Raw genomic sequence first — 72,089 nt, forward strand, 5'->3', positions numbered from 1 at the left:
ATAAAAGTGAGCACAAACGGTATTGCAATGCGTTGAAATAAGGCCTAGGGTTCATACTTTCACTAGTGCAAGTTCCCTCAACAATAATAACATAATTGGATCATATAACTATCCCTCAACATGCAACAAAGAGTCACTCCAAAGTCACTAATAGTGGAGAACAAACGAAGAGATTATGGTAGGGTACGAAATCACCTCAAAGTTATTCTTTCCAATCAATCCGTTGGGCTATTCCTATAAGTGTCACATACAGCCCTAGAGTTCGTACTAGAATAACACCTTAAGACACAAATCAACCAAAACCCTAATGTCACCTAGATACTCCAATGCCACCTCAAGTATCCGTGGGTATGATTATATGATATGCATCACACAATCTCAGATTCATCTATTCAACCAACACATAGAACCTCAAAGAGTGCCCCAAAGTTTCTACCGAAGAATCACGACGAAAACGTGTGCCAACCCCTATGCATAGGTTCATGGGAGGAACCCGCAAGTTGATCACCAAAACATACATCAAGTGAATCACGTGATATCCCATTATCACCACAGATACGCACGGCAAGACATACATCAAGTGTTCTCAAATCTTTAAAGACTCAATCCGATAAGATAACTTCAAAGGGGAAACTCAATCCATTACAAGAGAGTAGAGGGGGAAGAAACATCATAGGATCCAAATATAATAGCAAAGCTCACGATACATCAAGATCGTGCCAAATCAAGAACACGAGAGAGAGAGAGAGAGATCAAACACATAGCTACTGGTACATACCCTTAGCCCCGAGGGAGAACTACTCCCTCCTCGTCATGGAGAGCACCGGGATGATGAAGATGGCCACCGGAGAGGGATGCCCCCTCCGGCAGGGTGCCGGAACGGGTCTAGATTGGCTTTCGGTGGCTACGGAGGCTTCTGGCGGCGGAACTCCCGATCTATTGTGCTCCCGGATCGTTTTAGGGTATATGGAGATATATAGGCGGTAGAAGTACGTCAGGGGACCCACGAGGGTGGAGGGCGTGCCCAGGGGGTGGGCATGCCCCCCTACCTCGTGGCTTCCTCGAAGCTTCCTTGACATGGACTCCAAGTCTCCCGAGTTGCTTTCCTTCCAGAAGTAAGTTCCGTGAAGTTTCAGGTCAATTGGACTCCGTTTGATTTTCCTTTTCGACGATACTCTAAAACAAGGAAAAACAGAAACTGGCACTAGGCTCTGGGTTAATAGGTTAGTCCCAAAAATAATATAAAAGTGTATAATAAAGCCCATAAACATCCAAAACAGAAGATAATATAGCATGGAGCAATAAAAAATTACAGATACGTTGGAGACGTATCACGGCGTGTCTTTCCGTTGTGCCTTCCTTTCTTGTCGATTTTATCTCAGCTGTTCTGCTTTATTTCCTTGACTTAGGGCTCCGCTCTCTCTCTTGAGAAGTCGGTCGCCGCCTCCGTCATCGGGTCGGGGGAGAGTTCTACCACCACCCGGCGAATCGATCCTGTAGCCGATCTCCGGGAGGCACAGGAACGAAACGCGCGGGAGGTGCGCGAGGAGAGGGAAGCCGCCCGTAGGGAGCAAGCGGAGGTGGACAAGGCGGAGGCCGCCGCGCTGAAGAAGCTGGCAGAGGCTGAGGCCGATGCCGCGGCGAAGAAGCGGGCCGAATAAGTTGCATACCGCCAAGCGCCGTTGTTCGTCATCCCCCTGAACTCTGCGCCGCCGCCTTCAGAGTTCACGGTGCCGACTGGGGGAGCCGGCAACGAACAACTGGTCATGGAGAGAGGAGCTGGCGACGTCGTCATGTCGGAGGTAGCCGTGCCTTCGCCGTCTCTAGTTAACAGATCGCGGGACAAGCATCCGGCCGCCCCGCCGGCACCACCAGCCGGAAATGAGGTGGTGACGGACCCGACTCCTGAGGTCCGCACACCATGGCGCCGCCGAGGCGTGAAGGCGACTTCGGCGCCACGACCGCTGGAAGCCGGTGTTGCGAGCTCGTCAGCCCCAGATGCCGAAGCAACCAGCGCCGCTCCCGCTGAATGGGTGCGTGGAGGCGGGACGAGCGCTTCGAATCAAGCGATCCTGGACGTCCAGGCCAAACTTCGAGCTGAGGCCACCGCTCTTCAGCAGTGCAACAGGGCGTTCCTAGATTCGCGAGCGGCCATTCGGGTATGTTTCTCACTTCTTCGTCTTTGATTCTTGTACTTCTCTGTGGGGGCGCGCCGGCGCACCCACTAGGTGTAGCCCCCGAGTTTCAGGTCGGCTGCTCAGCAGGCAGACCGGAACTTTACTTGGCGGGCTCCGAGTGCTAACTTTTCTTCTATCTTCATTGCAGGACTATCATAATCTTCGTGTGGCCACCTTTAACTCCAACGTCCGAGATCTGGACCGACGGACAGCCGACTTGGTGGAAAGCCGGAGTAAGTCACTGTTTTTATCTCTTTGCGGGGGCGCGATAGCGCACCCGCGGACTGTAGTCCCCGAGATTCGGGACGACTACTGAGCAGTCGGGCCGGATCTCCCCGGCAACTATACTTCTTCTTTGTTGGTTATTGACATCTTTTTTTTCTTTCTCCACTCTTGCCGAGGCCAATGCCGCCTTGCAGCGGCAGCTGGGTGAAGCCAACACCGTGTTGCGTGCCAAGGAGGCAGAGTGCAAAGAGCTGGCCCAGGAGCACGATCGACTGGCCACGCAACTGGCGGAGCAGGCGAAGCTTCTCTAGACGGCCCGGAAGGAGGCGGAGGTGAAGGAGTCCAATCTCCTCGTCGAGTTTGAGACCGAACGCTCCACCTGGACCGACAAGGAGGTGCTGCTGAAGTCCGGCTTCAGCAGGATTGAAGACATGGTTGATGGTAAGTTTTCTTCTTTTTCTTTCTTTGGGTTGCCGGCTGCTGATCGAGCCGGCTTCCAGCTTTTGGTTTCTGACTTCTGATCTGGGCTTCTGAGCATTGATCAGGTAGTAGGAGTCGTTGCCCAAAACTTTCCTAATGATGAATGGGCCTTCCCAAGGTGCCGAGAGCTTGTGCTGGCCGGCTGTTCGCTGGATCAGTCGGACCACAAGGTCTCCCTCCGGAAAGATCTTGGCTTGACATTCCTGTTGTAGTAGCGGCGTAGACTCTGCTAGTAGATGGCGTACCGGCTAAGTGCTAACAGCCGGCCCTCCTCCAATAAATCGACGTCGTCTTCTCGCGCTTCTTTTGCTTCCGCCTTGGTGTACATGGTGATGCGAGGTGAGTCGAACTCAATGTCCGTCGGGATGACGGTTTCAGCACCATAGACGAGGAAGAAAAGCATGAAGCCGGTTGACTTGTTTGGAGTTGTGCGCAGGCTCCAGAGGACGGCTGGCAGCTCATCAATCCAGCATCCGGCCGACCGCTCCAGGGGCTCGAGCAGTCGGGGCTTGACGCCGGAAAGGATGAGGCCATTTGCTCGCTCAACTTGGCCGTTTGACTGCGGATGGGCAACGGACGCTAGGTCCAGTCCGATGCCCTACGTCGCGCAGAAACGTGCCAAGGCTCCTTTGGCAAAATTTGTGCCATTATCCGTGATGATGCTATGTGGTACTCCGTACCGAGTGGTGATATCTGCAATGAAAGTCACGGCAGTCGGACCATTCAACTTCTTGATTGACTCTGCTTCTATCCACTTGGTGAATTTGTCCACGGCGACAAGCAGATGGGTCATGCCGCCGTGTGCTGTCTTGAATGGTCCCACCATATCCAAGCCCTAAACGGCAAAAGGCCATGCCAAGGGAATGGTATTGAATGCATAAGCCGGCAGATGTTGCTGCGTGCTGAACTTCTGACACCCCTTGCAATGCTTGACTAGATCCTTGGCATCCTCCAAGGTAGTCGGCCAGAAGAAACCGTGGCAGAAAGGGCCACGAGTGATCTGGAAGCCGCGTGGTGGCCGCACTCGCATTGGTGGATGTCTTTGAGGATTGCTTGGCCTTTCTCTGGTTCTACGCAACGCTGGTACACACCAGTGACACTGCGCCTCACAAGTTCTCTGTTGACAATGGTGTATGCTGCTGCCCGACGTTGCACTTGTCGGGCTGAGATCTCATCAGTCGGCAGCTCTTTGTTCACCAGAAAGTTGAGGATGGGCTGCGCCCATGAAGTTGCTGCTATTTCTTTGACTGCCAGAACTGTGACTTGCATGAGGGTGGTTGGGCTGGGAGGCGGCGGTGATAACCCACAGGTATAGGGGATCACAACAGTTTTCGATAAGTAAGAGTGTCGAACCCCACGAGGAGCTAAAGGTAGAACAAATATTCCCTCAAGTTCTATCAACCACCGATACAACTCTACGCATGCTTGACGTTCGCTTTACCTAGAACAAGTATGAAACTAGAAGTACTTTGTAGGTGTTTTTGGATAGGTTTGCAAGATAATAAAGAGTACGTAAATAAAAAGTAGGGGCTGTTTAGATAAAGAAACAATAAAGTAAATATAGCGAGTGTGGAAAAGTGGTGGTAGGAGTTGCGAAATTGCCCCTAAGCAATTGACTACTTTACTAGACCGATAGCAAGTATTATGTGGGAGAGGCCACTGCTAGCATGTCATCCCTGACTTGGAATTCTATGCACTTATGATTGGAACTATTAGCAAGCATCCACAACTACTAATGTTCATTAAGGTAAAACCCAACCATAGAATTAAGATATATTGGTCCCCCTTCAATCCCGTATGCATCAATTTCTATGCTAGGTTGAAGCTTCTGTCACTCTTGCCCTCCAATACATAGTCCTATCAACATACAACTAACCCTAGGGTGTGATCCACGCGCGCAATCATATAATGGGCACCAAAGGACAGCAACATAACCACAAGCAAATTAAATCAATCATAGCAATTCATCAACCACCGATAGGACAACGAAAATCTACTCAGACATCATAGGATGGCAACACATCATTGGATAATAATATGAAGCATAAAGCACCATGTTCAAGTAGAGGGTATAGCGGGTTGCAGGAGAGTGGACCGTTGTAGATAGAGGGTGGAAGGTGATGGAGATGTTGTTGAAGATGGCGGAGGTGTTGGTGTAGATCGCGGTGATGATGATGGCCCCCGGTGGTACTCCGGTGCCACCGGAAGCGAGGGGGAGAGAGCCCCCCTCCTTCTTCTTCTTCCTTGACCTTCTCCCTAGATGGGAGAAGGGTTTCCCCTCTGGTCCATGGTCTCCATGGCGTGGGAGGGGCGAGAGCCCCTCCGAGATTGGATCTGTCTCTCTGTCTCTCTCTGTTTCTGCGTTCTCAGATTCTTCCCTTTCACCGTTTCTTATATTCCCGGAGATCCATAACTCCGATTGGGCTGAAATTTCAACACGATCTCTATCCGGATATTAGCTTTCTTGCGGCGAAAGAAGGGCACCAACCACCTTACGGGTGGCCCATGAGGGTCAGGGGCGCGCCCCCCTGCCTCATGGCCACCTCGGGCACCGTCTCGCGTGGATTTTTCTTCCCAAAAATCATATATATTCCAAAAAATCTCTGTCAGTTTTTATCCCGTTTGGACTCCATTTGATATGGATATTCTGCGAAACAAAAAACATGCAACAAACAGGAACTGGCACTGGGCACTGGATCAATATGTTAGTCCCAAAAATAGTATAAAAAGTTGCCAAAAGTATATGCAAGTTGTAGAATATTGGCATGGAACAATCAAAAATTATAGATACGACGGAGACGTATCAGCGGGTTGGAGTCAGATGCCTCTTGCTGTCTCGATGAAGTCCCCGGGCCGACTGTTGCAGTCCCCGCGCCAACTGCCGAGGTCCGCGAGCCGGCTACCGCAGCCCTAGAGTCGGATTCGTTGGCCTCGGGAGGAGCCGGCACAAAGATGGACTCAGACTCCGGAGAGGGCTTGATCAACGGCTTGAGGAGGCGCTGAAGGGAGACACCAGCTGGTATTGCTTGCCGGGTGGAGCCGATTCGTGCCAAGGCATCTGCTTGCTCATTGTCGGCTCTTGGCACATGAAGGAACTCGCACCCCTCGAAGTATCCACTGAGTTGCTGGATGAAAAAATGGTAGCTTGCCATATTTGCATCCTTGGCGTCCCAGTTACCAGAAGACTGCTGGACTACCAAGTCAGAGTCGACGTAGCATAGGATCCGGCGGATGCCGATTTCCTTGGCCAACCGGAGGCCGTGTATTAGTGCTTCATACTCGGCCACATTGTTGGAGGCAGCAAAATGGATTTGCAACATGTACTTGAGCTTGTCGCCTTTGGGAGAGGTGGGGATGATGCCGGCTCCCAAACCAGTGCGCATCTTTGAAGCATCAAAATGCATCCGCCAATGGGTGGAGTCCGGCGCTGGCGGCAGGTACTGGGTCTCGGCCTAGTCGACGAGGAAATCGGCCAGTGCTTGGGACTTGATGGCAGTGCGAAGCTGGTAGTAGATGGTGTAGGGGGGCAACTCGATGGCCCATTTGGCCACTCGGCCAAAAGCATCTCTGTTGTCAATGATCTCAGCGAGTGAAGCGGTGCAGACAACAGTGATTGGGTGCTCCTGAAAGTATGGCTTCAGCTTCTTGGCGGCGAAATGCACGCCGTAGCACATCTTCTCATAGTGGGGGTAGTTCTGCTTGGAGGCGGACAACACTTCACTTAGGTAATACACCGACTTCTAGACTGGTAATGCCTTGTCGTCTTCCTTGAGCTCCACAACTATGACTGTGCGGACCACCCGGCTGGTGGCGGCGATGTAAAGGTACATGGGCTCTTTAGCAGTCGAAGCCGCCAGGACAGGCGGCGTGGTCAACATCTTCTTCAGCTAGAGAAAAGCGTCATCCGCCTGGTCGTTCCACTCGAAATGAGTGGTCTTCTTCATGAGCTGGTATAGGGGAAGAGCCTTCTTACCCAGCCAACTGATGAGCCGGCTGATGGACGCCAAGCAGTTGGTGAATTTCTGGACGTCTCGCAGTCGGGTGAGCTTCTCCATCCTCTCGATGGCTTTGATTTTCACAGGGTTGCACTCAATGCCGTGTTCTGAGACCAGGAAGCCAAGGAGCTGGCCGGCTGGTACTCTGAACACGCACTTTTCTGGGTTGAGCTTGATTTAAAATCGGCACAAATTTTCAAAGGTTTCCTTAAGATCTTCGAGGAGTGTGTTGTGCTTCTCCGTCTTCACCATGATATCGTCTACGTAGACGTGGGAATTTCTGCCGAGTTGCTTGAGGAGGCACTTCTGCATGCAACGCTAAAAAGTGGCACCGTCATTTCTTAGGCCGAATGTCATAGTTAGGTAGCAGAAGGCTCCAAATGGTGTGATGAATGCGGTCTTTAGACAGTCTGCCGGGTTCAACTTGATCTGGTGATATCCTGAGTAGGCATCCAAAAAACTCAACAGCTCGCATCCGGCTGTGGAGTCTATCACTTGGTCTATCCGTGGCATAGCAAACAGATCCTTTGGGCGGGCCTTGATGAGGCTGGTGTAGTCAATGCACATGCGCCATTTGTTATTCTCCTTCAGTACAAGGACTGGGTTGGCAAGCCATTCTGGGAAGAAAACTTCCATGATGAAGTCGGCTGCCAACAGACGGGCGATCTCTTCCCCAACGATTCTTCTCTTCTCCTCCGACAGCCGGCGGAGGGGTTGCTTGACTAGCTTGGCATCTTCTCTGACGTGTAGCTTGTGCTCGGCAAAATCCGTCGGAACACCCGGCATGTCTTTGGGAGACCATGCGAAGATGTCCCGATTCTCAAAGAGGAAATCAACGAGCTCGCTTTCCTATTTGCTATCAAGGTTTGCGCCAGATGGGCTCTCGGCGGAAATGGTCTTTATCCCCGAAGAGGACATATATCTGGATCTTGCCGGTTGGTGAGTGAGAAAGGCCAGGAACTATGCCGTGGAAGACAGTCCGACTGGGCAGGAGATGCTTGGGTTTGATCTTCAACTTCTCCATGGTGTCACGGTACAGGATGTTGATGCTGCTGCCGCCATCTATCAAGATTCGGGAGAAACGAGTAGCTCGCCTCTCCGTGGCAAAGGTGGCCTCCAACACCAAAGCGTAAGAGCCCGGAGAAGTCATTACTTCTGGGTGATCAGCCCGGCTCCAACTGATTGGCCTCTCTGACCAGTGCATGAACTCTGGAGCTTCAATGGCCACGGCATTCACCTCACGAGACTGTCGGCGTCGGCCGCGCCTGTCATCGGCCACACTGGTGAAAACAACATATGCTCCATGTTCTTCAGGGAATTGATCTTGAACGGCGTCGACTACTGGATGGGCCGCCGGCTACTGAGGAGGCAGAGGCGGCTGGCCAGCAGGCGGTGGTGGTTGCAGCCCTTCGCCCTTGGAGATTAATGTGAGTCAATGACACTTCCGGGTGGTGTGGTTGGACGGCTTTGCACCGTTGTGGAACTTGCAGGGAGCATCAAGAGTCTGCTCATAGGAGAAGGCCGGTAACCAGTTTGGCTTGCCGCCCTTCTGGCGCTTGGGAAGAGGCTGCCCTTCTGGCTGCCGGTCTTCGACTGAAGCCACCTGTCGGCTGGTGGAAGCCAGCATCGGGGCTTTTCGCTTGTTGTCGCTTTGCTGCTGGCACCAAATGGTATCGCCAGCAGGGGTCCGAGGAGCCTGAGGAGCTACCTTGCCAGATGCATCAACTTGAATCTCCATCTTCATGAAGGAATCGGCCGTGGTGTACTTGTCTGCTATGATTAGCAGCTCATCGAGGGTCGTCGGCTCGTCGCAGAGGAGCCGGTGTTTGAGCAAAGTGCCTTCTCTGCACCCGGCCGTGAAATACTCGATGGCCTGCACCTCGTGCATGCCCTCGCAAGAGTTGCGCAGCTCGGCCCAACGCGTGAGGTAGTCGCGAGTCGATTCGTTGGGGCCTTGGACGCAAAAGGAGAGCTGGCGAGGCTTGGGCGGCCGCTTGTACGTGCTGGTGAAGTTGCGGACGAAGGCCTCAGTGAAATCTACCCAGCTGTTGATGCTGCGGGGCTTCAGGCTGTTCAACCATGTCCGGGCGGTGCCCTGGAGCATGAGTGGAACGTACTTCACGGCAACACGCTTGTTGCCATTTGCATTGCTGACGACTGTGGAGTAGTCGACCAGCCAGTCCTCCGGCTTCACGGATCCGATATACTTGGGTCTATCTCTTGGGAGCGTGAACCCTTTGGGGAAGGGCTCATTTCTGATGTGGGGGCCAAAGCAAGGTGGGCCCAGCGCGTCTTCTTCTTCTAGAGCCAGGGATCGGTTGAGACGATTGATCCGGTGGCGGGCATCATTCTCTCCGATTCCTTCTCGGGGGCCAAGCCGGCCTCCAAGACTAGGATGATCGACAGGCAGCGGAGACACGCGCTTTTCTCTGTGTTGGGGAGGCTAGTAGCCGCCTGGTCGTTCCACCGCACGAGGGTGGCCGTCTTGGTCGCGCTCGATGGTGATGTGCGTCCGGCTGCAGCTGGCAGCCGGCTCCTTGTCTCGTCGCCCGTGGTTGCCATTAGTCGGTGTCTGGGACGTCGCGCCATGCTCCTGGCAGGGAGGCGGTTCATCATTCCGCCGGTTGAGGTCTCCGACGCGGCAGTCAGCTTCTTGCTGCTCGGCAGCCACATCGATGAATTGCTGGATGCGCTCCGTCATGTGGCGACGCTCGTCACCCTCAAGGTTGTCCAGCTCATCCGCTGTCGCTTGGGCACCTCGTATATTCTCCATAGGCGTGGCGTAGACGGGGCGATCGGCCCCGAACATGCTGGCAATGGCCGCGCCGCGCTGCCAGACCGTACCGATGTGGCTGGGCCCGCCAAGAGCCGGCATGCCACCAACGGCACGGTCCATCTCGCGCTGATAAGCCTCCGAAAGGCGTCTCATGCTGGCTAGCTTCTTGGCGCTCTCGACAAGCTGGACACGGCGGGCTTCCAGCGTCTCGGCATCGGCGTCTTCTGCGATGGGTGCAGACAGGTCTTGCAGCGTTGCCTGGAGCGGGTCTCGGGCACCGTCACCGGAAACTCCATTGTGGCTGATCACGAGCACCTCTATGACTGTGTTGCCGCCACTGTCGGCGCGGGGGAGGGGATCATCAACGATCACCGCGATGGTAGGGAACGTGTCGAGCAACGCCGTGTCGGAGTCGACGAGCATCGGGTCAGTGGAGCCGACCGACTCCAAGTTGACGGCCGGCTCGTCGGCGACGTGGAGCTGGTCGAGGAAGCTGACGAGGCGGCTCTCGGGGCCGTCGTTGCCCGGGTTAGATGCAGGCTCGTCGGAGAGGAAGATCTCGCCAACAAGGTCGGCGAGGCAGCTCGCCGCACAGGCGACCTCCGCGCCATGCAACGCGTCGGCGCAAACGCCATCCGGCGTGCCTGGCTGGTTGCGCTCAGCAGGGAGGAAGAGGGCTCCCGTTCAGAACAGATCTTCGGATGACGGTGCACCTAGCCCCACGGTGGGCGCCAAATGTCGGGGGTTTGGTGTGACATATATATGCCAAAGGATGGCTAATCATGATGGGGGCTAGTAGGACGTCGCCGGTGCCAAGAAACGGGATGAGGTGTAGACATGCACGCCGGCGAATCTTACCCAGGTTCGGGGCTCTCCTAGGAGATAACACCCCTAATCCTGCTCTGCGGGGTCTCTGCATGATCACTAAGGTGCTAGCAAGTACAATGGTGCTTCTTGAGTTGTATGCTGGAGGTAGAAGAAAGCGGGGCTGGCTCTCCTCTCCCTCTATGGGTGTCTAGGTCTAACAGGTTGGGAACCCTTTGCATGGGTGCCCTAGGGGGTTTATATAGGCCTACCCCGAGGGGTACAATGGTAATCTTGCCGGGTGCAGGACCCAGCTGTTAGTGTCTTCTGTCACCGGCTCCTTCGCCAGCCGCCGGGGCCTGTCGCCTGGTGGGCCCTGCCGGCTTGTCTGGTACGGAGCCGACAGGCCACCTCCGCCGCTTGCAGGTCTGGCTGGCTGCTTGTTAATGTAGCTGTAATGCTAATGGCGCATGCTTGGCGGGGGGCGTGGCTACAGTCCCGCCGTCTGGTGGGAGATCACAGTAGCCACACCGTGTCTCCTCTGGTTGATGGCGCGTGGACTCCGAGGGAAAATGGGCCGCCTGCTGGAGGCCGACCTCCCTCGGGTCCGACTGGTCAGGTGCTGCCGCTCTCTAGGTTCACGCTGCCTGGTAGGGCCCGCCGCTTGCAGGCTGTAACGACAGGCCGTCGTGGGAACAGGGGTCCGCCTGACAGGGGTGACGTCAAGGGTGAGATGGCAACAGTGCCGCGTCGTATGGAGATCTCGGCCGGTACGGGACACTGTGGCCGCGCCCCGCCCTGGATGCGGGGGTGATGGGCCATACTGTAGCCACATCCTGTCTTGTCTTCTTTATGGGGGCGCAGACTTTGAGGGCGTCGTGGGCCGCCTGCCAGGAGCCGGCCTCTCTGGAGGCCGCCTACTGGGAGTCGGCCCATCTTGGAGCCGTCTTCCGGCGCTTTGCCGTCCTCTGACAGCCAGCTACTTGAGACAGCTGGCCGCCAGTAGGCGGCGCTTTATCCTTGATGCTTGTGGGGCGCACCGGCCCCAATGTCTTGAAATACTCAGGGACCCGAGTTAGGCTACCCGTGGCCCATTACTCTGACACTTAGCACAAACACTAATTAAAACACAAAACCACATCTAACCAAAGGCTAGATGAAAAATTGATTGCAAAACAGGACCTAAAAAGTAAGAACAAAAATAAAATTGGGTTGCCTCCCAACAAGCGCTATTGTTTAACGCCCCTAGCTAGGCATAAAAAAAAGAATAGATCTAAGTGCTATCATCCTTGGCATGCAATTTTTTAATTACACACTTATGATTATAAATTATCAAACTCATAGGCAATAAATCAAGAAATTCAATCATGATAGTAGGTTCATTCATAATATCGAGAAAATTGGGCCCAACACTAATTGATTTGAGATCTTCATTGTTTTTACTAGAAGGTTCACCCTTATTTTTAGGAACATAAGCAAGCTTAGCAATCTTAGGAGGAAGATTTGGAGTAGTTTTAACGGAGGAAAAAGTGAGCCCAAGTTTGTAATAATATCTTCTAGTTTGCCAATTCTAGTAGAATCTTGATCTATCTTTTCATTAACTATGGGTTCCTTTTCCTTAAGGTTCTTTAGAGTGTCTCCTACCTTAGATCCATATTGATTAGTCTGATTATGAATCTTTTTATCCAAATTTTCAATCAACTCTACGGTAGCAATTTTATTTTCAATAATATCCAATCTTTGCATTACATGTTCCAAGGTTAAAACAGTTCCATTAACCAAAAGAGCTGGTGGGCCTAGCAAATCTATCATGGCATTGTAAGAGTCGAAAGTATGGCTCCCCAAGAAATTTCCCCCCAGTAATGGTATCTAGAACATCTCTATTCCAAGGAGTAACGCCTACATAATTTTTTTGAAGAAGAACAGAAGTAGATTGCTTTCGATTAGATCTATTTTGAGCATTGCAAATTCTATACCAAGCATCTTTTAAATTCTCTCCTTCCCTTTGTTTCATAACCTCATTATCGGGAGTGCTAACAAGGATGGGAGGACTAGCCATAGAAGCGAGAAAGGTAGAAGAAGAAGAAGACGAACGGAAGAAGGGCAAAGAAAAGGCGAATCTTTTCGAGAATCGTTTTAGAAGTGGGGGAGAGGAAAACAAGAGGCGGCGAATAATGTAATGCGAGGGATGAGAGTTTATGATGGGTACTTGGTATGTCTTGGCTTGGCGTAGATCTCCCCGGCAATGGCGCCAGAAAGCCTTCTTTCTACCTCTTGAGCTTGCGTTGGTTTTTCCCTTGAAGAGGAAAGGGTGGTGCAGCAAAGTAGCGTAAGTATTATCCTCAGTTTTGAGAACTAAGGTATCAATCCAGTAGGAGACAATGCGCAAGCCACCGAATACCTGTACAAACAAACACCAACCTTGCACCCAACGCAATAAAGGGGTTGTCAATCCCTTCACGGTTATTTGCAATGTGAGATCTGATAGAGATGGATAAAGGGTAAAGTAATGTTTTTGGTTTATGGAACGGAAAGTAAAAGATTGCAAAAGAAAGTAAATAGGAAATTAGAATTGTAGATCGGAAACTTATATGATGGAAAATAGACCCGGGGGCCATAGGTTTCATAGAGGCTTCTCTCAAGATAGAAATTATTACAGTGGGTGAACAAATTACTGCCGAGCAATTGATAGAAAAGCGCAAGGTTATGATGACATCTAAGGAAATCATCATGAATATAGGCATCACGTCCGTGTCAAGTATACATAAACGATTCTGCATCTACTACTATTACTCCACACATCGACCGACTCCTGCCTGCATCTAGAGCATTAAGTTCATAATAACAAAGTAACGCATTAAGTAAGATGACATGATGTAGCGAGATTAACTCAAGCAATATGATGAAAACCCCATCTTGTTATCCTCGATGGCAACAATACAATACGTGTCGGTTCCCCTTCTTCACTAGTTTCGAGCACCGCAAGATTGAACCCAAAGCTAAGAACTTCTCCCGTTGCAAGAAAAACCAATCTAGTTGGCCAAACCAAATAGATAGTTCGAAGAGACTTGCAAAGATATCAAATCATGCATAAAATAATTCAGAGGAGATTCAAATAATATTCATATATAAGCTGATCATAAATCCACAATTCATCGGATCTCGGCAAACACACCGCAAAAGAGTATTACATCGAATAGATCTCCAAGAACATCAAAGAGAACATGGTATTGAGAATCAAAGAGAGAGAAGAAGCCATCTAGCTACTAGCTATGGACCCGTAGGTCTGAGGTAAACTGCTCATGCTTCATCAGAGAGGCAATGGTGTTGATGTAGAAGCCCTCCATGATCGAATCCCCCTCCGGCAGGATGCCGGAAAAGGCCCCAAGATGGGATCTCACGGTTACAGAAGGTTGCGGAGGTGGAATAGTGGTTTCGTGGCTCCCCGAAAGTTTTCAGGGTATAAGAGTATATATAGGAGGAAAATCTAGGTCAGGGGGTCACCGAAGGAACCACAAGGTCGGGGGCGCGCCCTCCACCCTTGTGACCGCCTCGTGGCTCTTCTGACTTGCACTGCAAGTCTCCTGGGTGTCTTCTGGTCCAAGAAAAATCATCACGAAAGTTTTATTCCGTTTGGACTCCATTTGGTATTCCTTTTCTACGAAATTCTAAAACAAGGAAAAAACTGAAACTCGCAACCCGACGTGTTAAAGGGGTTGTCAATCCCTTTCAGGTAACGACGCCAGAAATTGGCAAACAGACGTGATAAAAATATGATAGATGGGATAAATATATCTCGAATAAAATAAATTGCAGCAAGGTATTTTTGTATTTTTGGTTTAATAGATCTAAAAATAAAATCAAAGGAAAATAGACCGCAAAGGCAAATATAATGAAGAAGGGACCCGGGGGCTATAGGTTTCACTAGTGGCTTCTCTCGAGAAAAATAGCAAATGGTGGGTAAACAAATTACTGTTGGGCAATTGATAGATGTTCAAATAATCATGACGATATCCATGCAATGATCATTATATAGGCATCACGTCCAAGATTAGTAGACCGACTCCTGCCTGCATCTATTACTATTATTCCACACATCGACCTCTATCCAGCATGCATCTAGTGTATTAAGTTCATGGAGAAATGAAGTAATGCAATAAGAACGATGCCATGATGTAGACAAGAAATCTATTTATATAGAAATAGACCCCATCTTATTATCTTTAATGGCAACAATACATACGTGTCGGTTTCCCTTCTGTCACTAGGATCAAGCACCGTAAGATCGAACCCATCACAAAGCACCTCTTCTCATTGCAAGATAAATAGATCAAGTTGGCCAAACGAAACCCAAATATCGAAGAAGAAATATGAGGCTATAAGAAATCATGCATATAAGAGATCAAAGAAGACTCGGATAACTTTCATGGATAAAAACATAGATCTGATCATAAACTCAAAGTTCGTCGGATCCCAACAAACACACAGCAAAAGAATTACATATTATGGATCTCCAAGAGACCATTGTATTGAGAATCAAAAGAGAGAGAGGAAGCCATCTAGCTACTAACTACGGACCCGTAGGTCTACAAAGAACTACTCACGCATCATCGAAGAGGCACCAATGGGCATGATGAACCCCTCTGTGATGGTGTCTAGATTGGAGTTGATTTTCGTCGACTCCCCTAGGATTTCTGGAATATTGGGGTATTTAGAAAGCAAAGAGTCGGTTCGGGAGGCACCTGAGGTGGGCACTCCAGGCATTCCCTAGTGGGTTGTGCTCCCCTCGGAGCACCTCGCACACGCTTCTCCGGCCCATTGGATGTCTTCTGGTCCAAAAGAATCCACAAAAAGTTTCGCTACGTTTAGACTCCGTTTGGTATTGATTTCCTGCGATGTAAAAAACATGCAGAAAACAGCAACTGGCACTTGGCACTATGTCAATAGGTTAGTATCAAAAAATGATATAAAATGATTATAAAACATCCAAGAATGATAATATAACAGCATGGAACAATAAAAAATTATAAATACATTGGAGACGTATCAACATCCTCAAACTTAATTCATGCTCGTCCTCGAGTAGGTAAATGATAAAAACAAAATTTTTGGTGTGGAATGATGCCTAACATGTCATCTCATATTCTTTTCTTTATAGCATGGACATTTGAACTTTTATATGGTTCAAAGCAATAGTCTAGTTTTGACATTAGACTTGAATACTCAAGCATATCAACAAGCAACCATGTCTTTCAAAATATCAACACTAAAATAAGTTATCCCTAGCCCATCATGCTCAATCATTGATCCATTCATAAAACACACTCGTATATTAGCTACACCCAATGCTCAAGTACGATCATAGTGCCCCCTAATTGGTGTTTTATAAAAAAAGATGGAGACTCAAGTAAAAATAAAAATTACATACAGTAAAAGAAAGGCCCTTTGTAGAGGGAAGTAGGGATTTGTAGAGGTGACAGAGCTCAAAGCGAAAATTGAGAGATAAAGACATTTTGAGAGGCATACTTTTCCCACCAACGAAAACGACTTAGAGCTCCCAACACTTTCCATGCTAAATATATCATATGCGGTTCCCAAACAGAAAATAAAGTTTATTCCTTTTTCCACCATACTTTCACTTTCCATGGCTAACCGTATCCATTGGTGCCCTCCATACCAACACTTTCCAAGAAATTTATTATTTGACAATATAAAGTAAATTCATTTTTCATTTTGGGACTGGGCATCCCTAATACATATGCCTTACTCTCGTGCAATCACAAGTGAATAAAAATTTATCATGAGAATAATACATCTAGTATGGAAGATATTGCCCACCCCCACCGCCTCACAAGCGGTATGAGCACACAGAAGAGAAAATTATTTTGAAAATTAGAGATGGCACATATAAATTTGCTTAGAACGGCAAAAGAATACCGCATATAGGTAGGTACGGTGGACTCATGTGGCAAAACTGGTTTTAAGGATTTTGGATGCACAAGTAGTGATCATACTTAGTGCAAAATGAAGGCTAGCAAAAGATTGAGAAACGACCAACCAAGAAACGAATAATCTCATAAGCGAGCATTGAGCATAATTAACACCGAATAATGCACCACAAGTAGGATGTAATTTCATTGCATGACTATTGACTTTCATGCTTGCATAGGGAATAACAAATCTTAACACCAATATTCTTACTAAAGCATAATTACTCATCAACATGACTCACATATCATATCATGATATCTCAAAACTATTACAAAGAATCAAGTTTATTTTGTCCAGTGATCTTCATGAAAGTTTTTATTATATCCTTCTTGGATATCTATCACTTTGGGACTAATTTTCATGTGTTGCTTTTCATGAGCTCAAACAAATAAAAGTGAAGATCATGAGCATAATTTTTCTTTCTCTCAAATTAATTTAAGTGAAGCGAGAGAATTTATTTAAAAAAATTTACTAACTCTCAAATAAATCTAAGTGAAGCAAGAGAGCATTTCTTCAAAAAATACTAAAGCACACCGTGATCAAAAAGATATAAGTGAAGCACTAGAGCAATTCCATAGCTCATAAAAATTAAGTGAAACATAAAGAGTAATTCTAACAAGTCATGACATAATTTTGGCTCTCTCAAATAGGTGTGTCCAGCAAAGATTCAAGACTTAAAACAAAAGGCAAAACAAGCAAAGACTCATATCATACAAGACGCTCCAAGCAAAACTCAAAATATGTGACAAATAAAAATATAGCTTCGAGTAAAATACTGATAGTCGTTAGAAGAAAGAGGGGATGCAACTCGAGGCATCGCCAAGCTTAGTTGCTTGCTTCTCTTTGGATAATAGCTTGGGATTCCATGGGCATCCCCAAGCTTAGGCTCTTCTTACTCCTTATTCCTTCATCCATCGTAACATCACCCAAAACTTGAAAACTTCAATCACACAAAACTCAACAAAACCTTCGTGAGATCCGTTAGTACTAGAAAACAAATCACTACTATAAGTGTTGTTGCAAACCAATTCATATTTTATTCTTGAACTATATCTACTGTATTCCAACATTTCTATTGCAAAAACTCTTCAAAGAAACCATAGAATTATCAAAACAAGCACACAACACAAAGAAAATAGAATCTGTCAAAAACAGAACAGTCTGTAGCAATTTGGGTATTTCGAATACTTATGTAACTCCAAAAATTCTGGAAACTTAGGACGACATGAGTAATTTGTATATTAATATTCTGCAAAAAGAATTGGTATTTTATCACGCTTCTTTTAAAAATGATAATTATTTTCATGCGCGCGAAATTTTCTCTTTTTCAGCAAGATCAAACAACTATCACCCAAGAAGATCCTAGATGCTTTACTTGGCACAAATACTAATTAAAACACAAAAAAAAACACAACCATAACAGTAGCATAATTGTGCAAACACTCAAGAACATAAAGCAAAAAGCAAAAATAATTTTTATTTATTGGGTTGCCTCCCAACAATCACTATTGTTTCACGCCCCTAGCTAGGCATAAAGCAAGAATCTAAGTTTTGTCATCTTTGTTCCTAGATCCATAAGATGCCCTAATGATTGATTCATATGGTGGCCTAATTCTTGTTCTAGGGAAGTGTTCCATTCTCTTCTTTAGTGGAAATTGGAATTTAATATTGTCTTCTTTCATATCAATCACGGCATCAATAGTGCGTAAAAACGGTCTAACAAGAATAATTGGACAAGACGGATTGCAATCAATATCAAGAACAATAAAATCTATGGGCACATAATTCCTATTTGCAAGAATAAGAACATAATTAATTCTTCCCATAGGCTTTTTAATAGTAGAATCCGCCAAGTGCAAATTTAAAGAACACTCTTCAATATCGGTAAGACCAAGCACATCACATAAAGATTTCGGAATTGTAGAAACACTAGCACCCAAGTCACATAAAGCAAAGCATTCATAATTTTTAATCTTGACTTTGATAGTAGGTTCTCATTCATGTAATTGTCTAGGAATTGAAACTCTAATTCCAACTTTTCTTCTAAAGCTTTCATCATAGCATCAACAATATGTTTAGTAAAAGCTTTACTTTGTTCATAAGCATGGGGTGAGTTTATCATGGATTGCAACAAAGAAATACAATCGATAAAAAAGCAACTATCATAATTAAAGTCTTTGTAATCCAAAAGAGTGGGCACGTCACTAGTTAAAGTTTTGACCTCTTCAATCCCACTTTTATCAATTTTCTCAATAAGATTTCCACCCTCAAAACTATCGGGACGCCTTCTAGCTAAAGTTGACTCTTCTTCAATCCCTTTTTCATCAATCTTAATTTTACTAAACAAGGAATCAATAGAAGAAATATCAATCATTTTAAAATCTTCATCACTTTTATGAAAGCAATCACTAGAAAACGTTTTTTCTAAAAATTCTCTTCTAGTTCTAAGCATAGCAGTTCTTTTCTTACTTTCATCCATAGAAACATAAATAGCTTTAATTGATTCCTCAACCTTGGGCACAAAAAATTTCATCTTGAGATTTCCTACACCATGAGAAATTCTATCAACACTTCTAGACAAATCATCAATCTTATTCAACTTTTCTTCCATTGTGGCATTGAACACTTTTTGAGTGTTGATAAATTCTTTAATATTATTCTCAAGATCAGAGGTGTTCCTATTATTATTATAAGAAGGATTTCCATAGGAATTACCATAATTATTAGAGGAATTACTAGTAAAAGGCCTAGGATTAAAATTACCTCTATAAGCATTATTATTGAAATTGTTTCGCGAGATAAAATTCACATCTACAGCATCACTATTTTGCTCAACCAAAGTAGACAAAGGTATATCATTGAAATCAATAGGAGCACTTTTACTAGTAGCTAATTTCATAAGAGCATCAACTTTTTCACTCAAAGAAAAAATTTCTTCAACCGAATTAATTTTTCTACTAGTAGGAGCTCTTTCGGTATGTCATTGTGCATAATTTGCCATAATATTATCAAGCAATTTGGTAGCTTCACCCAAAGTAATTTTCATAAAATTACGACCCGCGGCGGAATCTAAAAGATTACGAGAAATAAAATTCAACCCCGCATAAAAAATTTGTATGATCATCCAAAGATTTAACCCATGAGTTGAGTAATTCCTTAGCATCATTTTCATCCTTTTCCAAGATTGTGCAAAATACTCATGTTCAAGTTGCTTGAAATTTAGGTTCTAAGGGGAATAATTTTTATGGACGGAAAATACTTAATGATAAAAGCATATTTGCACTTATTCCAAGAATCAATACTATTGCGAGGCAAAGAAGAAAACCATTTTTTTGCAGAATCATGCAAAGAAAACGGAAATAATTTCATATTCACAACATCATTGTCCACATCTTTTTTATTTTGCATATTGCATAATTCTACGAATGTGTTAAGATGGGATGCGACATCCTCATTAGGAGTACCGGAAAATTGATTTTTCATAACAAGATTCAGCAAAGCAGTATTAATATCACAAAACTCCGCATTAGTGGCGGGAGGAGCAATCGGAGTGCCAATAAAAACATTATTGTTGGTATTGAAGAAATCACACAACTTGGTGTTCTCATGAGTCATTGTGACTACGCAACAAGATTGCACTCAAAAACAGATCCGGCAAAAAAACGGTGAACGAAAAAAAGGGCAAATAAACGACAAATTTTGTGAAGGTGGGGAGAGAAAAACAAGAGGCAAATGGCAAATAATGTAAATTGCGAGGAGATGGGATTTGTGATTAGGAACCTGGTGGATGTTGATGATCTTCCCCAGCAACGGCGCCCGAAATTTCTTTTGATGTCTGCTAAAACTACGTCGGTATTTCCCCAAAGAGGAAGGGATGATGCAGCACATCGACGGTAGGTATTTTCCTCAGTGATGAGACCAAGGTTATCGAACTAGTAGGAAAACCAAGCAACACTATGTAAACACCACCTGCACACACATAACAAAAACACGCAACCTGACGTGTTAAAGGGGTTGTCAATCCCTTTCAGGCAACGACACTAGAAATTAGCAAACGGACATGATAAAAATATGATAGATGGGATAAATAGACCTCGAATAAAATAAGTTGCAGCAAGATATTTTTGTATTTTTAGTTTAATGGATCTAAAAATAAAAGCAAAGGAAAATAGATCGCAAAGGCAAATATAATGAAGAAGAGACCCGGAGGGCGTAGGTTTCACTAGTGGTCTCTCTCTAGAAAAATAGCAAACGGTGGGTAAACAAATTACTGTTGGGAAATTGATAGAACTTCAAATAATCATGACGATATCCAGGCAATTATCATTATATAGGCATCACGTCCAAGATTAGTAGACCGACTCCTGCATGCATCTACTACTATTACTCCACACATCGACCGCTATCCACCATGCATCTAGTGTATTAAGTTCATGGAGAAACGAAATAATACAACAAGAACGATGACATGATATAGACAAAATCTATTTATGTAGAAATAGACCCCATCTTTTTATCCTTAATGGCAACGATACATACGTGTCGGTTCCCCTTCTGTCACTGGGATCAAGCACCGTAAGATCGAACCCATCACAAAGCACCTCTTCCCATTGCAAGATAACTAGATCCAGTTGGCTAAACAAAACCCAAATATCAGAGAAGAAATATGAGGCTATAAGAAATCATTCATATAAGAGATCAAAGAAGACTCAAATAAGTTTCATGGATAAAAACATAGATCTGATCATAAACTCAAAGTTCGTCAGATCCCAACAAATACCGCAAAAGAATTACATCTTATGGATCTCCAAGAGACCATTGTATTGAGAGTCAAAAGAGAGAGAGGAAACCATCTAGCTACTAACTACGAACCCGTAGGTCTACAAAGAACTACTCACGCATCATCGGAGAAGCATCAATGGGCATGATGAAACCCTCTGTGATGATGTCTAGATTGGATTAGGTGGTTCTGGACTCTGCGACGGCTAGAATTGATTTTCGTCGACTCCCATAGAGTTTCTGGAATATTGGGTATTTATAGAGCAAAGAGTCGGTTCGGGAGGCACCCGAGGTGGGCACTCCAAGCGCGCCCTGGTGGGTTGTGCTCCCCTCGGAGCACCCCCTCCCCCCCAGGCGCTTCTCCGGCCCATTAGATGTCTTCTGGTCCAAAAAAATCTACAAAAAATTTCGCTGCGTTTGGACTCTGTTTGATATTGATTTTCTGCGGTGTAAAAAACATACAGAAAACAGCAACTGGCACTTAGCACTATGTCAATAGATTAGTACCAAAAAATGATACTCCCTCTGTTCCATAATGTAGTGCCTACAGATTTTTTGAGAAGTCTAACTTTACAAACTTTGACCAAGTTTGTAGAGAAAAATATTTATATTTACAATACCAAAAATATATAATGTGAAACTACATCTTATGATGAATCTAGTGATATATGTTTCGCACTCTAGATGTAAATATTTTTCTCCACAAACTTGGTCAAAGTTTGTGAGGTTTGACTTTTTAAAAAATCTATAGGCACTACATTATGGAACGGAGGGAGTATAAAATGATTATAAAACATTCAAGAATGATAATATAACAGCATGGAACAATAAAAAAATATAGATATGTTGGAGACGTATCAGGCTTCAACAACATCTTCAACAGGGGCAGCCGGAGCTGCCCTAGGGTTCTCTCTCCTCCACGGACGGGACAACGTCCACGTCATGGGTCGGGGGGGTCTCATCACTCTAGTCGCCAACTCCCCCAGGTGCAACAATGTTAGCAGCCCGTGAGGCTGGGGGAGCAGCCCACACAGTCGGCCCAACAAATGGGGTCGGTTGGGCGAAAGGCGGGCCCTGCTGGTGGACTTGCCAAAACTCGGTCTCTGCTTCCCGCGTAGTCTCACATCCCTCGGCCGCATGCCTAGAGGGGATGGATCCACCGACTCATCCACGCGATCACAATGTCCTAGTTGGAGAGCCCGACAGCCAACAGAGTGGCCACCCATTTCTCCAACATCATGGCTTGCACGACCTCTGCTCGGGTGAACTTCATGCCCTGAGAGGGGTTCCACACGACCGGGTTAGAGGAGTACGATGGGAGGGCCACATCGCCGACTGGAGTTGATGGCTCCTCGTAGTAGAACCATGTGGAGGTCCACCCGTTCAGCGAGTCGGGCCACCTCATCTCGAAGTAGCTCGACATCCGCTTGGCTTGGATGCCGAGTGCCCCGCATGTCTGGTAGATGTCCTTCGACACCGTCTACGGCTTGATGTAGAAGAAGTGCTTGAACAGGGCCCACTCTGGCGAAATGTCAAGAAAGGCCTCGCACAACGTCCCGAAGCTAGAGAGGTGGGCGATGGTGTTCGACAGAATGGTGGAGCTGCACGTGGAAGAAATCCAACACCTCCCGGAGGAAGGGGTGGATCGGGAGGCCCAATCCCCGGTCCAGATAGGACGTGAGGATCACCCGCTCGTTCCCACAGGGGGGACGGCTCCTGCTCGCGCGTGTCTGGCACTCACAAGCCGGTCTCCGGCAGCCGATGGTCTCATGTGTTCACTCAGAGAACACCCTCCGTCACGATTGAGGGAAGCCAATCCTTGCGCTCCTTGTCCTCGGCAGTAGCTGCGTCGGTCGCGAAGAGCTCTCCGCCCGCAGAGAAAGATGCACTGCCTGCGGCCTTGGCCTTCTCGAGCTTTTGGGTGGAGGAAGACATGGCGATCCAAGGGTTCAAGAGGAGGAAGAAGGAGAAACTGCCCTGGTGGTTGCGGAAGATGTGGGGGACGGGAAAAAACCCTCCCACATACGGTTGGGTATTTATACCCAAGTCGGTGATGAACCACTGCGAAAAAACCACGCGACACGCGTATAAAAAGGAGGCCGATGCGTCAATTCGGCGTGGAAATCCAGATGGTCAACATTTAAAACCCACTACACCGCGAGGCGTCACTCAGGCATTCTGTCAGTCGAAGAATGGAACCCAAAGAGTCTTCCCACGCGAGTGGTCAGACGAAGGTTTGTCAGACATGCAAAAGATCCCGATGTGATAATTCGTGAAGACCCACAATGATGACTGCTGACCATTGACCTACCAGCCGGCTAACGATCTACCTTCCAATCGGCTGAGAAATGCAAACCAACTCGACCAACAGGATCCATCCCAGGTCGAACGACCTGTGCCCAAGGCACGATGACTATCCGAGTGCCCACCACCCGAAGGAAACCGAATGAATCAACACTCGTTTCAGATCCGTTCTGTGTAAGAGCAAGGGGCGCCCGTGATATCCTCTGAGGCACAAGTCGGCTTCCCTTCCGAGGGAACCGAATATCTGGCTGCACAGACTTGGTTTTGCAAAAAAGGCTTTCGACGGGCATTCTTCTTGTAGGATATTTACTGGTGACACTTGACCCGATCAAGCCTAGATTCCTCGGACAGCCACTTGGAATTTGATGATACGCCCACAAGCGGGCCCATAGTCGGGCCACAAGTTGTCCTCTCCAGAAGAGATCAAAAAATGGGTATCACTGAGTCTTCTCCCCAATTGCTCACTTCTTCGCCCTTCCTAGGCATGAACAAACTGAGTCCGCACCAAGTCCCAACAGTCGAATACCAGCACTCGGCCAAAGACGAAAGGAGCAGTCGGCAGCCTACCTAGGATACCTCTCGACCACGTGACAGTTACCCAACAATGGTATAATCTAGTAAACATGACAGTTACCAGTAGTAAATACCATGAAACAGTCGCCAGACCTGAATAGCATTAATATCAGTCCATTATGTACCCCTACCTGGCGCACTCTATATAAGCTAGGAGGAAAGCCACATCTTGAGGGTTGAAGATCCACACTTTGTACCTTACGCCAAGAGCTAAGAGCACCACATGAGTAGAGTATTACCTCCACCGCAGAGGGCCTGAACCTGTATAATTCCTTGAGCGTACTCCCAACCACACTGTTCGCTAGATACGATTGCCTCTACATTCATACCCCCTAGTATTGTCAGGATTATATCCACGACAACCCCTATATGTCCTTTGCGGGAGTCCAGACACCTTTTGCCATCCAATGCTATCCCTCGAAACGTCCGCAAGCTGGTCCGAACTTCTAAATTCCGGCGAACTAGAAGCAGACTGGGAGGAGGGGGGGTGGTCCGGCCATCCGTCTATTCCAACCAAAAGCCATCATATTCAACATCATCCCTCCTCTCTCTCCTCAATTGTGACATGTACATGCATAGTGTTCACAGACTGATCCGGAACAATCCACAGACAGATAGTGTGTCCATTTAGGGACAGCATCGGAGATGCCCTTAGTTTGTTTTGTTTTGATTGTGGACTTAGTGGTCTACGCTGAAGCGGGACTGCGGGTGGCCAATGAGCCCATGGCTTTAGCGGCTCGTGCTCAGTGTGCTCCGTCACTACTAGGATATTGCGCCTTGCATTCATGCTTTAGTGGACACGCGAACGATCAATCGCCGCACGGTCGAGGAAGGGTTAGAGGATGGGCGATGGTTGCTTGACATCAGCAGCGAGGTAAACTTTGGAGGCCACATGCAGCTTTTGCATCTCAACCTTGCGATCATCACGATCAATCGTGATCCCACCAGAGACGATTCTTTCTCATGGCCGGCAGACCCGTCCGGATCTTATACCGCCAAGTCCACCTATTTTCGGCTCTGCCAAGGTGCCGAGAGGGCTCCATACGCCACTTGCATTTGGAAAAGTTGGGCACTTTTGAAGTGCAAATTTTTTGCGTGATTGGCAGTGCAACACCGGATCTGGACATATGACAGAAGAGCAAGGCACGACCTTCAGGATGCTCTGTCACGTGCCTTCAAGAGGAGGACAATGCGGAGCACATTCTCATTCAGTGTGGCTATGCCAGGGAGGCGTGGCACTACATATTCGAGACGCTGAGCTTGCAGGGTAATATCCCGGTGCCGGAGGACACCTTACTAGATTGGTGGTTGACTACGAGAACTAACTTCAGGAAAGGTTTCAAGCGCGGCTTCGACACAGTGACTATTGCGACCACCTGGGCTCTATGAAAGCAACGCAACGCCAGAGTATTTCACCGGATCAATCAACAAAAGACGGCGTCAGACCTGGCCCTCGCCATCATTGCAGAGCTTAAAGAATGGAGGTTGGCGGGATTGGATGGAGGAGGTTATGGCATGTTTTGTGAGAGTGTAGACATAGGCTAGCTAGTGGGTGTGCTAGGGTGTGCGTTCTCTTTGGAAGCTAGCTTCCATTCATGTAATTCTTGTAAATTGACGTTTGCTCTCTTCTTCTATAAAATTAAGGTACGCCTTTGGCATACTCTAAAAAAAAATACTCGTAACGTATTCCTCTTGTCACCCCTATATACGGCTGTAGTCTCAACTCAGAAGTCGGAAAATATCACGAATGCCCTGGCTCCTCTCCTCTCCCTCGCGTGCTGATGTCTCCTCCATTTCGTTTCTATCCGTCTGCCACCTTTAGTCGCTACTTAATGCTGGGCCCGTATCATAAAAGCTCTTGAATGGCCGAGCAGAACAGGACACTACCTAAAACATGATTTACCCAGGAATCAGGCAAAAAAGAGAGGCTATATCTAGCCTTGTTATTACCAGTCAAACACGGCCATCACGTTCCTTTCCCCGACAGGTCATTTTGCCCCGAGTTCGGGCGCCACGTAACCAAAAAATACTCCCTTCTTTTCGGTTTATAAAGCTTAATTTAAAAATCTCACTAACCAAGATAGATGATGAGTGGTGGAATATTTTTTATAGTTTACAAAAGCACCTAATTAATGCTCTTGTTTTTCTTAAAAAATTATGTTTACGAATGCATTAATTGCAATGCATGCATTCATAAAGTGCATGCATTGGTCAGTTTTCTCTTAATACTTGCATGCAATGATTTAATGCACCTTGAAGTTTGAACATGTAATGGGGAACAACCAAATTAAGCCTTATAAAATGGAAAAACTAAAATCTTGAGATAAACCCTATAAACCGGAAAGGAGGGAGTACCTCTCGAGTCTCGACACATATGCGGACTGGGTCTGCGCATATCCGTCTCTGCGCTCCAGTTACCGAGGTGCGTGTATAAACCCTACAAGCTGGAAAGAAGGAAAAGGTGATCAGAGACGTATCAGTGGACGCCATTTACGCCTTCAGTGGAGACCGCGATCACGATGATTATTAACATGACTTTGAAAAATCGCAACCTTGAACTGACTGCACTGTAAATCGAACAGACCAGAGACAATTCAAAATTCTGGCATTCACCCCGACCAGGTAGATACCCGTTCTAGAAGAGAGACAGAGATAGAAGAACAGCAGCAAAGCTGCAAACATCTGCCTGGCCATCTGGAACCAGAGGAGAAGTCCATTAGAGGTTGAATTCTGGAAGTAAACTTTGAGTATTCGCAAGATGACAAGTCAGTCTTAAAATATTTGCGGCCAAAGATCGGCCATCGTTTAAATATTCCAAGTCAAAGCCGGAAAACCACTTTCCTGGCTTCACACCATTTTTCTCCCTTTTTTTAGTCGTCGACAGTCAGCATCACGGCAAGAGTCAGATATTGGCATTTTCTGTTCACTAATATTAATCAATGAAGAGAAAATAGTACTCTATGACACAATAAGCCCTATGGCACAAAACAGTACTTCATCCAGTGGAATAACATAACAATAATTAAAGAAGCGAAAGTGACATGACATCACTAACATCATAGCTATGCTACATCGGATTGCAACTGCAACTGAAGTGAGGTGACACAACATAAATCAAGCAAGGAAAAGAAAACACCATTAACCATTTGTCATAAATTTCAACACCAGATTTTAGTACTCCTACTATTCTGTTAATTCATCTATACTATTCAGCAGCATCAGCAGGGCGTTGGGCGTGTGGCTCTCAATCAGCCTTTGCTGCTGCTGTACCAGGTCAAAGAGGGCTGCTTATTTAATCAACCCTGTAGCTCACCAGGCTGAGAAACCTCTGTGTCCAACTCCAACCACAGCCACGAGTGACTCCAAAGTTCAGGCTCCCATCCTCGCTCAAGCCCCTGCTATTCTTCCAAGCTCCCATCCATGATCCATGGATCCCTTCTTCCTCCTCCTCCTCCTATTCGGTCAAATCCTGCTCTGCACAGCCGGCGACACCATCAACTCCGCCACACCCTTGTCCGGGTCACAGAAGATCGTATCCCAGGGCAACAAGTTCGCCGTGGGCTTCTACTCCCCATCGCAGAGTAACACCACCTCTTCCACCTCCAGCAATTACTACATAGCCATATGGTACAACAACATACGACTGCTGACCACAGTGTGGAACACCAACATGACGGTGTCTGACCCGGCCACCGCCTCCTTGGAAATCGCCAGCGACGGCAACCTTGTCCTCCTTGATCAAGCCAAGAACCGGCAGCTATGGTCAACTGATGTAAGTATAGCCTCCAACTCCACCATGGCCATCATCAGGGACAGCGGTAGCCTCGATCTTATCGATGTCTCCAATTCATCGATAGTTTACTGGCGAAGCATAGACCATCCCACAAACACCTGGCTTCCGGGGGGCAAGCTCGGGCTGAACAAGACCACGGGTCTGAGCCAGAGGCTTATTCCTTGGAAGAACAACGCAGACCCATCTCCTGGGTTGTTCTCTCTGGAGCTAGATCCCAATGGCACAAAACAGTACTTCATCCAGTGGAATGAATCCATAAACTACTGGACCAGTGGCCCCTGGAATGGCAATATCTTCAGCCTCGTGCCAGAGATGACGGCTAATTTCAGATACGACTTCCAATTCGTCGACAATGCCACAGAAAGCTATTTCTACTACTCGATGAAGGATGATGCAGTCATCTCGCGGTTCATCATGGACGTGACCGGACAGATCAAGCAGCTGACATGGGTGGAATTCTCACAGCAGTGGATCTTGTTCTGGTCACAGCCGCGAACACAGTGTGAGGTGTATGCACTCTGTGGGGCATATGGCAGCTGCAGTGAGGCTGCGCTGCCATACTGCAACTGCGTCAAGGGGTTCAGCCAGAAGGTCCAGAGTGATTGGGATCTTCAGGATTACAGTGGCGGGGGCAGGAGGAACGTACCATTGCAGTGCCAGATCAACTCGAGCTCCGGACAGACCAAGCCTGATAAGTTCTTTCCCATGGCAAGCGTGAGGCTACCTGACAATGCTCGGGGTGCAGTGGGCGCCAGCTTGAAAGAATGTGAGCAGGTTTGTCTGAAAAGCTGTTCATGCGATGCTTACACTTACAATACAACTGGCTGTTTTATTTGGTCTGGGGACCTGGTGAACCTCCAAGAACAGTACAGTGGAAATGGAGTTGGCACACTCTTCCTCAGACTTGCAGCATCCGAGCTGCAAGACCCAAAAAAGAGCAAGGCTGTGATCATTGGTGCAGTTGCTGGCGGGGTTGCTGCAATTCTGATAATCCTTGCGATTGTGTTTTTCTTCCTATATCAGAAATTTCGGCGAGAAAGGACTCTTCGGATATCAAAGACTGGTGGGGGCACATTGATTGCTTTCAGGTACAGTGATCTGCAGCATGTCACCAGAAACTTCTCAGAGAAGCTGGGGGGAGGTGCCTTCGGTTCGGTGTTCAAGGGGAAGCTCCCAGATTCAACGCCCATTGCTGTGAAGAGGCTCGATGGTTTTCATCAAGGGGAGAAGCAATTCCGTGCTGAGGTAAGCACAATTGGGACAACCCAGCATGTTAATTTGGTCCGCCTTCTTGGGTTCTGTTCTGAAGGGTCAAGGAGGCTGCTTGTGTATGAGTACATGCAAAAGGGCTCCCTGGAAGTGCAACTCTTCCCTGGTGAGACAACTGCATTGAGCTGGGCCATTAGGTACCAAATTGCACTTGGAACAGCAAGGGGCCTAAACTACCTGCATGAAAAATGTAGGGATTGCATCATACACTGTGATGTCAAGCCAGATAACATTCTCTTGGATGATTCCTTTGTACCAAAAGTATCCGACTTTGGCCTAGCAAAGCTCTTAGGCCGGGACTTCAGCCGTGTTTTAACGACGATGAGAGGAACAAGGGGTTACCTTGCACCTGAATGGATCAGTGGCGTGCCCATAACCGCGAAGGCAGATGTATTCAGCTATGGCATGATGCTCCTTGAAATCATATCAGGCAGGAGGAATTCTGACCATGGAGAGGAGGGCAGGTCCACTTTCTTCCCAACCTTGGCTGCAAGCAAGCTCCATGAAGGGGATGTGCAGACCTTGTTGGACCCTAGGCTGAAAGGAGATGCAAATCCTGACGAGCTCACAAGAGCTTGTAAGGTTGCTTGTTGGTGCATCCAAGATGATGAAAGCACTAGACCCACGACGGGTCAGATCGTCCAAATCCTAGAGGGGTTTCTGGATGTGAATATGCCTCCCGTTCCCAGGTCACTGAGAGCTCTTGGTGAAAGCCCTGATGTCATAAACTTCTTCTCAGATCTGTCTTCAAGCCAGACTTCCCTGACGCAAAACAGCACAACAACTTCTCAGACACACAGTGCTACTTCAGGCAATTCACATTTCCAAAGTTCGTAATCAGGGAACCCTGCAATTTATGAGGGCAAGGCCTTTATATGTTTGAAAAGTGCCATGAGTAACTGGAGTTGTATATATATGTAGAAACTAGTAAACTCAGATTATTTATGTCGTCCTATGTATCAATAAACACTGTAGGCTCACAGCAGAATTGAATAGCCAAAATAAAAACGAGATTTCTGTTGCATGCTATCTTGCGGAATGGAAACTACTTTACTATTTAGACAAAAACAAACAACATTTTTTTCATGGCAAGTGTCTGCCTTTTCACAAACGCGTGTCTTGGAAAAAGGCGGTCATGGCATAATTTTGCTTGTGCTATTTGGCAGAAGCACAGCCATAATTTCATAAAGGAAAGTCCAGTCAACTGAGGAAGTTAGCAACAGATACAACTGTTGTCTGGGAAGTGGGAAGACAAGTCAATTCAAATGATAAAACTGGTAATATGGACGGAAGAAATCAATGGCCGTGTTGCCTCTCCCGGGGATATTTTTTGAACTAACCCTCTCCAGGAGGTAACGCCCTTGAGTATAAACTTGCAGAATACCACATGGCACTGGCTTGGCTGGATTGACATGAACCTCTATTAGGACAGCAACTGGCTCGTTTGGAGCCCAAGAAAGTAAACTGGCTAACCCTCTATTGCTTTCAGTTAATAAAGAACAAGAGACTACTTTTTTAGAGCTTCCACTGAGCCAGGTACAGATACCAGAAAGGTCAGGATTGATATTCGCTTTACTGCCTATAATCTCACTAAACAATCAAATCTCATTCCGTTCCATTTTTAGTCAAATAGTGAAAGATATTAAATAGCAGTTCTGTGCCAAAGGATGGCCCTTTCGCAAGATACGTTCATCAGTTTCTGCTCATATATTACTTATTTCCACTTCCACAATTAAATCTGCTGTGACTAATACAATCTCCGGACTCCAGCCCCTTTCTGATCATACAACTGTTACATCAAATGGCAGAATTCGATCAGGATTTCTTCTATCCAGGTAAGTTATCCTGGTATTTGGTTCAGAACCACTTAATAGAATACTTTGGTGTGTATTCAACCCAAAAATCTATTGGTTTGGGTGGTCAATTGAGACAATCCTGTACTAAGTGCCTTATCTCCAGAGCTCAAATTGTTGGATTTGGTCTCTCAGGTCAAAACAGACCAACAGAAAAGGGGTAGTTGCAACTGGTTTCGATCCCTAGCCCATCAACGTCTCATATATAACGAAAAGTTTTAAATAACAGACTATGGCAAATAGCGGCAGCCTCAATAGCGCACAAAGCCGCTAAATTGCACAAGATGCCGTTTAGCATGATGCCCCTCCAAATGCTATAGTGTCGAGCTAGCACACTGTTTAAAACTTTGATCTAAAACTGAGTACATGAGGTGCGGTTTCAGTACTACTAGGCGCGAGGAGGAGGAGGAGGTTAGCCTTGATGGGCAGGTGGTGCCTCAGAAGGACACCTTTCGATATTTGGGGTCAGTGCTGCAGAAGGATGAGGGTATTGATGAAGATGTGAACCATCGCATCAAAGCCGGATAGATGAAGTGGCGCCAAGCTTCTGGCATTCTCTGTGACAAGAGAGTGCCACAAAAGCTAAAAGGCAAGTTCTACAGGACAACGGTTCGACCCGCAATGTTGTATGGCGCTAAGTGTTGGCCGACTAAAAGGCGACATGTTCAACAGTTAGGTGTGGCGGAGATGCGCATGTTGAGATGAATGTGTGGCCACACGAGGAAGGATCGAATCCGGAATGATGATATACGAGATAGAGTTGGGGTAGCACCAATTGAAGAGAAGCTTGTCCAACATCGTCTGAGATGGTTTCTTCATATTCAGCGCAGGCCTTCAGAAGCTCCAGTGCATAGCGGACGGCTAAAGTGTGCGGATAATGTCAAGAGAGGTCGAGATAGACCGAATTTGACATGGGAGGAGTCCGTAAGAAAAGATATGAAGAATTGGAGTATCATCAAAGAACTAGCTATGGACAGGGGTGCGTGGAAGCTTGCTATCCATGTGCTAGAACCATAAGTTGGTCGCGAGATCTTATGGGTTTCACCTCTAGCCTACCCCAACTTGTTTGGGACTAAAGGCTTTGTTGTTTTTGTTGTTGTTGTTGTATGAGGGGTGTCGGTCAGCCCAGATGTTTAAGGCCGGTTTGAGATGCCCATCTGGGTCGGCTACTTTTGACCAGCCAGTGACCGAGCCGTTAGACCAGGCGTTTGGAGGGCTACAGTTATATTCCTAGAAACAGTGACATAACTACAATTGTTGTAAGGACAACTGCACAAGTAGAATTAGGGTGGCACTCGAGCCTCAAACATCAGAGAACTAATGCACTCTGTGCACTAACGACCACCTAAAAATAAAACAAAATTACTAAATTGCAATATACAGTTAATGACTTTGTGAGGCATCTATTTTAATTTTGCTTGGTGCAGTCACCCCTAATTCATATGGTAAAAAAGAAAACAGCTAATTTGCAACCCCTCATTCAGTTCCTAGATCCGCTAGATCAACTCACCTTGGCACCTGCAAAGTTGCAATTCATCAGATGCAAGCAGATTGCACTGCAATTTGGGATGGACATGCCCACATCCGTACACACGTTCCCAATCCCATTGCCCCACACCAAATCGAACACGAGGAGGTCACCAGTCAATACAGGGTAGGCAAAGGCAACGTCTACGCGACATAGAACGGGAGTATGGGACTGACGGAGGATGGCGAACCTGGGGCTGGAGCCGCGAGAGGAAGACGGCGGAGGAGGCGACGAACTGGCAAGCCCCGCAATCCAAGGTGCGCTAATGCTGCCCTGGGCGGCGCGAATGCCGCCACCCCTCTGAATTCGATCATCTGATCTGATGTGGGTAAAACTGCTGGGACAAATTGGCAGGGTAGCATCGGAGGCGCGACGGGAGAGGACGGCGGAGAGCCGGAGACCGTCGCCGTCGCCGTGGCTCGTGGAGGCCGTGCAGTTGAAACAAACCTGGGCCGTCCTTTAATGCCGGCCCGTGGGCATGGATCTGTCACGGAAAAATCAAGTCGGTTCGGCGTAGCCCTTTTATTCGCGGGCCGACCCGGCACGATCCAGGCTCGGCTCGGCACAGCCCGATACGTGGCCCAAGTCAGCCCTGCTAGCACTATTTGAGGTAACTGGCAAAAGAGATCGTGCGTTCCAAACGGAAGAAAAAGAATAACTTTGTCTATGTGCCTAGCTCAATAATGTGAATTAAAAGAATAAATTATTTGAATGGTGAAAAAAATGTTGAATAATGTATGAAAATGCACGGAATAAACATTAATACAAGCATTTGATTTTATGAAAAAAAGGAAAATGTATCTGTTTGCCTCCAATCGGTAGGGCTGTCAACAATGCTCGGGCTCAATGAACTGTTTCGTGTTCGATTAACTATATGCTCAAGTTTGGGTTCAACCTGCTTGCGTCGTTCGGTGGCTTGGCCAAAAATCACACTTTCAAGGTCAATGCAAGATGGCCACTTTGACTGGTTGATATGTTAAATAGGGAACATGTAATTCCCAATAGATCATGATGCATTGTGCTCGAAATTTGTACTATTGCTTCATTGGTTGCCTATTTGTGACTAGTAGAGTGCCCGTGCGTTGCCACGGGCCTTAAAAAATCAAAAACGTTTTGTTAATATTATTATCAGTATTCGATATTGGGTTATTCATTACATTACTATGCCTTCCTACTCATTGCAGGTTAGTTGTTACTAATTGCATATCGAATTTCACATGTATAGAAAAGATAGCTGATAACATACAAAAATATTGAGATCCACTTTACTTACAATGTAATTCGGTAACATATAGGATCAGATCTAATGCACAAAACACAAAAACATAGAACTCTTTATTATGCATTACAAATGATAGGTGGCACATGGATGCCCTTCTATGCTTAAGATTAATCATCTCATGAAAGCATGTCTGTTGTTATTATCCATTAATTAAATATATGACACATGTAGGATTTTGTTCCCTTATTCCAAGATTCTACAATCAAAATTCCCTAGCAAACTTTTACACATGAAATTTGGCACTTGAAACCGTACATGTTACTACATATACCTCCTACCATTTACAAACCATGGAAACACAAAATATTTCAACACTTTCCCATCTACTATTCATAGCTTGGACATGCCCCATCTACTTTTCTTGGCTCAAAAGGACTGAGGCCCCTCCAACTGCACTCAACTTCTAGGATATCTCTTCTTTGAAGGCCATGAAAACAATCATCCGGTAAGATCGTTTGTGATCATAAATGGCATTTATAATTACTTGATATTTTCATATACATTATCTAAATAGTAAAGTTTATAAATGCAGTACTTTAAAAGAACTAATGCTACTGGTATCCATAGCTAGAATACATAAATACAAATAATTAGAGGCATGAAACTCTAACATTAGATAGACCCATGTAAATTGCATACATGTAACCCTTACAAACTCCGTGTCTAATATATTTTGTAGTAGGCTTTTAACCTATTCAGCAAGTCAAACTCTGGGAATGAAATTATGTCTTGGGTCTCGCTTAACCTATTCAGCAAGCTACCATCGACCATATTGCAGTCCATATGAAAAAGAGACAAACATCATATTCTGCTGAAAAACAACAATGTGAAGTTTATGGATATATGATATTCTCATTGCCATTAATGTCACTAAATTTATTGATCCATAAAAACCATGTAAGTGCAAAAGAAAAAGAATCTGAGTTGAGGGGAACAAGGAAGGGTCAAACGAAAGAATGAATGGATCGCGCACATACCGTTCATAAGTTCTTCTCTGGATGGAAATGGAAACCAATATGTGCCGCTGCAGCATCCTTCTTGTCGGCTCCGAGGAACCCCATTTGGCCATTTCCTCCGGTACCGCCCGCAACATCTTCTATAACATCTCCGCTTCCACCACTGACATCTTCTCCGCCAGCTCATTCACGAAGCCCTATCCACCATGTTTCACTTCATATTACATTATTCTCATGTATCACACATACTACAATTCAACCATGCATATAGTCAGCGGGCAACAAGGTACAAATATGTTCTTCTTTCATCAGTTGTTATGTTTGTCTACCTCAGGCCTGTAGAAAATACGGTTTTGTTAGCCTGCACTACTACACTGATCTTTTGAAATGATAAATTTTAGAACTATGTCAAGAGTACTAAATTGTAGAAAAAAAGATGAACAACTTCAACTTTAGCTTCACAGAAATTTCCTCAATAAGTAGGAATAAAACAACGGATCTCAGCTACTTTTCATAAGCCATGAAAATATGTAGAAACTTTATTTCTTCAACCGAAATAACACAACGGTACATTGAAATGGAAAAAGAACCACATAAATTACCTTCCTCGTGTAGTAGAGAAAGACCATCAATGAATAGTCTCAATAAATCTTCTGGATGTTTCAGTCTTCGGACGTAATATTTAGTTCAGAGATGAAATCCCCGTGTAGGAAGGTATGTTGTGTACGCCGGCAATGTCGCCGGAGAGGCATGCCCCAGGAGTGGCACTGCAGATGCACACCTTCCGCCCCCGTCCCTCGCCACGCAACAGAGAAGCGCCACTGCAGCTCGCCCGCCACCGGCAGGGAACAACAAGGTGCGGCGCCGCAGACCATGCCTTGTACCCCCGTCCCTTGCCCTGCAAGGCAGCCCGTCATCAGGATCGACACCATCTTTAATGTAATCTTTTCCAATACAAACCGCATCTTTAAAATACAGCAACGCAACACATTTACAGACCAAAGTACTATAAAGTGATATTTTCAGATTAAAAGTTTGGCTTTGCTAATTTCAGTATGTACATAGAACAAAGCCTTTAACAGAAAAACATCAATGGATTTAAGATGGTGACAAGATTCTGGATAGTTGGCCTCACTGGATATAAGAGGAGTTCGGTTGTGCTCGATGCGGATATGATAGTAAGATAGCGAATAAATCACAATTTTATTTCAGGTATGAATTATTAGGAATTGGATGCCACCTTAGAATTAACATATTGCATTTATATTTGTAACATCTAATTGCAGGTTGGTCATCAAGTGGCTCAAGCTGTATGGTGTAGTTACAGATATACAAAGATCACGATAATGAGTAAACATACAGTCTGCATTTATTCTGAAAGCCATGCCTCTGGACATAACAAATTGAGTCTCGTGGAAAACATACCATAATGCTCGATAATCAGTATACATGAATTTTCATAGCTTTGAGTTCGTCTCCAGGATAAGCTTTGCCACGTCCAGTTCACATGTAAGCTGAGCAGCCCATCGACACGCCCAGAGTTCAGCAAATTCAGGGTCCATGGTGAAGGAGAAAAAATGGCATGTGCCCCCGCCTGGGAAAAATGTTATTAAAACCAATCAGTAGTTAAATGATTAGGATAGTGGTGGTACTGACCATGTGTGAGTGCATGTGTGTATGGATGATGTGCTTACTGTTATCCATATTTCTTTAAACTTCTATCAATACACAGAAATTCAAATACAAACCCATCAAAAAATCTGGAGTTCGTGGGCTATTCTCATTCCCTGCCGGTCGGTTTTTCACGGGGAGTACTAATGCACAGTTCCTAATATCTCAACGTTCCAACCTTGTAGACATGAACCTTATTGTTAACTTCTCCCCCAATTCCAAGTTAATTGAAATCCAAAGCAAAACAAAATTATGTACAATGCCTAGCTTTGCTACTTAAGACCTATATAGAATAGTAGACAAAATATTTGATTTAGAATAGTTCAGAATTACAAGATCTTACACAAAGTAAATATAATTCTTTGTGTAGTCAAACTATTTGATTCAAAATTACAAGATCTTAGCTAGGCATTTAATTACAGAACCAACCTGGTTGTGTTGACTATTACTCCCTCCGTACGAAAGTATAAGATATTTTTGCAGTTCAATTGAACTGAGAAAAACGTCTTATATTTTGGTACAGAGGAGTATATCTGATCACTTTTGCAACCAAGATCTTCCTGATATACTTTTGCAACCAAGATCTGCCAGATATAAGCAGGCACACTTTAAACCAGATTCGCACACCAAATGAAACAACCATTTCTCCCTTTTTCATTCTTCTAGAAATCCAGCAATGGAATTATGATATAAACTGCTCTGTTACCTTTAGATGTAGGGTCCTCCTTGAATTAACTACAAAAAACGACAAGAGAAAATAATTAGATTTTTAGTACGTGTCATCTCCAAACCTACATAAAGAATGAAAATTATTAATTGTACCCAAGAAAAATGTGTGAACATCCTGAATAGTAAACTAAGTAGTAATTAACTATAAATCTAACACCTGGAAGGGTCCTGTTATATAAAAAGTTGCACTCTTATAAAATGAGAACAGATGGGAGCGGGTTTCACATTACATATTTCAGTGGCACGATAATTGTGCAGCGAACTGAAACTCTAAGTAGGTAACTGGGCAAAGAGTGCATGAAATAAGAAAGGCACATGGCCTTCATTAGTATTCATTGCATATGCAAGATCCAACATTAGTCAAGTATTTGCATTACGAATTAGGAAGGGTGGTGAGAATCATGTTTATACCTACGCACAAACATGCTTGTAGAAAGATAATATCCCTATAATCGTGGTTATCTTTAGTTGAACAGAATGAACATGCATGTAAGCATTTAACAGGTAAGGTTAAATCACTATGTGTTCTCAGATTCCTCCATTCACTAAAGCATATCCAACGCATCATTACCATGAAACAGAAGGAAAGAAACACTAAACTTTACATCAAGCATGAAAATGAATAAAACCAGTGGGAGGGGGACGAATAAAAAATCGACGAAAAAAACCGACGAAACTGGGAGGTGGGATCGTTACTGCGGGGGAATTGGGAGGTGGGAGGCAGGACGAGAAAAAACCAGGGGAGGGGGACATATATTGTTTTCTCAGATGCTCCGACTAACTTAGGCTGTCGGCAGATTATCAGAAGTCTGTGAAGTATCATATCGTCAAACCTGGGTAAATATCTAACTATGGAGCTCCCACTTTTATAAACAAATGTGAAACTGCTGCAGTTCCCACTTACGTAACGAGGATCATAAGATAAATGTCCACAGGGGACGGGACAAGAGACACCAACCTTGGAAGGGCACCATTTTTCTGCAAGCGCAATGGATATCCAACCATTGCCACATCCCAGCTGTGCGACAATCTTATTCCTGAAAATGGAATCTGGATCTGGATGATGATTTATGCCCTCGTAGAGAGTGATGGACCTATCTCCGGGGCCGAAAATGCTAGGTATGTCCATCATTATTAGCTTCCTTCTTTGCTGGGATCCTAAAAGCATTCGATAAATTCTTATGCAACCAGAACCAAAATCACAAATATTGAAAGTTCACAAATGAATAATGACACCTGACCTGAGATAGCGGACGGGACAAGAGATACCAACCTTGGAAGGGCACCATTTTTCTGCAAGCGCAATGGATATCCAACCATTGCCACATCCCAGCTGTGCGACGGTCTTATTCCTGAAAATGGAATCTGGATCTGGATGATGATTTATGCCCTCGTAGAGAGTGATGGACCTATCTCCGGGGCCGAAAATGCTAGGTATGTCCATCATTATTAGCTTCCTTCTTTGCTGGGATCCTAAAAGCATTCGATAAATTCTTATGCAACCAGAACCAAAATCACAAATATTGAAAGTTCACACATGAATAATGATGCTTAGAGGCCATGGAAACTATTGTGAAACAACAACCCGTACTACACACGCATGTAATAAAATACTCCTCTAAATAAATCGCTTGATCAATGCCCTACTGTATTCTGATCTCATATGAATTTTCCTTGACCCTTTCTGATTATGGATTTTTAGAAGCTATCTCAGGTCAGGTGCTTAGGACAAGAAACCTCGAGCCTGCTTTTGGTTCACTTTGTCATCCGCGTTTTTTTACCTAGTAATAATAGATGTTTTTCCTTTGTTCCCTATTGAGAAATGCATATGCATAATGAATTCCATTAGAGGGCTGTTAGGAATCAGATGCCCTAAGAAAGTGATGCTCACAGAAAGTAAAATTTTGAAGCAAACCTAACAGCTGAACCGCGGCCGAGTAAAATATGTCAAGACATATTCCAAATTTACGCAAACCAATTTCAAAGTTCAGTAACAAACAAGTACTACTACCAATTGCAGACCAAGGTTTATACATATATGTGTAGTTTGCTAGCTATAATAATCTGAAAATTTAGTGCCTTGTAACAAAGCAGCCCTGCCCACCTCCTATCATTTAACACCCTTTATATTTCCCCCTCAAGCCATTAACTAAGCAGCTGGCCTAGCACGTAAAAGGCCATCAGACCAGAACTGCAATTCCCCCGATTGATCAATGGGTTCCAGAGTGAGCAACAATTTTTTTCTCTATAGCTCGAGCATACGCACATGGCTGGGTACCCCTCAAAAGAAAAATGTGCGTGTCTAGTGGAGTTTTTTCTTTTACTCTTTACACCCCAATTCAGGATCCTACATATGCCGCTGCCTCCATAGAGCAGAGGGAAACATCGGCAATAAGCCAATATCCCCAGCTGAAGCAGAACCAACCAGATAGATCAAAGTCTTGTGCAATACTGAAGAAACCCTTTGCCCCTTCGCTCTTTCAGGAGAACACCAAAAACGGAAGAGATGCCACAGTAGATGTGGATTTTCTACCAAAACTAATGTACAGAAACATAAAACATTCCAATAAAAAAGGGACTACAACATTAACCAACCGACTTATCACCTAAAATAGTCTACCCTTTCCTAGTGTGGCCAAAAGATTTAAATACACCCGCAAAGTAGCCGCTGAGCTACAAAGTTCAGACTATTCAAACCGAAAGAAAGTGTATGCTATTTGTTGAACCAATTACAAATTTACAAGCTCTTTCAGTGAGGTGGAATGACAAATCAGAACATAAGAAAAGTCTACGACTGTACTACCTCATAAAATACATCTTTTATTATTGGGAAAGGACTATTGTCTTTAAATCTGAGTTCATTAAATAGAAATCTGAGTACTTAATAAGATGGCAGAAATGTATCTAGCCTATAATAGACACGAGGGGTAAAATAACATTTGAAAACCTCATCCCATTGACCCACGGGTTATGTGCTATGCCCTCCAATAGGTAGAAACATATAATTACATGATGAGGAAAGTTAAACTACAAAATGACACAATTTATGAACAAAACAAGATGACTTCTGATTGAAAATATGTAAACTGGACAAATTGATTTTACAATTTGAGAGTTTAGCTATGCCCAGAACAAATAAATACGGGAACAATATCAAACTGAATACACTATGCTTTTGCCCTGCATTAGGAAACTTAATCTGTTTAAATTCAGCTAATGTAATTTATTACAAATGAAACTTGACACACATGCATGTACCATATGGCTACGAATAACAGTGACTTTTCTAAAAGAAAGAACAGGGAATTAAAATAACCATACACCCTTTTTTCGGGAGATAACCATAGACCTTAGTTTGCTCTGGTTTCACCGAACCCCGTCCTTTGACTGCAAGAAAGTAGGAATAAGCGGGAGGCCCTGCACCTGTTCAACAGGCAAAGAGGCCTCACCTCTCATCACATCCCACAGTGAACAGCCATGGGACAACTTGTGGACATACAGGTCGCCGACCTTGACCTTCAACCCTGCAACACAAGAACACCAATCAGGGTGAGTGAGGACGAGGATGGCAGGTCAGGGACGGGAAGGAGAAGAGGGCAAGGATGGCCACCAGCACCTTCAGTTATTGAAATCACGAGATAGATGCGTTGGGAGGAGCAGAGAGGCGAACCAGAAGTGAAGCGGCAGAGATGACCTTGTGCGGCTTACAAATCTTGAGCTACAAATGGCATGGCGATGCAGCCGTCAGCCCCTTTTCAGTGCTCGGCCGAAGAAAACGGCTGTGTCACGTTGCAGGCGCCCTGATCTACATGATCAATGCAGTGACGGCGTCCAGGTTATGTCGACGTGCCTACACGGTCGAGGGAGGCGACACAGGAGGAAGGGGAGGCATCGTCGGGCAGTGGGGAGGATGGGGGGCCGACCTTGTAGGACGACGTCGTGGATGCGGAGGTTGAAGGCGTGGAAGCATTCCTCCTGCCCGGCGGCGGGGTCGTCGGCGAGGCGGCGACGGATGGCGCCTTGCCCCGGCGCGCGTGGCGGGGGCCTGGAGGCGCTCGAGCACGGCCCTGGCTGCGCCGTAAGCGTCGTCGCCAGACACCGCGCACGACGCCAGGAAGGCCTCCACGCCGCCGTTCCTGCTGCTGACGTCCTCGCGCGCCTCCATCCCCGGCTAGGTGGGGATCGATTGTTCGGGCGGCGGCGGAGGAGGAGGAGCCCGGACGCGAGGGAAGATTGTGGCTACGAAGAAAAGATGAGGAATCGGCGGCGCCGGCGGCAAGGAAGGCTGGCGGCGACCGGTTATGGGGGCGAGAGGTGGCCGGCGATGGGGGAGGGAGGCAGCCAACGCACTGGCGGCGGCGGATGCTAGTGCAGGAGGGAGGGTGAGATGTGTGAATCGGGGAAGCAGGGGCGGCGGCGGCGGAGGAGCAAGAGATGGGGGCAGCGCCGCATCGGGAGGAGAGGGAAAGAGAGCGGTCGCACGAGGGGTGGATCGAGCGGAGGGTTTTTCCTTCGCAGATTTTTTTAGGACGAAAAAAAATCAGTGGAGGTAGGACGAAAATTGACCAGCGGAGACTACCAACTGCTCCATTAGAAGTAAGATTAGTAAAACAACTACGATATGGGGTAGCCTATCAGCGAGTTTCTTCCTCCCCTCCGGCTGTTTGTCCCTTTAACCAAAATCGACTGACCCGAATTCGAAATGTAGTCGACTGACATGTAACTATTGTGTGTGAAAACACATCTAAACTTATGTTCCTACATCAATGAAAAATGTTCATTTTTTCAAAAATTAAAATTATATAACTCACATGACATGAGGAAATTTCTATTATTATTCTTTCCCCTTTTACCAAAAACAAAAACATAACTTGAGATAACTGCGATTACACAAGAAGCTCATTCAGCTAGAGCTCTTACAACACTAATGAATTGTTGAACAAAAAATCAACGGTAAACTAGCTCAGGTAGCTAGCCCCATCACCCAGCAGGTAGTGATCGATCGACCGAATTCTGAACGACCTGCTTCAATAGAACGACACCAGCTAAACCCGCCGGCTTGGCAGAGAAACGGCACCGCCGATCGACCAATGTCCCAGCTGGAAGTACAGCAGGTTGCCAGCGAGCGCCGCCTGGACGGCGACATACACCGCCGCAATGGCAGCGAACGCGGCCACAAACATGGCGAAGAGGACATAGGGCCTCTTGCCCCAGCGCCCAATAACCCCGAGCGCGAACGGGTAGAACATGAGCAGGATCCACACGTTGAACATGAGCCCGCTGGCCGCCTCGACGACCTGCCCGGCCGACCAGCCCCAGGTGATCGCCTTCCCCACCGCCGCCCCGATGGCAACCACATTCACGGCGATCACCACCAGTGTGGGTATCAGCAGCGGCGCCCACTGCACGTTGTACAGCTCGGCGAACCTCTCCCTCGCGCCGGTGGCCAGCTGCTTCGCCGTCATCTTGAAGGACATGCCTTTAAGACCGAGGGACCTGAGCACGACGTGCAGCACCGCCGTCGGGTACACGCCCGTCGCGCAGATCATGTAGAACTGCTCGTTGCGGAACCAGTCGAGCAACGTGAGCCCCGCCCACACGATCTCCACCGTGCCGATCACCTCGTTCGAGACGATGATGACGAGCACGTACATCACGTACGTCGGGTAGGGCTTCTGGATGTAGAACCGGCCGTTGAAGACCCACATCAGCGGCAAGAGGTGGTAGCAGACGACGAAGAGCGCCGAGAGCGGGTAGAAGGTCATGTTGGTGTAGGCGACGCGCTGCATGGGGTGGAGCCGACGGCCGGCGAGGAGCGGGCAGAAGCGGGAGAAGAACACCTCCAATGAGCCCCCCGACCAGCGCAGGATCTGGTACATGCGCTCCGTCATGTTGATCGGGGCCGTGCCGCAGAACCCGGGGGGCTCCATGTCGCAGTACATGGACCGCCACCCCGTCCGATGCAGCCGGAAGCCGGTCACCGCGTCCTCGGTCGCCATGTCGTACACCCACCCGACGCCATCGCCCCACTCCGTCCCGTCCTCGTACGCGCACGTCATGACGTCGGCGAGCTCCGTCGTTGCCGGCTCGTCAAGCGACACCGGCGACATGACGGACCGTTCCTGGTTCGCGGCCACCGGTATGGAGTTGATGAACGTCATCGACTTGCCGAATTTGTTGGGGTTCTCTAGCACCTTGACGTCGTCCGGGCGCCAGCGAGGCGGGTCGGCGCCGTAGAGCGCGACGCGGCGGAACATGCTGCCGGTGCCGACGTAGGAGGGCCCCTGGATGCCGTTCATGCCAAGCATGGTGGCGTCGAAGAACATGCGGTTGTGGTTGGCGTAGCGGTCCGTGGGGTCGACGTCGTCGAAGCGCTGCGGGAACTGGACGAAGGCGACGTTGTCGCCGTCGCGCCGGTCCATCATGAAGCACATGGCGGCGCGGAAGGCCTGGGAGTTGTTGATGTAGTGGTCGCAGTCGAAGTTGATGATGAAGGGCGCGTTGGAGAGCAGGGCGGAGACGCGCAGCTGCACGTTCAGCGCACCCGCCTTCTTCTGGTGGTCATAGCCCGGGCGCTTCTCCCGGGACACGTACACCAGCATCGGCAGCCGCACGTCGACGGCGCTGAAATCCAGAGGATTGTCGTCGGAGCTTGCCGGCGCGCCGAGCTGAGGCTCGCCGCTTGGCTGGGACAACATAACCTGTTGAACAATCATGTCAGCTGCAAGAAAATCATCACATTTGGTTTGTTCCCCCATTCAAATTTGTATTGTACCTGGATAATTCCAGCGTGATCGCCTTTCCGGTGACCCTCAGCCGGCTCAGTCCATGTGCCAGGCCACTGTGTCCCGTCCGCCATCCAAGTCGCCTTCGCTCCTCCTCCGCCTTTGGCATCTTCACGGCCGTGCGCCTCTGACCGTTGCGGGATGACAGTGAACAGTGCGTCCAGGCGCGTCTTGAACTCCTCATACTCCCTCCGCAAACGCCTATGGTCATCGAGGAACTCCTCGGGCAGATTCCCCTTGTACGGGCGGACCTTCATCCCGAAGTAGCTCTCCGGCGCCCTTGGTTCGACGTGATGCTTCCGGCAGAACGGAACCCACAGCGCGGCGAACTTGGCGGTCTCGACCAGCCCGTCGTAGTGGAGCAGCGATCCGCCGTCGTCCGAGAGGTACGTGGCGTACTTGTCGACCGGGTAGTCGGTGGCGAGGATGGAGAGGATGGAGTTCATGGTGTGGAGCATGGGCTCCTCCACGGGGTCGACGGTGCTGATGAACACGTCCAGGACGGGGAGGTTGGAGCCGCCGTCGGGCAGGTCGAACTGCTGTCTCAGGAGGGGGATCGTGGGGATGCATATGGTGGGGTTGAGCTTCGGGACCTGGTTTAGCCACCAGCTCAGGCCGAACCAGAAATCTCCGACGACCGAGATCCACCACAGCCACATTGCGTCGGAATCTGGGTGCTGCACACGCCATGCGAAAAACACGATGACCGCCGTAAGTCTAGCCAAGTTCAAGAACCTGAAAGCTCAAAACAAAAAAAGTTCAAGAACTTGTCACGTAGGAGTATAAATACAAAACGGATATTAGGATCTGCTAAAATTTTCTACTTAAAAAATAAATAAATGTGCACATGCATGCTACTCTCTCTGTTCCGGTCCTAAAAATTTATTTTTATACAGATTTCAACAAGTGACTACATACGAAGCAAAATGAGTGAATATACACTCTAAAATATGTCTATATACATCTATATACATCCGTATATAGTAGTCCATTTGAAATCTTTAAAAAGACAAATATTTAAGAACGGAGGGAGTATATTTTTTTAAAAAAAATATAACTACTCCCTCCAATCCATATTACTTATTACTCAAACGGATGTATCTAGCATTCGGAGCAGCAAGTTATTAAAATATATTGACTGTCTGCATCAGTTTACACTTTTGTAGCAACTGACTATCATTATTTTTTTTTAAAAAAAACTTTAATATATTCATCAACTGTCAAGGTAATACACAGAAAATCAAAAGTAAAAATTACATACAAGCCAGTAGACCATCTACCTCCCTGAGCTACCACACCCCCGCCCCTGAGCATTCCAATACGCCACTACAAGCTCCCCGTTGCCGAGCACCGCCACCTCATCGAGCCGTCTTGGCCATTGACCTCGAGTTCGTGGCAGTCACGCCACCGAAGTACCACGACATGAGCTTCGACCATGGGACAAATGGGTGGCGGAGATTCGTAACCCGGACGCATATGCGAAAGTGTGGCTTGGCACATTCGCCACGGCGGAGGAGGTAGCGCACGCCTATGGCGCCGCTGCGTTCCGCTTCTTTGGGAGTTGGGTGAAGCACAACTTACCGCCGATGCCCCCTCGACAACCATCATCATGCCTTCTATTTGGGTCACCTCCTGAGCCAAGGAGAAGGAGCATCGTGCAGCCAAGGCAGAGCCCACGGACGAGCGCGCATATGTCCCCTTCGTGGCCGCGCTCCTCAAGGAGTACCCACAGATCCTCGTCGAGAACCACATGTTCTTCTAGTCCATGGAGGACATGAGCATGATCGAACGCGATCGTCGCGAGATTGCCTGCCTCGAGGCGGAGCGTGAGGAGATGTTCGATGAGCTCGCCAAGGAGGACGATGAGATGTCGTGGAGTTGTCCCATCGCGAACGACCATGGGGCTGGCCCCTCGACTAGGGGTGGGGTGGGGTGATAATAGACTGTTTAATTATGCTATGCATGATGCTAATGGTACCATTGTTTAATTATGCAATGAATTTTTTTTGCTGGAAACGCAATGCAATGAAATGGAATTACGTACAAAAAATTATTCGAAAAATGGACCTGATGGACAAAATTTTATTTGCCGAAAAAAATGAACAATAAGATGGGGACTTTTCTTCTCAACCCACCCAAGATATTTTTTTGCTTTCATAACAACTCATATACCGATGCAAAAAGGAAACAGACTGTAGAGCGTAACATTACCTGTAGGTGTTCACAAGGAAGCCCCTTACTTTGAACGTGCGGTACAAGAGCGGCCGGCCGTCCTCGCCGCCGCACTCCCGCGACGCCGCCATCTCCTTCTCGTCGGCGGGCACCCAGTGCTTCGCCTTGGCCCCGAACACATGCTTGGCCCCGTCGCTGTCGTCGTTGGTCGCAAGCAGCGGTTCGGCGAGGCCCGCATTGCCGCCACGACCACCGCCTGTCGCCGGCGAAACCATTGGCTGGCACTGCCTATCTACTCGAGGAAGCTTCTATGCGTGAAAGCTCGAGGAAGCACAGTGTGTGTGTGTTGGCGCACGACGGCTATGCGAGGTGCGACCGCTATATAGAGACATTGTACGAGGTGAAACTAAGCCCATGCCAGCCAGCGGCCACCGACACAGGGTACGCAGTGCCTAAGCTTCGCCATGCCCTGGGAGCTGGGAGGGGAGCCTAGGGGGAGACGAGAGTCGCGTGAAACTCATGAGGGGTACTGGCTGGCCGGGCCACTGGACCAATGCAGCGGGAGCCGTACGCGTGGCTAATCGACGCCATTCCCTGCTAGGAAACAACCTCGATTGAGGAAAACGTGAGCTACGGGACAAACGCCGTGTACGCATCTGACCAAGACGCTTGCTTTTGGACAGCAAGGTGTGGGGGTATTGACGTCTTGTTTGCACTTCTGTTTTAACCCGAAATAGGAAGGGAAACGTTTGGAGACGCGCGCCGGCCGAACCCTTCGGCCGGTCGCCCGCTCACGCGCACACCTGCTTCGTGGGGGTCCCACAAGAGATGAGCTAGCCCGACTTATCCTTCTCCTGTCCATTTACTTTTTCCCAGCGACACATGCATCTTCCCCGCTGCCGTCCACCCCCGTCTACCCCTACCCCGCCGCAGCCCAATTTCGCCGGTGAGGTTGTGGTCCACCCCACGGCCGGCGACTTGTGGCGTTGGAGACGACATGCACGGGGTCGGGGGGGGGGGGGGGGGGGTGCATCTGGTATCCACTGGTGCCGGAGACGAAGAGCCAGGGGCGCCGTACCAAGCCGTGCCGACGAGTCTCCATGGATGACCACGGTGAAGGTTGCGATGCCAGCGAGCGGATAACGATGTTGGAACTAGCATTTTGTTTTGCTTCAACCGGCCAAATCCAAAGCTGGAACCACTATTCTTTTTTGCTGCAACCAATAAGCGAGTTGGAAACACAACTGATTTTTGCTACAACTAGATCATTTTTTTGCTACAACCAGTGGCGCTATTTGCTACAATCTTCGGCGTGTAGTTTTGTGGCCCATGACAACAAATAACTGCAACCGAGAGATGAGGAAAGTTGCAATCCACACTGTGAAAAGCTACGACCGGCAACAAAAACAGCTACTACTGTCAGAGTAACGTGCTGCAACCAACGACAGCGAACTTGTGGCTGGCGACGGCAGATGCAAAAAAGCTTCAAACGGTGTGCGAAAAAGCTTCAACCGACAAAGGAGTATGCTTCAAGCATGAAAAAGCTTCAAATGGGTGTGGAAGAAAAACTTTGAACCTTGAAAAAAGTTTCAACCGGCAATGAAAAAGCTTCATTTTGGCAACCGTCGTTGTTTTTAGCTACTACGGCGATGTCTTTTGCTACATTCATTCAATGTCGTTTTACTGGTGGCCGTCGTTCGCGCAATCCTGTGCTTCCAACACAAAAATGATGTTGCAACTGTAGACTTGTTTTGCTACTACTGGCGCAGTGTTTTGCTACATCCATCAAGCAGAAGATGCGACCTCGCGACGGCGACGAGGGCGTTTTTGCTGCAACCATATTTGGTTGTTGCTATTACCTGCGATCTTTTTTGCTACATCCATCAAAAAGGAGCTGCGACCTAGCGACGGCGGCGACGGTGTTTTTTTGCTGCAACCGTTGTCAGGTTTTACTATGACCGGATAAGTTTTTTATTACATCCGTTCAATGGCGTGATTGGCTGGTGGGAGTCATGACGCAATTCCGTTCAGCGAGTATCAACGGCGAGGGGCGGCGGCGGAGCTACAACCGGAGCCGGTGAGAGCTGCAACCGCAGGTGCAGGTGTTGCATGGGTCGAGGCAGCGACGAGGAGGACCGGCGAGAGTGGGAACCAACGACGAGGACGGCCGGGGAGGGTGCGGATCGGTGACGAGGAAGGCCACCGGAGGGGAGATGAGGCACCGGAGGAGAGCTGCGCGAGACGGCGGAGATGCGGGGATCTGCGCGAGCGTGAGATGCGCGAGGAGGAGGAAGATCGGGGACGAATCGTTTTTTTTTTGCTAGATCGAACGGCCAGAACAAGTGGCATCCTGCGGCTAGGGTGCGACCGGCCCAAACTTTGGGCCGGTGCGCCGGCGCAGATTACCGCCCAAATAGGAAAGGGACACGTTTCTACCCGGTGCGCCGGCCGAAACTTGCGCCGGTTGCACGCGGGCCTTGTGATCAAGTGGGATCGTGCGTTCCCAGGCCTCGGTCTTTCCCCTTTTCCCGTACGAACCGTTTTTTCACCTACCCCTTTCTTCTACCTCACGATGCGCACTAAAAGCTGCCATAACCGCTCAGTTCCTCCATCTTCAGGCTCACATGCAGCACACCAGCGTGAACGAGGCCTTGCTCATAGGGCGAGCCATGGCAGGGAGGAGAAGACATCGACAACTAGCTCCTCCTCCCTCCCTTTTTCCCTCTCTCAGCCCCGCACCCTCAACGACCCTTGTCAGAGCTGAAATCAAATGCTACAAATGGCTTCTTTTTTGCTGGAACCATTAAAATGACGACAGTGCGCCGCGCATGAGCTACAAACGGCAGTCGATGGAGCTGCAACCGGTGTTACAGAATGCTACAACCGCCCTTTTGTTTTGCTGGGACCAGAGAGAGAGAGAGAGAGAGAGAGAGAGAGCGGGGGTCACAAATGATGCAGGAGGAGCTGCAAACAGTACCGCAAAATGCTACAACCGCTAATCAAAAAGCTTCAAACGAGATGAAAAAAGCTTCAACCAGATATATGAAAAGCTGCGAGCAGTCATTGCCATGGCGGAATGCTACAACCGTTGACATAAAGTGCTACAACCCTTGATGAAAAAAGCTTCAACCGAAACGATAGAGAAAACATTAACCAAGACTACTACAAAGAAAAATAGCTGCAACCGTTGATAGAAAAGTTTCAACCGTAAATGAAAAAAGCTACAACCATTGAAAGAGAAAGCTACAACCATACACTGCATAATCAGAAAAGTTGCATCCGTTGTAGAGAAAGCTTCAATCATATGCGCGAAAAGCTTCAATGATGAAAGCTTCAAACGGCAATGAAAAAGCTTCAACTGCCAGTAGAAAAAGCTTCAAGCGGTAATAACAAAAAAGCTTCAACCAGGGGAGCCGGGCGAACGACTGGTGGCAATGAGGACGGCGAACGGCGACCGGGGGCGGCAAGGATGGCGACCGGAGGCGAGGACAGCGACTAGGCGACAACAAGGACGGAGATCGGCAAGCGGGGGTAAGGACGGCGACCTGGCGGCAACAAAGACGGCAACCGGCGACTGGGGCGAGGGCCGCGTGTAACGCCCTCGATGCGGCTATATCTCCCACGTGTCGAAGCATGACTTAGAGGCATAACCGCATTGAAAGCAATGTCGCAAGTGAGGTAATCTTCGCAAACAACCCATGTAATACAATAAGGGAAAAGATACATAGTTGGCTTACACTCACCACATCACACAAGGCATAAATAAGTCATTACATTCATCCAAATACACTCAAGGTACGACTACGGAACCAAAATGAAGATAAACCCCCAAATGCAACATAGTCCCCCATCGCCCCAACTGGGCATCACTACTGATCATCTGGGAAAGACACGTAGTATCGTCCTGAGTCCTCATCGAACAGCCACTTGAGCTCAGTTGAATCACCTGGAGCGGTATCATCGGTCCCTGCATCTGGTTTTGGAAGGAATCTGTGAGTCACGGGGACTCAGCAATCTCACACCCTCGCGATCAAGACTATTTAAGCTTATAGGTAAGGGTAAAAGTATGAGGTAGAGCTGCAGCAAGCGACTAGCATATATGGTGGCTAATATGCGCAAATGAGAGCGAGAAGAGAAGGCAAAGACACGGTCGAACAACTATGATCAAGAAGCGATCCTAGAACAACCTGCGTCAAGCATTACTCCAACACTGTGTTCACCTCCCGGACTCCGCCGAGAAGAGACCATCACGGTTACACACGCGGTTGATGCATTTTAATTAAGTTAAGTTTCAGGTTTTCTACAACCGGACATTAACAAATTCCCATCTGCCCATAACCACGGGCACGGCTTTTGAAAGATCAAATCCCTTCAGGGGAGTCCCAACTTAGCCCATCACAAGCTCTCACGGCCAACGAAGGATATTCCTTCTCCCAAGACAATCCGATCAGACTCGGAATCCCGGTTACAAGACATCTCGACAATGGTAAAACAAGTCCAGCAACACCGCCCGAATGTGCCGACAAATCCCGATAGGAGCTGCACATATCTCGTTCTCAGGGCACACTCGGATAGGTCAAGCTACGAGTAAAACCAACCCTTGAGTTGCCCTGAGGTGGCCCCGCAGGCTGCCCAGTTCGGACCAACACTCAGAGGAGCACTGGCCCAGGGGAGGTTTAAATAAAGATGACCCTCGGGCTCTGGAAACCCAAGGGAAAAAGAGGCTAGGTGGCAAATGGTAAAACCAAGGTTGGGCATTGCCGGAGGAGTTTTATTCAAGGCGAACTGTCAAGGGGTTCCCATTATAACCCAACCGTGTAAGGAACGCAAAATCCGGGAACATAACACTGATATGACGGAAACTAGGGCAGCAAGAGTGGAACAAAACACCAGGCATAAGGCCGAGCCTTCCACCCTTTACCAAGTATATAGGTGCATTAAGATAAACAAGATAATATGATGATATCCCAACAATAAACATGTTCCAACAAGGAACAAACTCCAATCTTCACCTGCAACTAGCAACGCTATAAGAGGGGCTGAGCAAAGCGGTAACATAGCCAAACAATGGTTTGCTAGGACATGGTGGGTTAGAGGTTTGACATGGAAATTTGAGAGGCATGATAAGCAAGTGGTAGGTATCGTAGCATAGGCATAGCAAAAGAGCGAGCATCTAGCAAGCAAAGATAGAAGTGATTTCGAGGGTATGGTCATCTTGCCTGCAAAGTTCTCAGAGTCGACTTGATCCTCGTAAGCGTACTCAACGGGCTCCTCGATCACGTACTCGTCTCCCGGCTCTACCCAAGCAAGAACAACAAACAAAAAGGAACACAATCAACCACGTGCAATGCTCAAGCAACATGATGCAAATATGGTATGATATGCGGGATGCGATATGTGATGCATATGCATGATTTGGAAATGAATGATTGGACCTGGCCTCAACTTGGAAAACCAAGAGTGCCACTGGAAAGGTGAGTTGATTTCGGTTGAAATCGGTATGAAGATCACCGGAATCAGATGCACGGTTTGGAAATGACAAGCAAAACAAATATGGCACCGGTCTACGATAAACAAGTAGCCTCCTAAATGCATCAAGAACAACATGCTACAGCACTCCAACATGACAACACAATACATGGCAGGGATCCACTCATGATACTTGACAAAATATGAACACTGAGCTATGGCTAATTCACTCATTAACAGGTTCAAACAAGCATGGCAAAAGTGCAAAAGATAACAGGTTTCAGACTTAGTGAAATTAATAGCATGTCAGGAATTTAACATCAGGAAGCAATCTTTAGAGCATGAAAACTACATGCTACAGGAACTTATCATGGCAAAGCAAGGCATAGCATGAAGCTACTCAAAGCATACAACAAAAGTCCCTTAGTGACCATGAACCAAAAGGGATTAGAAAATACAATTGCAAGCATGTGAACATAGCAAAAACATAAACAGATTCAGACTTAGTGAAAAACTGGAGCATGGCAAAACAAATAACGAGTAGGCATGTTTACGAGCTCGATGCACTCCCTACGAGGCATTGCATGACAACTAAGCATACACCCAGTAAATAGACATGGCATAGAAGCTAGACATGGTAAGAACAACAACATATCATGCATGGATCAACAACAACAAGCTCGGCAAAATTGTTAACATGTTAACAATCTGCCAGGAATATTTTATAGCAAAAATAGAGCTCGATTGACTCAAGCTAGGGTGCTCCAGAATTGCAAAAAAAGACATGGATGGATATAGCACAATATTATCTACAAAACATCCTTACTGATCATGCTCAAAAGAGGCACGGATCACTAGGAAACAACATGAACATATGACATAAAAATAATGACAGGGCAAGGACTTAGTGAAATTCTAAGTCCCTGAAATCAGCATCATTGAGTAAGCTACTTTGCATGCTTGTGCTAGTCACCACAAAATCACAAAAATACATGGCATACACCCCTATAAAGATGGCATGGCATACTTCAAAACACATGTAGAGCTCAGGATCATAGCATGCACACATTAATCATGGCAAAAATGACAAAAGTGCATTTGCTGAAACAGATCTGAAACTAACATCACATAGCCTTCTTCCAACAGCATTTCGGGCATCAAGATGAGCTCAAATGAGAATGATGATATGAGATGAAATAATGTACTCGTCAAGACGAACATTTTGATATGCTACACGCACGAATCGAAGCCACGATGAGGGAGTTATGATGCGTCAAAGTATGCAAAAAGTTAGGGTTTCGGGGGAAAAAAGTCAACCGATATGAATTGGATCCAGATCTAGATCTCACAGTACTGTAGCAGGTACTGTAGCAATTCGCCGGATCGAGGTCGCCGGAGAGAGACGAGGCGATCGGAGGAGCTTGGGGGCGCCGGAGAGGAGCGGGGCGGCGGACGCTCGTCGGGAGGCGGCGCCGGGAACGAGGGCGGCCGGCCGTGGCGAGGCTCGCTGGCGGCGATGGCGGGTGGCGGCGTTGGAGGCGGAGGCCGACGCGGTGGCGACGGGGTTCGTCGTCGGCGCGGGAGGAGGCAGTGGCGCGCGGGCGGAGAGGAAAGGCGGCGGGGCGCAGTGCCGCGCGGGCCGGGGAGGGCCGGATGCGGGCTACGGCGGGCCGCGGCGGCGATGTGGGCGCGCCTGCCATGTGGCGCTCGGGGATTGGCTGCGGTCGCCGGCGCGGGCGTGTCCGGCCAAAACGGACACGTCCAGCGGCGCGGAGGACGAATTTTTAGGGTTTGGGGGGAGAAGACCCGGGATTTGGGAGGAGGGGCTATTTATAGAGGTAGGAGGAGCTAGGAAGCTTCAAATGAGGTGCGGTTTTCGGCCACGTGATCGTGATCGAACGATCTAGATGATGGAGGAGGTTTAGGTGGGTTTTGGGACAATTTGGAGGGGTGTTGGTCTACAACACACACGAGGCCTTTTCGGTCCCTCGGTTAACCGTTGGAGTATCAAACGAAGTTCAAATGGCACGAAACTTGACAGGCGGTCTACCGGTAGTAAACCAAGGCCTCATGACAAGTCTCGGTCCAATCCGAAAACGTTTAACACCCGCACACAAAAAAGGTAGAAAGGGACACCGGAAGACATAGGAGCACCGGAATGCAAAACGGACAACGGGGAAAATGCTCGGATGCATGAGACGAACACGTATGCAAATGCAATGCACATGATGACATGATATGAGATGCATGACAAAGACAAAACACACGGAGACAAAAACCCGACAACGAGGAAATAACATAACTTAGTGCCGGAAACGGCAAGAGTTGGAGTACAAATAAGGTAGGTTACATCCGCGGAGTTACACCGCGAGCCGGCGATGAGGACGGAGACCGGCGACGAGGACGGCCACCAGAGGGGACTGGAGGCGCGGCGACGAGGACATCGAGAGGAGCTGCAGATCTAACTCGAGGTAGAAGAAGCCCATGACGAATCATTTTTTAGCCTAGCATCCAGTGGCCACGCGGGCTCGCATCCAAGGACTGGGGCAGGACCGGCCAAAACTTTCAGCCGGTGCGCCAGCGCCTAGCATCACCCAATAGGAACAGTATCTATTTCATCCGGCTGATCTTTTGTCATCGTAATCCCCCTCCATCGAGCGACGCGTGTCCCCATGTGGACCCGCCCACCGCTCGCCCCATCCCAGGCTTATCGCTTCACGCATCAAGCCAGTCCACACATTTTCTCGCATCGCTCCCTGTCCTCCATTCCTTTTTCTCCTCCACCGCTGCCGCTGCAAGCTATGCTACCACACAGCCACCGCCGTTTCAAAGCAACACCGGAGTGATTTGGTGCTGCAATCAACAGCAGTACGACGCGACGACATCTCAGGCGGCGACACCGTTGCTGCATCCCCTCGCCGCAACAAGCAAACAAGCTGCTGCAATTGCAACTCTGGATGGGTTTGCGTGCTACGAACGACGCGGGGATATAATCCGGAGGCGGCAAGGATATCTCCGGCGCTCCGGCTCCACAACATCATGGGGGGGTCTCCTGTGATGCGCTGGAGCATCATCGCCGCGTCGGTGCTGCATACGGTGGCGGCAACGTCGACGACTGCTGCATACTGAAAGTGCGTTATATCGACTAGAGGGGGGGTCAATAGGCGATTTTTATGAGAATCTTCAAAACGTGGAAGTTTCGAAGACAAACGATAGAAATAAACCTATTACCATGCAGCGGAAGGTAGACTACACTAGGCAAACCATAGTCAAGTATTCAGTGAAGTGAAAGCACAATGACTAATAGTAGCAAGGTAGTAAGGATCAGGTAGGAAGATATTATGAAGCCAATCAGAACAAGCAGTCACTCAGTGAAGACAAAAGATAATGCAATCATACAATGACTTCACAAGGACCAACAGTAAGTAAAGGGAAGGAAAGGATGAAACCAGTGACTCGTTGAAGACAATGATTTGTTGGACCAGTTCCAGTTGCCGTGACAACTGTACGTCTGGTTAGGGCAGCTAGGTATTTAAACCTGAGGACACACAGTCCCGGACACCCAGTCCTGAACACGCAGCTCAGGACACCCAGTCCTCACCGTATTCCCCTTGAGCTAAGGTCACACAGACCTCGCTCAATCACTCTGGTAAGTCTTCAAGGTAGACTCCCAAACCTTCACAGACTTCGTTCACCGGCGATCCACAATGACTCTTGGATGCTCAGAACGCGACGCCTAACCGGTTGGAGGATTCACAGTCCTCAAGTGTAATAAGTCTTCAGATCACACAGACAGGAAGACTTAAGTGATGCCTAACACTCTTTGGCTCTGGGTGTTTAGGGCTTTATCCTCGCAAGGAATTCTCTCTCAAAGGCTTCGAGGTGGGTTGCTCTCAAACGACAAAAGCCATACTCTAACTCTGAGCAGCCAACCGTTTATGGTTGTAGAGGGTGGGCTATTTATAGCCACTAGGCAACCCGACCTGATTTGTCCGAAATGATCCTGGGTCACTAAGGAACTGACACGTGTTCAACGGTCAGATTTCAAACACACATGGCAACTTTACTTGGGCTACAAGCAAAGCTAACTTGTCCGACTCTGGACAAGATTCGCTCTCATAGTCTTCACTCGAATACATAGGTTTTGGTTAAGCATCACTTCAGTTATTCTGACTGGTTCTCTTGGACCCCACTTAACAGTACGGTGGTTCCTATGACTCAACAAAGAAGAAAAAGAACAACGAAAGATCTAAGTCTTTGCGCTCCATAGTCTTCATGCGATGTCTTCTCTTGTCATAGTCTTCAATGTGAATGTCTTCACATACCACCTTTGACTTCAATGTCTTCATACATTTTTATGGGTCATCTCTGGTAAGAAAACCGAATCAATGAGGGACTTGTACCTGTGTTATCCTGAAATTCTCACAAACACATTAGTCCCTCAACTAGGTTTGTCGTCAATACTCCAAAACCAACTAGGGGTGGCACTAGATGCACTTACAATCTCCCCCTTTTTGGTGATTGATGACAAACTAGTTGAAGTTTTCAACGGGGAATATAATATGTGAAATTGTAAAGGATAAGGAATTGTCTTCATAAGTGGCAAGGGCTCCCCCTGAAGATGTGCATATAAGTAATTTGCTTTTGGAATGCAAATGCACAATGGCAGGTTGTACTTGTGGAGATCCTCTTCAACTTATGATGACAATTCATCATACATGTAAAGGTATGTGAAGATAATGACATGCATAATGGAAAATGGACGTCTGCAAATGATCTAAGTGCGGAATTTATCGTCGCACATGCGGAATTTATCATCGCATCGCAAAATAGCAAATAAGTAGCAGACGACCATTGAGTTTAAGTGTTACAACTCAAAGAATCAAATGTATCAAAACAAGAGTTGTAAACACTAGGCAAAACATAAAGTAACCGCCTATATTGACCCGCTTGAAGACTATCAAACTCATATGCTTCTCCCCCTTTTGTCAGTGAGGACCAAAAAGGTTTGAAGACATAGAGCATCTACTCGTTCCCACGAAGAGTAGGTGAAGCAGCAGGGTCGTCGGTGGTGTTTGGCGGTGCAGAAGAACTTGGGGCAGTGTCGAAGCATGCTGAAGGAGGGGGCGGTGAAGTAGCATCGTCTTCGTCCTCGATCACTCTGGCATGCACAGTTGCCACAGAGGAAGAGAACTCAGAGTCTTCAAGAGATGGAGTTTGTCGCAGCACTGCCCTTCGGGGAGGTGTGGAGTCAAACTTGAAGCGTTCAGAGAAGCCATCCTCTTGAAGATCATCTTCAGAGCACATAAGCGTCAGCCCTTTCCATATGCGTCGAGAGGTTTCATGGGCAACAAAGGCATTCTTGGTGGCAAGATTGCGAATGCGGTTGACATCCACCAAGAGGCTGTGCATTTGGCGCTTCAGCCAGTCATGATGCATATCCTGTTTCTGATGAAGAGCCACCAGAAGCTCTCGGTCATTGAGAACACGAGATCGCTTCTTGGGTCGTTGGGCAATAGTGCTTTCGGTGGCTTCAGTAAGGGCATGATGAGGTGCACGTGTAGTTCCAGCCAGAGGATAAACACGAGTGACTGCTTCAACTCCTTCAATGTTCTGAGAGAAACTTTGATGCTCCGCATTCTGAAGACTAAGAGGTTCCTTGGCAGGCTCAGGATAAATGGCTTCAACGGACATATCCACATCAGGCAGAAAGATCCGATGATTGCGAGCAGATGGCTGATATGAGATAGCGGAGTGGAGTTTCATCAGCCGCATTATCCATGGAGCGTAGAACTTCAAGCCAAAAGGATCAGAGCCTGATGCAGCAAGTTGGCGGATGAAGAAGTCTTGTGCATTGAAGCATTTGCCATGAAGAATATAGAAGACCAAAGTCTTCATTGCACCTTCCAGCTTGGCATGCGGAGAATGTCCTTTGATGGGCCAGAGAGTTCGCCTTATGATGTGGTAGATAGTTCTTGGCAGATACTCAAGGTCTTCAACAAAGAACTCCTTAGGATATGCAACATCTTGGGGCAAGGGCTTCATCATACTGAGCATCTGACTCATGTTCGGTTCAGGTTTCTGAAAGATGTTCTCCATAGCTTCACTGTGAAGCTGTCAGCCAGGTTCATAGAGATCTCCAGGAGTGGGCAGACCAGTGAGCTCAATGATATCAAAGGCTTTGGCTTCATGATGAACATTTCCTGTCATCCACTCCAGGACCCAAATCTTTGGATCTCTGTTGTAACCACGGATGTGAAGTGTGGCATAAAATTGGAGCAGCAACTCTTCATTCCAGTGCTCTTGGTCGGTGACAAACGGCAACAATCCAACCTCTTTGAAGCAATCCAGAGCTTCTTCCAGACAGGACATACCAGCTATTGCTTCGGTGTCAAGACGCATATGTGGGAAGATGCGACCTTGATTGTACAGAATGCAGGAGTAATAGCTTCGCTGCGGGTAGCTCCAGAACCGATCAGAAGATATTCTTTCCCTTGAGTAGGGGTTCTTGGAGCTATTGAAGAAAGTGTTGTCTGCTTTGAAGCCGTTGACATTGAAGGATCCAGGTGCTGTTGCAGGACCTGGAAACCTGGGCAGCCTTGGCATTGGCTTCTGTACCTGAGGCCTATGCTCAATATGATAGTCAAACTGAGGACCAGCAGCAGGCGCAGGAACAGAAGCAGTAGCATCATTGGCTTCGCTGACTTCTGGTTCTTGGGTTGGTGCAGGCTCCACATTTGCTTCAGCCATGACAACGTCAGTGGCTTCATTGGTGTTGGTGGTGGCAGCCTCAAGATTTTCTACCTCCACTTGATGAGCTGGAGGGTCGGGCACAAACACGTTCTCCTCGAGAATAGCTTCTTCAGTAGTTGGGGGAGTAGGAACACGTTCTTCTTCTTGGGTGTCATCGGCTGATGCATCCGGAATGTCTTCAACAGTTTTAGCTTCAGACTCGGAGACTTGAGGCCTTGGTCCTTTGCGAAGCCTGCGTAACGCTGGCGACGCCTTTGGAGATGGAGTTGGCTGGGCCTCAAAGTCATCTTCTTCTTCTTGCCGGGGTGGTGTGACTTGTGGTTGCTGTGGGTGATCAGCCCATGTTGTATCCTGAGCAATTGGCGTCAAAGGACGACCAATGCTGATGAGTTCACTATGCGTAAGCACAGGCGATGATACATGTTGGTGCTTGATCTGAGGAAGGACTACATTATCTTCAACATTGTCATGGTGACCAATGTCTTCAGCAGCGGTGGGATCAGCTGCTGGAATGTCTTCAGCTTCATAAGCCTCTATGGAAGCAGGCTCATGGACAGTTAGTTGGCGCTCTTGATGTTCAGCGTCAGGGCGAACCATGGAGATGGGTTCAACAATTAAGGGCTCTGTGGGAGCAGCCTGTTCCTTCTTGGTCTTCCGCTTCTTCTTGGAGGGAGCAGCAGCAGAGGCTTCAAGATGTTTCCTCTTTCTGGCTTCAGCCTCAGCAGTCCTTGTCTTCTTCAGTTCTGAAGTGGTAGACCTGGCTTTTGGCTTCGAGCCAGTCATGCTGGTTGGGAAGACAATGGGATGTGCTTCCTGCCTTGGTGCGTTGGGTTCGGCCATAGCAGGCTTCTTCTTCTTCTTCTACTTTGCAGCCATCATGGGGTCAATGCCAGGACGCCCAAGGGCCTTGCACTTCTCAGCCTCATTGTAGACTTGCACACACTTGTCAGCTAGGCTCTTCATGCGTTCACGAGAACCTTGAGCTTCCGCACGTTTCTTAAGAAAGGCTTCCTTGAGCTCGTGCAGCATGATCTAGAAGTTCTTGACCTCTTGCACGCTGAGCGTGGCCATATGCGTCTTGAACTGAGCTTTCTCAAAGTCAATCTTCTGCTTCAGTTCGACGATGCGCTGAGCTAGAGCTAGCTCTGAAGCAATGGTGCCATGGAAGGCGACACTGAGACCAACGGGAAGTTACAGGTCTTCAAAGCTGAGGTTGGGCGTTTCAAACCACTCATCGATGAAGTCGTGGATGATCGCCACGTCAAAGAGAGGCAAATTGTTGAAGATTTCTGCTTCTTCTTTGCTCTTGATCAGTTGCTCAAGAGCGTCATCTGCCAGATCTTCATCACTGGACAGATCAATGGCATCGTTGCACAGAATGGCAGTAGTAGTTAGTTCTTGGCTGGTGTGTGGCAGAGGCATCTTGACTTTCTGGGGCTTGGAGATGCGTGACAGATCTTCAGACTGCACACTGTCTTCAGGAGGTGCAGTAGCTAGTGGCTTCGCCCGTGAGATTTTTGGTGGAGCAGCTGATTTTGAAGACTTAGCCTTCTTTGGCTTCTGCGGCTTTGGAGTAGGGGCTGGGGCTTCATCAGTGTTAGCATCATCATTAGAATGATCCACTTTGGCACCTTGAACTGAGATGTGAGTGATGAGGCCATCAAGGTTGTAGAAAGGACCAATGACATTGGGTTCTGCATCACGTGTGCCGTCAGCCCGGGGAGCAGAAGGACCAGGGTTGAAGTCTAGTCCCAATGACTTCTTATTTTCCTTGGCCGATGCCTTTGCATGCTGGAAGTTGCGATTGAAGAGATTATCGTCACGACACCATAGCAGTGATGATGGGTCGGCATCTTCAGGCTGAGGTCCACGGACCATACACGGATAGAAACCCTGAGCAATAGCTTCAGCTCTGTTCTTGGGTGGAAGGCCTCGAAAGAGAATATCACCCCAAGGACTTTTGATAGCACTCTTCTCAGCATATTCCTTGGTCACGAATCTGTATATGTACCACTGTTCTGCCCAATATCTTCGAATCCACTGGATTCGGGTCTTGCGCTGATTATAATCCTCTTCAGGATCTGTCTTGTAAAGCTCTGAGAGGTCATCAGGCAAATCTCTTGATGTTCCCCCACGACGCTGTCTGCCTCCCTTCCTTGCAGATTTCTCTGTAGCCATGAACTTTAAACTGAATGGCTTCAACACGTTCAAAGGCTTCAGAGGCTTTCGCTTGCTGGACAAACAGGAACTGGCTTCGGGAGAATTTATATGATGCTGTAAGAATTCTGCAAATGAATGCATACTATGAGAACCAAGGGATTCTCCCACGGACATATACCTGTGACAGCATTAAGGTGCGAGGGAAGGGGAAGAGGTCATATGCATTCTCAGAAGATTTTGAAGATAAATCAGTTTAGAAGACATTGACCTCATCGTGCGAAGACATTCACTCATAGATAAGGAGTTGGTTCCAGATTTGTATGAATCCAGAGATCAGTACAAGTGAGGAATCTAACTACTTTGTGAAGCATAAGTGAACATACTAGGCATAATATGAGATGCAGTATGAAGTGGATCCAACATGTGTGAACAGAAACTGCTTGTGGTAGAAAGTGACGAATCTGTAGGATCAAAGGGGCCATAAAAAGGAAGTTTTATTTACCACACAAGGAACTGCTAGACGGAGTGGAAGAGGAGGCCGAGCAGTTCGATCGTCTGTGCCCTAACTTGGCGACGGAGGACACCTACGGCGACGGCGGAGAGGACGATGTCCGTGGTCGGCGTGACGACGGCGTCGAAGAGGTTGCGGCAACTAAGCGCTTCGTTGCCGGCATCGTCGAGGGCTAGCGGTGGCGCTAGGGTTCGTGCGAGAGTGGAAGAAGGGATAATGACTGAGGTGAGGCATGTATTTATAGGGACAGGGACGGCTCAGTGTTATTACACAGGTGCCCCTGGCGATTCACATCTGAGGAACACGTGGTCATCATGCAGCATATCGGAGGTTGTTCCACGTCCCGCGCACGCTTGGATTGTCAGGTGGTCGTTCCCACTTCTCCGGGTTTCAGGTGAAGGAATGAGCATTGAAAACGGACTTAATGTTTGTCTTTGTATCTTCTGCTGACAAGGACGCAGAGAAGACATTCGACAGTTTTAATAGAATGCATATGATTTGGAGAGATAGAGTTTGAGATAGAAAGCATAGAGATGTTAGGGTCCGATCACATTCACTTAGTTCAAAAGATTCAACAAGAAGACATAGCTATAAGTGAATGCTGTAGAGGACAGAACACTAGTATATATATATATAATCAACATAGTGAAGATAATCATGAAGACATGTTGAAATTTAAGCCAAACCAAATGTGAAGACATAGCAAATGTAACGCCATGGGTAAAACACTTCAAACAGAAGAATTTGATGGTTGCGTTACCCACCGTATAGGAAATATTAGACCTAGATACGGCGCACAATTATCATGGCGCTCCGAAGTCAAATTCTACATTAATGTATTCACACTTAGAATGTATGTCTTCATTGATTGAAGATATACTTTACTTCGTGTGTTGCACATCTAAGTCATCAATATGCATAAGTGTTAGGATGTGTGCCTGATCACAGGACATTTGAGGATTCCAAGATATTTAGCTCACACCGTAACTTGCAAAATCTCTTCTCATCCAAGGGCTTGGTGAAGATATCTGCCAATTGCTCTTCAGTGTTGACGTGTATGATATCAATATCTTCCTTCACAACATGATCTCTGAGAAAGTGATGACGAATTTCATGTGCTTTGTCTTCGAGTGCTGAACTGGGTTGTTGGCAATCTTGATGGCGCTTTCGTTGTCGCAGTAGAGTGGCACTTGCTTCAGATGAATGCCATAGTCTTTGAGTGTTTGCTTCATCCACAGAAGCTGAGCGCGGCAAGATCCAGCAGCAATGTATTCAGATTCAGCAGTGGAGAGAGATACACAGTTCTGCTTCTTTGAAGACCAACATACAAGTGATCGTCCCAGAAAATGACATGTGCCTGATGTAGACTTGCGATCCACCTTGTCACCAGCATAATCAGCATCCGAGAATCCAACCAGATCAAACTCTGAGCCCTTTGGATATCATAATCCTAGAGTTGGGGTGTGAGCCAAATATCGAAGAATTCGCTTCACAGCTAGGTGATGCAATTCCTTTGGTGCCGCTTGGAATCGAGCACACATGCAAACACTAAGCATGATATCTGGCCTAGATGCACATAGATAAAGTAAAGATCCAATCATGGAGCGGTATACCTTTTGATCGAACTCTTTACCATTGTCGTCAGGACCCAGATGATGTTTTGCTGGCATTGGCGTCGTGAAGCCTTTGCAGTCTTGCATACCGAACTTCTTTAGGCAATCTTTGAGATACTTCTCTTGAGATATAAAGATGCCGTTGCATTGCTGTCGTATTTGAAGACCAAGGAAGAACTTCAGCTCTCCCATCATGGACATCTGATATTTCTCTTGCATCATATATCCAAACTCTTCACTGTATTTCTGATTGGTGCAGCCGAAGATAATGTCATCCACATATATTTGGCACACAAACAGTTCACCATCATATGTCTTCGTGAAGAGAGTGGGGTCGAGGGAACCAGGTTTGAAGCCTTTGCTCTTCAGGAAGTATTTGAGTGTGTCATACCAAGCCCGAGGGGCTTGTTTGAGGCCATACAATGCCTTGTTGAGCTTGTATACCATGTCAGGATGTTTTGGATTTTCAAAGCCAGGCGGTTGTGCAACATATACTTCTTCTTCAATCTTGCCATTGAGAAAAGCGCTCTTCACATCCATTTGATATAGAAGTATGTTATGATGGTTTGCATAGGCCAGCAGTATGCGTATGGCTTCAAGTCGAGCCACAGGAGCAAATGTTTCATCGAAGTCAATCCCTTCAACTTGAGTATATCCTTGAGCAACGAGACGAGCTTTGTTTCTGACAACTTGACCATGCTCATCTTGCTTGTTGCGGTATATCCATTTGGTGCCTATTATATTGTGCTTCCGAGGATCAGGACGCTTAACCAGTTCCCATACATTATTCAGCTCAAACTGTTGAAGCTCTTCTTACATAGCTTGAATCCATTCAGGTTCCAAGAAGGCTTCTTCGACTTTCTTGGGTTCTATTATAGAGACGAATGCGAAATGCCCACAGAAATTTGCTATCTATGTTGCCCTTGAACAAGTGAGCGGATCGGGTGCATTGATGCTATCAATTATTCTCTCAATCTGCACTTCATTGGCAACACGAGGATGTACAGGGCGAAGATTTTGCTCTTGCTGATCATTGTTATTGTTAGAGGGATTGTCTTCAGGCTGAGCATTTTCTTCAGGTTGATCAGGTGCGAAGATGATAAGTTCCTTTTCAGGTTGAGCTTCAGAGGGTATGATTTCTCCAGTTCCCATAAGTTTGATTGATTCACCGGATGGAACTTCATCTAGCACATTTGGCAGGTGCTCTCTTTGTGAGCCGTTAGTCTCATCGAACCGCACATCCACTGTTTCAACCACTTTATAATGAAAGAGATTGAAGACTCTGTAGGAGTGCGAATCCTTTCCATATCCAAGCATAAAACCCTCATGTGCTTTTGGTGCAAATTTTGAAGTGTGATGTGGATCCTTGATCCAGCACCTGGCGCCAAATACTCTGAAGTAACTGACATTTGGCTTCTTGCCAGTAAGGAGCTCATAAGATGTCTTGTTCAGAAGCTTGTGAAGATAAACACGGTTGATTGTATGGCATGCAGTATCAATGGCTTCAGGCCAGAATTTTCTTGGAGTCTTGTATTCATCAAGCATTGTTCGAGCCATCTCAATGAGTGTTCTGTTCTTGCGTTCGACGACGCCATTCTGCTGTGGCGTGTACAGAGCTAAGAATTCATGTGTGATGCCCAAAGTATCAAGATATGTATCAAGGCCAGTGTTCTTGAATTCAGTGCCATTGTCACTTCTGATGTGCTTTATCTCGGCGCCATAGTTGTTCATTGCTCGATTGGCGAAGCGTCTAAAGACATCCTGCACTTCAGTCTTGTAGAGGATTATATGCACCCAAGTATATCTAGAATAATCATCAACAATGACAAAGCCATAGAGACAAGCAGTAGTTGTAAGAGTTGAGTAATGAGTGGGACCGAAAAGATCCATGTGGAGCAGTTCGAAGGGTCGAGTCGTTGTCATGATTGTCTTCGAGGGATGCTTGGCCCTTGTCATCTTTCCTGCTTCACATGCACCGCATAAGTGATCTTTCTTGAACTTGACGCCCTCGATGCCTATGACATGCTTCTTCTTTGCAAGGGTGTGCAGGTTCCTCATGCCAGCATGCCCTAGCCTCCGATGCCAGAGCCAGCATTCTGAAGCTTTTGCTAGAAGACATACGGCAAGCTATGGTCCTGCTGAGAAATCTACCACGTACAAATCATCTTTTCGATACCCTTCAAACACTAGAGACTTGTCAGATTCCATTAGAACAAGGCAACAATATTTTCCAAACATCACAATCATGTTTAAATCACAAAGCATTGAGACAGACATTAAGTTGAAGCCAAGGGATTCAACAAGCATGACTTTATCCATATGTTGATCCTTTGAGATTGCAACTCTACCTAGACCCAATACCTTGCTTTTACCAGTGTCAACAAATGTGATGTGACTTTTGTCAGATGGACGTAAAGTTGAGTCCATGAGAAGACTTCGCTTGCCAGTCATGTGATTGGTACACCCACTATCAATAATTCATTCTGAAGCTGCTGGTGTCGTACCCTACAGTGCAGTTAGGGGGATAGGCTTCACGAAGAGAGTTGTGAAGCAAAAACATTTGACGAACTAGTGGATTATTAAAGCTTAGATCGAGATTAGGACTGACAGGGCAGGTAGCAAGCGACTCAGGAACAAAGTACATAATAAGACCATTTGGGCATTTGATCTTGCGCCCTACAAGATGTTTAAGGTCCCCAGCAATAGCGTCAGACGATTTTGGTTTTCGTCTGGAGACCTTTCCCTGCAAAAGAGAGTTAAGCTTTCTTAGCCACCCACATCTTCAGGGGTGGCTTCAAAGCAATGAGTCTAAGTGCAGCATCTGAGAACTTTGCCTTTGAAGCCCTAGCAAAAAGTCTTGCAGGTGGACAATAGTACTCATAAGAATAAGCATAATAGTTCTTGGTCTTATGAACATGGCGGTTTGATGAAACCCGCTCATATTCACAGGCCTGAGTATGGTTTCCCTGCAAAACATTTGCGTTAGTGCGACTCAGGTGAGTCCTCTATCTGTATGAAGCCTTTGGATGGTATGAAGCCTGTGGTCTGGGGTTTGTCTTCTTCACCTATGGTGTCATGATGACATTAACAGGAAGATTCTCCAAACACCTTTTGGGCACCCAGATCTTCTTCATAGTCGGTCCATTCCTGCAGTTAGTACCAATATACCTGGCAAACACTTCACCATTCTGATTCTTAAACAGTTTATAGTTTGCATCAAAGGATTCATCAATAACAATGGGGTTAGCACAAGTGAAGCCAGATAGAGTGGATGGATCTGCTGAAGGTTCCTTTGCAGCAACCCATGTGGTTTTGGGGTACTGCTCAGGTTTCCAGTAAGAGCCATCAGTATTCATTTTCCTTACGAACCCAACACCCTCTTTCCTAGGGTTTCGGTTCAGGATCTGCCTTTTAAGGACATCACATAGTGTCTGATGCCCTTTGAGACTTTTGTACATCCCTGTTTCAAGCAATGTCTTCAACCTAGCATTCTCATCAGCAATAGTAGTGGTATCCTCAGCAGAGGGGTTAGTTCCCACATCAACAGTTGAAGATATTGCAACGGTAGCAGCAGTAGAACATTCAGCAACAGAAGTAGTATTATCACGCTCAATGCATTTAAGACATGGTGGTTCAAATCCTTCCTGAGCTGAACTAATCTGTTCGGCGCGAAGTGACTCATTTTCCTTTTGAAGATCTTCATGAGCCGCTCTCAATTTCTCAAGATCTTGCTTCCTTAGAAGATAATCATGGGAAAGCTTTTCATGAGTTGTTGAGAGCGTTTCATGAAGACTTTCAAGTTCCTCATACTTAACGTGAAGATTTTTTATGTCTTCAATTAAGGACTGAGATCGAGTCATTTCAGCGTCTAACAGATCATCGTTTTTTTCTAACAGTTTTTGAATATGTTCCATAGCTCTCTGTTGTTCAGTTGCAATTTTAGCAAGTGTTTTGTAGCTAGGTCTGGAACCACAATCAGAGTCATCGTCAGTAGATGTTTGATAGTGAGTAGTGCGTGTGTTTACCTTGGCACCGCGTGCCATGAAGCAGTAGGTAGGAGCGGAGTAGTCCTTGTCATTTGCATCGGTGTCGGTGACAGTCATTGTCTTCAGTGTTGAAGATGGACTTGGCAACGTATGCTGTAGCCAGACTCGCAACGCCAGAATTGGACTCCTCCTTAGACTCCACCTCCGCCTCCTCAGAAGTGGACTCCTCCTCTGAATCCATTTCCTTGCCAACAAACGCACGTGCCTTGCCAGATGAGCTCTTCTTGTGTGATGAAGACTTTGAGAAAGACTTGGAAGAAGACTTTGAGTATTTCTTCTTCTTCTTGTCATCAGAGTCATATTCCTTGCTCTTCTTCTTCTTCTTCTTGTTCTCATTGTCCCACTGCGGACACTCAGAGATGTAGTGGCCAGGTTTCTTGCACTTGTGGCATGTTTTCTTCTTGTAGTCATGAGCAGAAGCTTCGTCATTCCTTGAGCTTGATCGTGAAGACTTTCTGAAGCCTTTCTTCTTGGTGAATTTTTGGAACTTCTTCACAAGCATAGCAAGCTCCTTTCCAATGTCTTCAGGATCATCAGAACTGCTGTCAGATTCTTCTTCAGATGAGGAGACAGCTTTTGCCTTCAAGGCACAAGTTCGCCCATAGTTGGGACCGTAGATATCTCTTTTCTCAGAAAACTGAAACTCGTGTGTGTTGAGCCTCTCAAGTATGTCAGACGGATCGAGTGTCTTGAAATCAGGACGTTCTTGAAACATCAGGGCTAGGGTGTCAAACGAACTGTCAAGTGATCTCAGGAGCGTCTTGACGACTTCATGCTTGGTGATCTCAGTAGCGCCGAGGGCTTGAAGCTCATTTGTGATGTCGAGTCGATCAAATGTGAGCTGGACATTCTCATTGTCATTTCTCTTGAAGCGGTTGAAGAGGTTGCGAAGGACACTGATTCTCTGATCTCTCTGGGTTGAGACGCCTTCGTTGACCTTGGAGAGCCAGTCCCAAACTAGCTTAGATGTTTCCAAAGCACTCACGCGGCCATACTGTCCTTTGGTCAGATGACCACAGATGATATTCTTGGCAGTAGAGTCCAGTTGAACGAACTTCTTGACATCAGCAACAGTGACACCTTCTCCAGCCTTGGGAACACCATTCTTGACGACATACCATAGGTCGACGTCAATGGCTTCAAGATGCATGCGCATCTTATTCTTTTAGTAGGGATATTCAGTTCCATCGAAGACGGGGCACGCAGCGGAGACTTTAATTATCCCTGCAGTCGACATAGCTAAAACTCCAGGTGGTTAAACCGAATCACACAGAACAAGGGAGTACCTCGCTCTGATACCAATTGAAAGTGCGTTATATCGACTAGAGGGGGGTGAATAGGCGATTTTTATGAGAATCTTCAAAACGTGGAAGTTTCGAAGACAAACGATAGAAATAAACCTATTACCATGCAGCGGAAGGTAGACTACACTAGGCAAACCATAGTCAAGTATTCAGTGAAGTGAAAGCACAATGACTAATAGTAGCAAGGTAGTAAGGATCAGGTAGGAAGATATTATGAAGCCAATCAAAACAAGCAGTCACTCAGTGAAGACAAAAGATAATGCAATCATACAATGACTTCACAAGGACCAACAGTAAGTAAAGGGAAGGAAAGGATGAAACCAGTGACTCGTTGAAGACAATGATTTGTTAAACCAGTTCCAGTTGCTGTGACAACTGTACATCTGGTTAGGGAGGCTAGGTATTTAAACCTGAGGTCACACAGTTCCGGACACCCAGTCCTGAACACGCAGCTCAGGACACCCAGTCCTCACCGTATTCCCCTTGAGCTAAGGTCACACAGACCTCGCTCAATCACTCTGGTAAGTCTTCAAGGTAGACTCCCAAACCTTCACAGACTTCGTTCACCGGCGATCCACAATGACTCTTGGATGCTCAGAACGCGGCGCCTAACCGGCTGGAGGATTCACAGTCCTCAAGTGTAATAAGTCTTCAGATCACACAGACAGGAAGACTTAAGTGATGCCTAACACTCTTTGGCTCTGGGTGTTTAGGGCTTTATCCTCGCAAGGAATTCTCTCTCAAAGGCTTCGAGGTGGGTTGCTCTCAAACGACAAAATCCGTACTCTAACTCTAAGCAGCCAACCGTCTATGGTTGTAGGGGGTGGGCTATTTATAGCCACTAGGCAACCTGACCTGATTTGTCCGAAATGACCCTGGGTCACTAAGGAACTAACACGTGTTCCAACGGTCAGATTTCAAACACACACGGCAACTTTACTTGGGCTACAAGCAAAGCTAACTTGTCCGACTCTGGACAAGATTCGCTCTCATAGTCTTCACTCGAATACATAGGTTTTGGTTAAGCATCACTTCAGTCATTCTGACTGGTTCTCTTGGACCCCACTTAACAGTACGGTGGTTCCTATGACTCAACAAAGAAGAAAAAGAACAACGAAAGATCTAAATCTTCGCGCTCCATAGTCTTCATGCGATGTATTCTCTTGTCATAGTCTTCAATGTGAATGTCTTCACACACCACCTTTGACATCAATGTCTTCATACATTTTTAGGGGTCATCTCTGGTAGGAAAACCGAATCAATGAGGGACTTCTACCTGTGTTATCCTGCAATTCTCACAAACACATTAGTCCCTCAACTAGGTTTGTCGTCAATACTCCAAAACCAACTAGGGGTGGCACTAGATGAACTTACACATACGGTGGCCAGCGTGGAGCAGAGCCAGTGCTATAATGGAGCATCACGGGGGGTCGCCTGTGGCTGTGATGCAATGGAGCATCATCAGTGCCGCCGCCCGCCGGTATGGTCGTCGGTGTTGTGATGCAGCACCACCGAGGCCTTGGAGGTGCTGCGATGGAGCTTCATCCTCGATGTCAGCTGTCAGGGCTGCTGCAGCCGGGAGCAGGACCAAGCGAGCGGCAAGGGTTGTCGCCAGCGGAAGGAGAGACAAGGTCAGGGGGGAGGGGGTCCTCCTGGATGTCTGGCGAGAGGAGGAAGACGGGTTGTGACTTTACGATCGAACGGTCACGTGCTCCTAATCGGACGGTTCCAAAGGCGGATGATAATCTGAAAACATCATCCGAATGATTTGTCCCGAAATAATGTGGAATAATTGTTAATAATTAATTCGAATTGGAGCAATGTCTAATTTTTAGCATTTCGGAGCAATGTCTTCAGAGCATCTCTAGCCACGCCCCCAACAGCCCCCCAGGCCACTTTTTCGGCAACGGTGCCAAAAAAACATCCCAGTCGCGCCCGCAGAACGTCGAAAAGCGCCAGTTCGGCCTGTTTTTGGGCCCGGCGGTCGCATGACGAACCCGGCGCACTGGGGGCGATCGGGGGCTCCGACGCAAGGGAAAAGCGCGGCTGGCCCACCCCGTCAGGTGAAAAGTCAAGTCTTTCTTCCCCGATTTGCCTCCCACCCCCGCGCCCTCGGCCTTCACTAGCTGTATTCGGGAGCCGCCCGCCGCCCTTCACCGCTAGATAGCCAATCCCCGCTGGAAAAATAGTAGAGGTTCGCCGAGGCAGCCCATCCACCAGCAGTTGGGCGTTTCCGGCCACCGTTTCCGGCCGCGGATGGGCAGTTTAGCGGCGGGTACACGCCCGCCCGCGCGCAAGGTGTTCGGCGATTTGCCTGCCTCGGCGAGATGGACTCGGATGACGAGGAAGTGCTCGCCGCATTGCTGGAGGAGGAAGCCGAGGCCGATGTCTAGGAGGAAGAGCATCTCATGGTGCTCGCTGCCCTCGCCCAGCTGCTGGCGAGCAATGAAAAGCCGCGGCGAGGTGGCTTGGCACTGGGGCGGGTGAAAGCAAAGAATTGGCATCGTCTCGGAGGCTACTGCATGCTCTACTCCGCCTACTTCGCCGACGCTCCACTGCGCGGTGACAAAACATTTCGGCGCCGTTATCGGATGAGCCGAAAGCTTTTTCTCAGGATTTTGAATTCCATCCGGGAGTTCGACAGCTACTTCAAGTGCAAGAAAGATTGCACCGACAAACTTGGATTCACCTCGATTCAGAAGTGCACAACAGCGATGAGGATGCTTGCATACGAAGCTCCCGGTGATTCACTCGACGAGTATGGGCGCATGGCCGAGTCCACCAGCATTGAGTGTTTCTACAAGTTCTGTCGGACAGTGGTGGCAGTGTTTGGACCGCAATACTTGCGAACACCCAATGCGGAAGACACTGCTCGGATCCTAGCACAGAATGCAGCAAGAGGATTTCCTGGGATGCTTGGAAGCATCGACTGCATGTATTGGAAATGGAAGAACTGCCCATTTGCTTGGCAGGGGATGTACAAAGGTGCCAAAGGCGGTTGCAGTGTGGTACTTGAGGCAGTGGCCACACAGGACCTCTGGATTTGGCATTCCTTCTTTGGTATGCCAGGAACTCACAATGACATCAACGTGCTGCAGTGCTCCCCTGTCTTTGCCAAGCTTGTTGAAGGTCATTCTCCTCCGGTGAATTTCGAGGTCAATGGGCGGCACTACAATAAGGGGTACTACCTAGCTGATGGCATCTATCTGAGATGGTCTACATTTGTGAAGACTATCTCAAACGCTGTGCCAGGAGGCAAGAAGTACTACTTTGCCAAGTGTCAAGAGGCTTGCAGGAAGGATGTCCAGCGGGCTTTTGGTGTGCTCCAATCTTGATTTGCTGTTGTCCGCTACCCTACTCAGACCTGGTCGAAAGATCAAATGTGGGAGATCATGACTTGTTGTGTCATCTTGCACAACATGATCATCGAGGGCGAGTAGGAAGAGCCAGTGTTTGACACTGAATCATAGTACAGGCAGGGTCCTCTAGCCGAAGTTGATTACCAGCTACCGGCAACCTGGACTGCCTACCTCAGTATGCGCCAGGAGATTCGAGACCCACAGATGCATCATCAACTGCAGCAGGATCTGGTGGAGCACCTATGGAGGCTCAAGGGTGATGCCGGGCTCGACGTGTGATGAAATATGAGTTTTTATTTGTTGAACAATATAATTTGTATTGGACTATTTGTTGTTGCACTATTTTGTTGAACTAATTGATTTTCTGTGATGAACTATGTGATTAAAAAAATATTTATGTTCATAATTGAATGCCGAGTCACGGCGAACCACGCAGAATATGGGCCGATTATCACCCATATGGGGCCTTTTATTCGCCGAAAGTGGGCTGAAAATTGGGCCAATCTCAGCGCCTGGGGGCGACGACTGGACGCCCAATCACCCCCAATGCCGGTTCTATCGCCGGCTCGCCCCCAAGAGGCGATTTTTATGCCTCCTGAGGGGCCAACGGCTGAATATGCTCTCAGGCACGATGGACCTCGTGCATGAATCGTAAGGCATTCATTTCCATCCACCCCTCTAGACGAATTACGAGCTGACGACACTAAATGATTTGCTTAGATGACAATCTAA

The 72,089-nt window shown here is 47.3% G+C and overlaps 2 protein-coding genes and 1 long non-coding RNA gene across 14 annotated transcripts; all 3 read right to left on the minus strand.

The window, feature by feature from the left end:
* Positions 1–21,614: 21,614 nt before the first annotated feature.
* LOC125536673 lies at positions 21,615–33,003 on the minus strand. The gene is made up of 3 exons (XR_007295166.1): positions 32,738–33,003; positions 26,460–26,548; positions 21,615–21,669 (listed from the first exon to the last, which is right to left on the minus strand). It is a non-coding gene; the product is annotated as an uncharacterized LOC125536673 (long non-coding RNA).
* Positions 33,004–33,888: 885 nt separating this feature from the next.
* LOC125536674 lies at positions 33,889–41,664 on the minus strand. Of its 12 annotated transcripts, none has more exons than XR_007295173.1 (11): positions 41,109–41,664; positions 40,802–40,903; positions 40,535–40,709; positions 38,459–38,658; positions 38,144–38,343; positions 37,163–37,191; positions 36,886–37,040; positions 36,211–36,379; positions 35,388–35,683; positions 34,807–34,982; positions 33,889–34,246 (listed from the first exon to the last, which is right to left on the minus strand). XR_007295173.1 is itself a non-coding variant. In XM_048699921.1 (3 exons), the coding sequence occupies exons 1-3, from the start codon at positions 41,348–41,350 to the stop codon at positions 40,631–40,633; spliced, it is 369 nt and encodes a 122-aa protein (XP_048555878.1). In that variant the 5' UTR covers positions 41,351–41,664; the 3' UTR covers positions 40,227–40,630. The 12 variants fall into 12 exon arrangements, 1 of the variants encoding a protein (XP_048555878.1); XR_007295169.1 differs by having other exon boundaries at positions 40,802–40,990; XR_007295168.1 differs by having other exon boundaries at positions 40,856–41,664.
* A 313-nt stretch (positions 41,665–41,977) lies between these two features.
* LOC125536675 (probable mixed-linked glucan synthase 8) lies at positions 41,978–46,676 on the minus strand. The gene is made up of 3 exons (XM_048699923.1): positions 46,182–46,676; positions 43,961–44,705; positions 41,978–43,886 (listed from the first exon to the last, which is right to left on the minus strand). The coding sequence occupies exons 1-3, from the start codon at positions 46,415–46,417 to the stop codon at positions 42,231–42,233; spliced, it is 2,637 nt and encodes an 878-aa protein (XP_048555880.1). The 5' UTR covers positions 46,418–46,676; the 3' UTR covers positions 41,978–42,230.
* Positions 46,677–72,089: the final 25,413 nt, after the last annotated feature.

This window comes from Triticum urartu, chromosome 2, assembly GCF_003073215.2.
Source record: "Triticum urartu cultivar G1812 chromosome 2, Tu2.1, whole genome shotgun sequence".
Classification (NCBI taxonomy): domain Eukaryota; kingdom Viridiplantae; phylum Streptophyta; class Magnoliopsida; order Poales; family Poaceae; genus Triticum; species Triticum urartu.

Excerpts from the sequence above, each read along its gene's own strand:
- LOC125536674 (XM_048699921.1), bottom strand. The coding sequence starts at position 41,350 with ATGGAGGCGCGCGAGGACGTCAGCAGCAGGAACGGCGGCGTGGAGGCC. Across the intron at positions 40,904-41,108 it reads CCACGACGTCGTCCTACAAG|CTCAAGATTTGTAAGCCGCA; the intron begins GTCGGCCCCCCA and ends TGCCATTTGTAG. Across the intron at positions 40,710-40,855 it reads TCTCTGCCGCTTCACTTCTG|GGTTGAAGGTCAAGGTCGGC; the intron begins GTTCGCCTCTCT and ends CTTGTGTTGCAG.
- LOC125536675 (XM_048699923.1), bottom strand. The coding sequence starts at position 46,417 with ATGGTTTCGCCGGCGACAGGCGGTGGTCGTGGCGGCAATGCGGGCCTC. Across the intron at positions 44,706-46,181 it reads TTCCTTGTGAACACCTACAG|GTTCTTGAACTTGGCTAGAC; the intron begins GTAATGTTACGC and ends TTGAGCTTTCAG. Across the intron at positions 43,887-43,960 it reads ATCACGCTGGAATTATCCAG|GTTATGTTGTCCCAGCCAAG; the intron begins GTACAATACAAA and ends ATTGTTCAACAG.